This window comes from Abrus precatorius, unplaced genomic scaffold (genome assembly GCF_003935025.1).
Source record: "Abrus precatorius isolate BTA unplaced genomic scaffold, Abrus_2018 Scaffold6, whole genome shotgun sequence".
Taxonomy (NCBI): Eukaryota; Viridiplantae; Streptophyta; class Magnoliopsida; order Fabales; family Fabaceae; genus Abrus; species Abrus precatorius.
The window spans coordinates 5,388,352-5,460,440 of record NW_020874406.1 but is presented as its reverse complement, the minus strand read 5'-3'; the positions used below and the strand labels follow the sequence as shown (position 1 = coordinate 5,460,440).

The 72,089-nt window shown below is 31.0% G+C and overlaps 4 protein-coding genes, 1 non-coding gene and 1 pseudogene across 5 annotated transcripts; 5 read left to right on the top strand and 1 right to left on the bottom strand.

Moving 5' to 3' along the window:
• LOC113870061 overlaps window positions 1-1,322 on the top strand; it is a 9,250-nt pseudogene extending 7,928 nt beyond the window's left edge.
• A 6,471-nt stretch (window positions 1,323-7,793) lies between these two features.
• LOC113870060 (probable peroxygenase 4) lies at window positions 7,794-10,587 on the top strand. The gene is made up of 6 exons (XM_027506659.1): window positions 7,794-7,833; window positions 7,934-8,053; window positions 8,664-8,749; window positions 10,037-10,131; window positions 10,218-10,343; window positions 10,440-10,587. The coding sequence occupies exons 1-6, from the start codon at window positions 7,794-7,796 to the stop codon at window positions 10,585-10,587; spliced, it is 615 nt and encodes a 204-aa protein (XP_027362460.1).
• Window positions 10,588-14,936: 4,349 nt separating this feature from the next.
• On the top strand, window positions 14,937-15,619 carry LOC113870059. Its single transcript, XM_027506658.1, has 2 exons — window positions 14,937-15,146; window positions 15,221-15,619. Exons 1-2 carry the CDS (start codon window positions 14,937-14,939, stop codon window positions 15,617-15,619), a joined length of 609 nt encoding a protein of 202 aa, XP_027362459.1.
• A 4,761-nt stretch (window positions 15,620-20,380) lies between these two features.
• Window positions 20,381-22,522, top strand: LOC113869407 (probable peroxygenase 5). The gene is made up of 6 exons (XM_027505718.1): window positions 20,381-20,430; window positions 20,522-20,644; window positions 20,731-20,816; window positions 21,697-21,791; window positions 21,919-22,044; window positions 22,305-22,522. The coding sequence occupies exons 1-6, from the start codon at window positions 20,391-20,393 to the stop codon at window positions 22,450-22,452; spliced, it is 618 nt and encodes a 205-aa protein (XP_027361519.1). The 5' UTR covers window positions 20,381-20,390; the 3' UTR covers window positions 22,453-22,522.
• A 14,236-nt stretch (window positions 22,523-36,758) lies between these two features.
• On the top strand, window positions 36,759-43,264 carry LOC113870058 (probable LRR receptor-like serine/threonine-protein kinase At3g47570). The gene is made up of 4 exons (XM_027506657.1): window positions 36,759-37,449; window positions 38,509-38,871; window positions 40,177-42,180; window positions 42,909-43,264. Exons 1-4 carry the CDS (start codon window positions 36,759-36,761, stop codon window positions 43,262-43,264), a joined length of 3,414 nt encoding a protein of 1,137 aa, XP_027362458.1.
• Window positions 43,265-56,267: 13,003 nt separating this feature from the next.
• Window positions 56,268-56,374, bottom strand: LOC113870526. Its single transcript, XR_003505549.1, has one exon. It is a non-coding gene; the product is annotated as a small nucleolar RNA R71 (small nucleolar RNA).
• Window positions 56,375-72,089: the final 15,715 nt, after the last annotated feature.

Genomic DNA, 72,089 nt, shown 5'->3' with positions numbered 1-72,089 from the left:
CGTTCATAAAGATGCAACAGCTTGATCATCCTGCCTATTGTCAAATGGTTGAAGAAGAATCTGATGGTAAACCTTGGTATCATGACATTAAAAATTTCCTAAAACACCAAGAATATCCATTAAATGCTGCTGAAAATGACAAAAGGATGTTAAGGAGGTTAGCAATGAGTTTCTTTCTGAATGGAGATGTGCTCTACAAAAGAAATCATGATATGGTTCTGCTTAGATGTGTGGATGCTTCAGAAGCACGAAAGATCATGGAAGAGATTCATGAAGGTTCATTTAGGACTCATGCCAATGGACATGTCATGGCAAAGAAGATTCTAAGGGCTGGATATTATTGGTTGACAATGGAGGCCGATTGCTTTCGTTATGTGAAGACATGTCATAAATGTCAGACATATGGTGACAATATTAATGTTCCCCCAATAAATTTGAATGTCTTATCATCGCCCTAGCCTTTTTCAATGTGGGGAATTGATGTTATTGGACCCATTGAACCTAAAGCCTCTAATGGTCACCGCTTCATTCTAGTTGCTATTGACTATTTCACAAAATGGGTTGAGGCTGCTTCATATGCTAGTGTGACCCGAAATGTGGTGGTGAGATTCATTAAAAAGGATTTGATTTGTCGGTATGGCCTCCCAAGCAAGTTGATAACAGACAATGGCACTAATTTGAACAACAAAATGATGAAAGAATTGTGTGACAATTTCAAGATTCGACATCATAATTCCTCTCCCTATCGCCCAAAGATGAATGGAGCAGTTGAAGCAGCCAATAAAAATATTAAGAAGATCATCCAAAAGATGGTAGTGACATACAGGGATTGGCATGAAATGCTGCCATTTGCCTTGCATGGATACCGAACTTCAGTTCGTACTTCAACCGGGGCAACTCCATACTCTTTGGTATATGGAATGGAAGCAGTACTTCCTATTGAAGTTGAAATTCCCTCTTTAAGGGTAATAATGGAGACCAAATTGGAAGAAGCAGAATGGGTGCAATCTCGTTTTGATCAATTGAATCTCATTGAAGGAAAACGGTTGAATGTGTTATGTCACGGTCAACTATACCAGAGAAGGATGAAGAAGGCTTTTGATAAAAAGGTTCGCCCGAGAGAATTCAGTGAGGGAGATATGGTACTTAAAAAGGTTTTGCCAACGCATAAAGATTATCGTGGCAAGTGGTCCCCGAATTATGAAGGACCATATGTGGTGAAAAAGGCTTTCTCAAGAGGGGCTCTAATCCTCACAAACATGGATGGACAAGATCTTCCAAACCCCATCAATTCTGATGCTGTAAAAAAATACTATGCTTAAAAAATAATTAAAAAGAAGAAAAAATAATATAAAAAAAAGAAGAAAAAAAGAAAATAGCTCGCTAGGTTGAAAACCTGAGAGGGCGACCTAGGTAAAAGTTAGAGCGACCTGGTGAGTTGAAAACTTGAAAGAACGGCTCAGGCAAAAATTAAGGTCAAATAAATACTACACTGAACTGAAAATCTGAAAGGGCAGTTTAGAGGGGCACTAACTTCAGTCGCAAGAAAGTGCTTCAAATCGAGAAATATGATCGACCGGAATACTAAACTGGGGCAATTTTGAGAGGTTAAAGTTGAATCAAATGGAAGATGGATTCAAAATACCATACTGGGGCAATTTTATTTTGGCAGTCTTGTTAATGGATGATCAACTTACATGGGAGATTAGCATTGTTCATCTGAAAGACGTCATTTAATCGGCATAATACTTCTTTATTCTTGTAGTCATTCTGATCCTTTGTTTGATGTATTTGTTTTTCTATTATGTTGTAAGTCCTCTTTGTAAATTCACCATTTCTTTATTACAGTCATTCCTATGTTCCGAAAATATTTATCTTTGTCTTTAGTCACCTTCCATTCAGCTTATATACACCACTTTGTTTACTCAACTTCTTTAATAGCATTTTTATTGTCATTTCAATAATTATATACTAAAAGGAAATATGCAAACTGTTAAAAGGGTAATAAGAAAATACGATTACAATAATAAGCTACACAGTAAGTTCGATGAATCTCCTGATAAGTTTAGCATGACAGAAGAAGTTGACTCCTCTTGACGATTCAAAAATAGATGGCAGTCCAATTTGATTGATGTCTTACCTAGCTCAAATTTCATGAAAGAATTGATCCTGACCAAAGAAGTTACTCATTCATGAACCTTGATGTGCATGTTTCGATAAGGTTGGAAGAATTATCATCCCCGAAAAAAATAAAATAAAAAAGAGGATAGAGTTTGTTTTGATTTAATAAGTCTTATTATTGCATTTGACCTCATTATTCAATAAATTTCATTCCAAGTGTTAACATTCATCAAGTTTATGCAATCGCATCATCACATTAGCATGCATTTGTTTTTATCTATTATCACCTTTTGAAGTTTAATTTAAATTCATTATCTGCCTTACAATCTTTATGTTCAGTCCAAGTCTACGATATAACTGAGTTCTTCACCTTTCATCAAAATTCAGAAGCTGACTGATGTCTTTATTTTTGTCTTACTTTTACTGTTAAGGTTCAGAGCATGACTGTCCTTTTATTTTCTTTTGCAATCTAGAACATGATCGACCTTTTATTTTTTGTCTTTCTTTTTACCTTTCTTGTCCAAGTCCCTTTATGTTTTTGTCAAAGCCTAAAACTTAACAGCATCTTTCACATTTTCTCAAAGCCCAGCACCTAACTGGTACATTTTATTTTTCTATCAAAGTCCAAAATCTGATTGACACTTTTTCCTTCTCTGTCGAAACCCAGAACCTGACTGGTACCTTTTTACTATTATGTCAAAGCCCAGAACCTGGCTAGCACATTTTATTTTTTCAGTCAGAGCCCAACACCAAACTGGCACCTTTCTCTCCTCTGTCAAAATTCAAAATCGAACTACCACATTTTACTTTTCTGTCAAAGCCCAGAACCTACCTAGCACATTTCATTTTTCTTTTAAATCCCAGAATCAAACTGGCACATTTAATTTTCCATCAAAACCCAGAACTTTACTAACACTTTTCACCTTTTTATCCTATTGTTTAAGCCCACTGCTTGACATCCTTTGTTTTTAGTGGAGACTCCATGTCGCTTCGCAATTTCGTTCAACACAAATAGTCATAAATTACGACTTTCCCTAACAGCTGAGTATTCACTATATTTGTCTTTGTATTCCTTGTACACCCGGTTTATTTTAGACAAAAATTGATTCACTTCTTTACTCAGTTCTCATCAACTCTAACTTCAAAATATCTCTGATTGATAGGAACTGAGTAAAGAGGGGCAACTGTGAATACCAATTTTTGCCTCTCCTGGATTACCTCCAAATTTTTTAAAAAATTAAAATGAAATAATAAAATCGCTTTACAAAAATGGAAAATTTTTGAAAAAAAGGGGATTTTGCTTCCCCGAAACAGCCACCCGCACTTCACAAGCCTACACTCCAATATAAAAAATCAATCTTGAGCATGAAAAAGGAAAAACTCAAAACTTTGGCACTTTGTAAAAGAAAAACCCTAAAATGTGAGATGGAAGGGGGTATAAAAACTCAAGTAAATCTGAAGGAAAAGGGGGTTCGGTGAAAGAAAGCAAATTTTTTTAGAACAAGTTTCCAGGGAACAAAAAAATAAAGAGCATCTTTTTAGAAAAATTCTGGGAGAGTTTTTAGAAAGGAAAAATTTTTAAGAACGACAAACTTATCTAAAAGTTTTTCTTGGGAAGATCAAAAAAGGGAAAGAAAAAGATTTTCGAAACAAAATATAGAAAGGAAGGAGGACACTGAAGGAGAAGAAGAGCTCAAAAGGAAGGCATTACCGAAAGGAAGAAGAAGAAAAAAGCTCAATCACTCTATCTTTTTGTTTGAATCTTGAACGTTGCATTCTTGGTATGTTTTTCTTCACATGCTCTACTCTCGTAACATAGATAGCATGATGTGTGGCTAAATAATGAAATATTAGGTTACAGGCTTCCTGACATAAGTTCTGTCCTTTTTTATATATATTTTAATATCTTGGTGGCATATGGTATTTGATGAACATAATCGAAACCATTCTTACAGACCATCAAAGTAAAGCTCTCTTCTTATTTTTTTAACATTTTAATATTTTAATAATATATTCCATTTGATTTGAAAGGAGTTATAATGTCCAACGTTTTGCAGCACAGTTACTATGCCAATACTTTTCCAAATCTTAGTTTCGACACTTCTTTAAATTATTATTATTCTAATTTTTTTTTCTTCTTCTCTTTTTTTACTTTTCAGGTTTAGGTAGCTCATTGTTTAAATGAAAAGATAGTTTAAGTTTTGAATTTTTAGTTTAGAAAAAATATAAAATAATGAATATTTACTTATTTATTTCTTTTTTCTAGTTTTTATCCATTCATTTATTTATCTACTTTTAAATTATAAAATCACCTCATTTTTTTTATCTTTAAATAATTTGTTGTGTTCTATTATTATGTTATATTTGCTTCCAATTTTTAATTACAGATTTACCCTTTCTCACTAAAAGTAATGGGAGATAAATAAAATAAGAAAATTTTCATAATAATTATTGATTTTTTTTGCTTATGTTTAATGAATAATTTATTCTTGGGTTGTTTATTCTTAGTATTTTTATTTTTATTTTGTGTAAATTCAAAATATTAGAATAATTTGATTTTATACTCGTAGTATGTTTTTATTTATTTAATAAATATAAAATGTATGTAATTTGTAAATTTATTTTATTTATGATCAAGTAATAAAAAATATATTTGCATCAATTTATAACATTAACGTGTAACTTCTCTACCGTCGTGTGTTATAAATTGATAAAGTCTACGTGTACCTACGTTACCGAGACTTTAAGCAATACTAATTTATCATATGTTATCTTTAATTAATTAGAAAGATTATCTAATAATTAATCAAAAATGTATTCCCTATAACCACTATTTTACTAATCAATCAGTAAAAATTATTTTATTAACACAATAATTTATAATGCTAATGTATAGCGACTCTACCTTTACGCGTTATAAATTATTAGAACCTATTCGTACCAATGTTACTTTAGGTTCTATACAATATAATTTTATTAAACAAAGTTTTAAATTTTTTATTATTAATTTCATTAAATAGAATTAATTTCATATTTTAACCTTTCTTAAATCATACTTTAATAAATTAAACAACCAATCTCTTATTCATTTTATTATACAAATTTTCACAACATCGATGTGTGATTTACATTGCTGTCGATTATCCAAAATTATAAGAGGTTTATGTATAGCTTACGCTATCTTAAATTTCTTTCAACATTAATCATAATCAAAATTCAAATTCAAATACTTTATTTACGAATAAAATATATATATATATATATATATATTTATTTATTTTTAAAAAAAATGATTTACAATATGGTTGTGTGATCTTCCTTCACTTTCTATATTGTTTCTTGCAAGGTACATGTATAACTGCATTATCTTGTATCCTAAACATTATAATCTTATGAAAATAATTTTAATCTCAAAACAATTCTCCTTTACTAAACTTAATTTTAATTAACCAACCCCATAAAGTTTTAGATAGAACTACGTGGCTTTGAGTTCTCCCATTGCACCTGGGGATACGTAGGAGCGGGAACCGAACCCGTCAAGTCAAAATAATTTTTAAAATAACCCAAATAATATTTTAATAAATAATATTTCTTCTTTTAAAATAAAATAATTAATATTTAGGGATTAAATAAATATTTTTCAAAATTAGAATGAATTTGCACAATTAATTTTAGGTAACCGTTTTTAAACGGACGTTGTAGGGTGTTAATACCTTCCCTACACATAAATGACTCCCGAACTCATTTTTGGTTTCAAAGATCGTATTATATTTAAGTTTTTTTCAAGTTTTTTTCTTAAAATAAACTTTCGTATTATATATATATATATATATATATATATATATATATATATATATATTTAAAAAAATGATTTACAATATGATTGTGTGATCTTCCTTCACTTTCTATATTGTTTCTTGTAGGGTACATGTATAACTGCGTTATCTTGTATCCTAAACATTATAATCTTATGAAAATAATTTTAATCTCAAAACAATTCTCCTTTACTAAACTTAATTTTAATTAACCAACCCCATAAAGTTTTAGATAGAACTACGTGGCTTTGAGTTCTCCCATTGCACCTGGGGATACGTAGGAGCGGGAACCGAACCCGTCAAGTCAAAATAATTTTTAAAATAACCCAAATAATATTTCAATAAATAATATTTCTTCTTTTAAAATAAAATAATTAATGTTTAGGGATTAAATAAATATTTTTTAAAATTAGAATGAATTTGCACAATTAATTTTAGGTAACCGTTTTTAAATGGACGTTGTAGGGTGCTAATACCTTCCCTACACGTAAATGACTCCCGAATTCATTTTTAGTTTCAAAGATCGTATTATATTTAAGTTGTTTTCAAGTTTTTTTCTTAAAATAAACTTTGGTGGCGACTCCTCTGATATTTTGAACAATGTTTGTTTTTCGCCATACCGTTGCGATCACCCGGTTGCGACAAACGTGCAGTACACGGTACTTATATTCATAGATATTTACTTAATTAATTTTATTTTTTGAACAATAACAAAACAAAAAGAAAAAATATATATATCCAATACTGTTTATGCTACAGTTGAAAATTATAATTGTAAAAGTAATAAATGTTTTATTTTATGATTATCAAATAAGATAAGTTCAAATTACTTATATTTGACTCACCATTAAATAAACTTTAAATGAGTCATTTTCATTTTATGTAAATTTTGTGATATTTTTAAAAAATTTCAAGATATAATACATAAAAAATTTTAACCAATAATATTTAAACACGTATTTAAATAATAAATTTATTTAATAATAAATTGTTATATTTAATATATTTAAACAACCTGAATAACAGTTAAATTTTTTAATAGAATTAGAATATAATTAAAATTAAATAAACTAAAATTTAAAAATAAAATAATAATATTATATTAATAAATTTTTTATATTCGTAATTTTATTATTATTAATATTTAATTATTATATTAATATATTATGCTATAATTTTTTTTATTTATAATAAATAAAAACAATTTATTTAAAACTAAAAATATTTATATACGTATTTAAATAATAATATATTTAATAATAAATTATTATATTTGTTATATTTAAATAAAATATCAATTTTATTTGGTTGAAATTTGATTTTAATTATATTCATAGCAAAGTAAATCAAATTACATACTATTTTTAGCATGTGTTGAGATATATTGTATTAGTAAAAATCAATCTAAAGTGAACAACAAACACCTCTACAACATGTTTGGTCAACATCTAATTGCATGCATATGCATATGCAGTATCTTTGGCAAAGTGTTCTGAAAACCAAGCTTTTATTCCCCTTTTAAATTTGAAGTTTCAATATTGGTCACTTTTGCAAAAAGCATTGAACTTCAATAAATAATAAATTAAAATTAGGCAAATGCCATTTCCAGAATATGATAACAAAGATTAGTAATATATCTGCTAGTTTGTGTACAAGAAACAGCAAATAAACCGTATAAGGTTCAATAAACTCGTCTCCAATCAACGTCTCGGCATCCTACACGCTAGATGTCTCTCTCTCTCTATATATAGAGAGCCCCAAATCAATTATCATAATCATTAATTAACCTTCTTCCTATAGATTGAATCCAAAAAGCTCTTTCTCTCTCTGAATTTGCTCCTTTTCTGTTCCAGCACTATGGCTTCTTCCCTTCCTTCGGAAAGCAAAAAACTAGAGAGTATGCCATAAATATACCTTTTTTCTTCTTCTTTTCTCATGCAGCATTTGTCTGTACCATTTCACTTTTATGTTCTTTAAACGAATATACACAATTGCAGGAGTAGCTGGTGATACTGGGGAGAAGTCTATTCCACTCCATGAAAACGTTCTGCAGAAGCATGCTGCATTCTTTGACATGAACAAAGATGGTGTAATTTATCCCTGGGAAACTTTTCAAGGTTTTCTCTGTAAAACCTTTCATTTTACTTAACATTTTATAGAAGAAATCTCTCATTCTCTACTAAACATTTTCTTAGGGACAAAGTTGTCGGTAAAAGTGAATTATTATCATAATCTACAAAGTTTCCTATCTTTATAATTAATTATCACGTAAAAGTTTTATTCATAAATCAGTTATTAAATGATGAATTTTTAGTGGTAAAAGTTGGAACAAATTTATGTTCACTTATAAAAAAAAATTAACATTTTTAAAAGCTTTTATCATGTGAAATATTTTTATTTTCTTCTATTAAATATGAGAAACTTCTATTCTTACGTTTCTGTAACGTAAAGTAGATCACATACTTTAAGATAGAATACGTTGTTACTTATATATCGTTTGGTTGTAGATAGGGTATAACTAGAGCTAGTAAGATGAGCGTACTTAAAGTATCTATTCAAATATATATGAAAAAAATGAAGACTTTGACGTATTACAATTAGATATATAAAGCTTTCTTAAATAATTGATAGATAGTTATAATGTTTATTTTAATTTTGTTGAATGAAATGATTTGATAGAAATTTTTGTTTTAATATTGTGACTTTGTACGGTGGATTTTGTTGTAGGGTTACGTGAAATTGGGAGTGGCATGTTGTTGTCGAGTGGACTTGCTCTTTTCATTAATTTGGCTCTTAGTCAAACTACTCGCCCGGTATCACTCTTTGTCCCTTAAAAACTTCTATTTTCTTACATTTTCATCTTTATTCCACTATTTAACTAGAATTTATCCATTGTTATTTTCAGCAAAAACATAATTTTTTAAATTAATTATTTATTGGCATGAACTAAGCACTACAATGTTTTTAAATCAATTATTTATTGTTAAATAAATTTTCATATCAATATCATTTTATTAATTATAAAAATAAACTTGTAGAATTACATAATTTTTATTTACTAAAAAATAATTTAATTTTAATGTCAATTAAAATAATTATATTTATGCCATCATCTAATTAGAATACATCTAGTATATTACTTTTGTATTAATTATTAAAAAAATTATTAATATATAATCCATGATTGGATGGTATTTAAATTAAATTTATCATAAAAATATTTAAAAAATGTCATAAAAACACATTTCTTTCTATTTTTTGTGTTATAACGTCACGATTCTAAAGCACGTGATTGTGACTTTTTAATAAAAATTAATTCAAGGTAATTTTTTGATACTTTACAAATTAAAAGAATATTTTTATACGTGGAATAATTATTATTGTTAATTTTAAATTATTAAATAATGAAATTAGCTTTTTAAATTAAAAAATTAATCTTTAAAATATTAGATAACTTATTATTATTATTATTAATTTTTTAAAAGTAATATTCTCTTAAATTTACGATAACCATCACTTTTGTTAAATAAAAAAAATTAAAATCACAAAAATTATTGGAAAAGAATAAGATGCAGAGGTGAAGTGAAATGAGGGGCAAAGAGGTTGATTCCGCACCGCCACAGATGATTGCCCACCAAAATATACAAATTAGAATACGTTATCTTCGGACTCAACGTCGTGCAATTTAGTGAAACGTTTATTGAATCAGATATAACTTTTGCATTATTTTCAAAATTGAGGAAATCATTATCTTTACGACTTTAATTAAATCAAACAAATTTAATATTTATATATTATTTATAGAACATAACAATCAAATGTTTAAATAAGTTCAAATTAATAATAAAATAATAATTACAAATTTTAACATACATTTAGTAATTGTATATATCAAATAAGATAATTTATTAACACTTAATTTGAATAAATTTTTAATATTTTTTATATGAAAGAAAAAATAAGTAGTAAAACAAAATAAAATTTATGGGCTTATAACTTTTTAATTATCTTCATATCTAACCAAGAAAGATTGATTTTAAGCAAAGAGTAAATAATATGAATTCAATAATTTTGTTTTCTCCTTCTTTTTTGTGTTGTAGGGAAAGTTTCCATCTTTACTATTTCCAATTGAAATTAAGAATATCCAGCTAGCCAAACATGGCAGTGACACTGGAGTCTATGATACCGAAGGAAGGTACCTATTTTTACACAAACCATGCATTTCTTAAATCCTATTTGTTTCATTTTACTCATCTAAACTATTAATTGCTTTTCATTTAGGTTTAATCCTTCAAAATTTGAAGAAATTTTCACAAAACATGCACATACTCATCCAAATGCTTTAACTTATGATGAGCTGAAGGAGATGATAAAGGCGAATAGAGAGCCTAAGGATTTCAAAGGAAGGTAGGTTTCTGATTTCTATTATGGGATCGCATTTTTCACTGCAAAATTATTTTTCTTTTCCCATTCAAAAATTAATTTCTCAACATTAATGGACAGAATTGGTAGTTTGGTTGAATGGAAAGTCCTTTACAAGCTTGCCAAAGACAAGAATGGGTTACTGCCGAAACAAACAATCCTTGGTGTTTATGATGGAAGCTTGTTTCAACTCCTGAAAAACCAACATTCCGCAGACCAAAAGATGTAATTTAACATTTACTTGATGATTTATTTTTTTAATAAAATATGTATTTACTTTTTATAAATACGTTTAAATTTGGTTTATTTTTCTAAATTTTTTTATTGATTTTCATTCTTATAAATTTTAAAATTTTATAAAATAATCTTTGCACCATTTACTGCTGTTGTGACATAGTTAAATATATATCATATTATATTACTCAATAATAGTAGAGACTGTTTTAAAAAGAATAAACTTTTTAAAATTTAAAATCAATAAAAAAATCATGCCCTTTATTCAAAAAGTGACTGTAATCTATAAAACACTATTTTTTTTTTTTCCTATAATCTACTATGAGTAAGTCATTAAGATAAGGTTTCAAAAACAAACAAATCACTTGTATATTAAACACTTTATTCCTTTGCGAATTAAAAGTTTTATATATATATATCAATATTATCTTTTGGTACTTATTTACTACAAATGAACGAGAAAAGAATGAATAAACTTTGTTTTATGCACATCCAACGAGGACGGTTGTAGAAAATGAGTACAACTAACCAAATGTTGATACATGTACTCAAATTGTCAAAACGATTGAATATGTCGATAGCTGACTTAAGGCATATATTTTGAGGTTCTAAAGCAAACTATAAATGTATTATGTCAAATCTTTTTCATACTTCTGAGTTCTTTGGATCCCTTATATCGCAACTAGAGTTGTAACGGGACAGTGAAAAGTTTTTAAAAAAATATCTTTTAGAAATAAAAATATTTTCTAAAAAGTATGATAGTCACTATCAAAGTTTATTTTAAAAAATGTTTAAATTTTTTTTTAAAATAATATGATCTTTAAAATTAAAATTAAGTTTCAAGTGATTCAATTTGATAAAAAATGTTTGAATTTTTTTTTAAAATAATATGATCTTTAAAATCAAAATTGAGTTTTGAGTCATTTATATATAAAGAATGTATTAGCACTTTACAATATCTATTTAAATAATAGTTATCTTAAATTAATTGTGTAAATTTCTTTTAATTTAAAAAAATATTTATTTAACTCTTAGACGATAAGTGTCACTATTTTTATTTTTTAAAGAAAAAATTATTTAATGAAATTTTAATTAGTATTAAAAAAGAGAAAAATTATTTTAAAAATAGTCTTAAGATTTGGTTATGACTCTTACGTATCCCCAAATGTAATGAAAAACTCAAAGTCGTGTAATTATGTCATAAAAAATATGAAATTATTTTATTAATTTAAAATTTATAAGATTTTAAAAGAAATTATTTTAAGATTAACTATATGTTTTTTTTTAAAAATAATTTATATATTTTAGGATACAACATAGCGTAACTATACATGTTATCTCACGTTAAGCAAAGGAAAATCACACATCTATATTATAAGTCGTTACAAAATAGTATGGTAACTAAGACAAAATATTTGAATTTATATAAAATAGTATTTTTAGTAAATATTTTAATTTAAAATTTAATATTAAAAAATTTAAAATAACATAAGTTATACATGAATCTCTCATCACTTATTCATCAAATCAAACAACGTAAATCACACATTGATAACATAAAATATTACATGATAAGATAGAGAAATAAATTTAATTTATTAAAGTTAGAAACATATTTTTATTATTATTATTATTATTATTATTATTATTATTATTATTATTATTTTAAAAGTAATTTTTATTTAATAAAGAGAGAAATATTTAGAGAGAAAAATATGTTTATATTACTTAGTAAAGATAATTATTTAACAAAATAAATTATAAATATAACTTAATTTTAATAATATCTTTATTACATGAAATATAAAGTAACATTGGTATCCAAAAGTTTTTACGATTTATAATATATAATAGTAGAGTCGCTATACATTAATGTTACAAATCGTTACTCTTAGGTTAGTTAATAAGTTAATTGTTTAATTATTTAAAAAGTTTAAAAGAAGAAATTTATAGTAATCAACAAAATAGTTATCCAACTAATTTAAAATGAATCGTAAATTGTTGTATTAATAAAAAATATTTATTTATTAACTTAATTAATAAAAATATTTGAAAGAGTATATTTTAAAGGGTGAAATATTTAATTGATTAAAACTAAGACATTTTTAACTTAAACTATTTATATCACATAAAATTGTTGGTAACTTAGGTACATATTGTAACGCCCCGAATTTTTGTAATAATATTTTGATATATTAATATAAGTGTATATAAGGATTTTCATGTGTTTGTGTGTTTAATATATATATGTATATATATATATATATATATATATCTGTTTGTGTGTGCGCGTGTGATGTGAACCTATATGAATGAGTGAATACGAGTATGAGCATATGTGTTGGTTTGTGATTGAGCTGAATTTGTTGAAAATGATTGGGTTTGATTGAAATAGGCTAAGTGTATGCTACAGGATGTTCTTGCTATAGCGAAAAGGCTCTGGGCGAAAAGCATGAAACTATGTCATTCCAGCTGTAGCGAGAAGGCATTGGGAGAGAAGGGGTGGAACTGTTGCATTCTCACTGCAACGAGAGGGCGACAGTGGAGGATGGATTTCTGTGTGTAATCTCGTTGTAGCAAGAGGGACTCGCTGTAGCAAAATTCTGCAGAAACCTGAGTGCAGAATCGTCTGAGATTTTCGTTGCAACGAGAAGGGGTCTCGCTGTAGCGAGACATCCTATAGCGAGAGATGCCTCGCTGCAGCGAGAGTGTTGTGATCAGAAGATGATTTAAGGTGTTTAGGGTTTGGAAAACTCATTTTTCCTTTCCTCTCTTCAAAATCTCTTCGATTCTCTCAACCCTCTACCCTATTTCACCGATTAAACTATCTCCAAAGTCGTTTGTGAGTTAGATCAAAGGTTGGAATCACGTTTGGAGCATTTGGAGGTAAGTTTGTGAGTTAGGATCTTCGGGTTTTCATCCCTTTCTTTGATTTCCCAGTTTGTCATGGTGTTTTCCCCTATACTTAAAATGAAAGTTTGTGTAGGGAGCACTTTCATCATAGATTTTGTGTTAGGTCTTCAATCTGAGCTAAGGAGGGACTCTATACTATCTCCTTTGTGTTTAGAATTCATTTATATTGCTATGTATTAGAATATGGTTGACATAGGACATAGAAAAATGTACATTTTGGTGAAAATAATTGATTGTGGTCAAATTGAGATGGAAACTTTGTGTGCAATGCAATGTGGTTGCTTTTGATTGTGGATGTGTTGAAATGGTTGGCTACAATGTGGTTGGAAATGTATGTGAATATGTCATTGGTTGATAATGACTAATTTAAATGATTGAAAATACATATGAATGGCATGATGATTGCGTTTGAATATGTTGAAAAACTATGAATGGTTTAACGATACACTAGAGTGTAGAAGATGGAGACGGTAGAAACACTTTGGGGAAGAGAGGGTGATGGTGACACCAACAGTGAGTGTGGGTACACCACAGGCCACACACTCTTCTTCTGACTCAGCCTCTAACTAACACCTTTGCCAAGGAGCTCATGACCGCACATGTTGTATTCGTGAAACGAGGGCAATCCAACAACCATCCATGATATGAAACTAATTAAGTTCCTGTTACTTTCTCAACAGTTGCACTAAAAGTAAAATTGACTAGCAAGTGTATTAGTATTGTTGTAGCAAGTTATAAAATCTTGGAATCATGTTTGAGTCCTAAATATCGTCCTCAAGGAATAGTTTTCGCAAGTATTACTTCACAATTCAACAAGTAGTTGAGTCTAACGCAATTCAATTGGAGTTTGTAATATTTGAAAGCAAATTAACAAGTACATAATTCAAAAAACGTAACAAAACAAAAGCTACGAATTTGTGTATTGAAACAGATGTGTGAAACATAGTTAGGGGTTTATTTCACCAAAACTTCAGTGTTAATTCAATCAAGTTCTAAACTTTTAAGCATTTGGATTAAATGACAATCAGTTTTACAATTTATTAATCAAAGGTTAATTCCTTAACTTAATGACTCTAACATTCAATTCAATCATCCTAATTCCTTAAATCTGATTCAATTAAATGTTGCATTAAGCATTAGAAACCAAAAGATTGCAGAGGGAGTAAGTATTCAGGCTCAAGTAATTCTCAGTCCAGAGGGAGTTTATCATGAGAGAAGAGTAGTGGTAGTGGCTCTGGTCTTGGTTTTGGCTCTTTCAGATAGCTAATCAAATGTTTCAGGTATGGAGGACTACACATACTAAGAGACTGTCCACAGCCACTGACAAATTGTAGTAACTGTTGAAAGTTGGGATACACTGCTAATGTGTGCTGGGCTGCTAAGAGGAGTGGCAGTACGAGTACAACTCAGAGACCTAAGTTGAGAGGGAGCATGGGGCTGAAGCCGATTATCCCCAAAAGAGTCTTTGCTATGAGCGGAGTAGAAGTCTCACAGTCTGAAGAGCTAATCAGAGGTAAATGCATTATTAAAGGTCAATTGTTGGATGTGTTGTTTGATTCGGGTGCTACGCACTCCTTTGTTTATGTGAAATGTGTGAAGAATCTGGGATTGCATGTGACTGAATTGCCATGCAATGTTGTGGTAACTATCCCTACGGGTAAACCGATTATGACGTCATGGGCATGTTTAGGGTGTTCAATAATGGTGCATGGTAGGGACTTCGAGGTAGACTTGATTTATTTGCCTCTCTCCCAATTAGACGTGATTTTGGAGATGGATTGGCTAGCTGCCAACCATGTGCTGTTGGAGAGAAGACATTGGTTTTTGGTGCGATAATGACAGAGATTTCAAGGCTTTTGAGCCAAAGTACATGGGAGAACACGGTGAGTGCTAAGGCCTTCATGGTCATGTTCTCAATGGAGGCCGAAAATGTGGTGGAGTCGAAGTATATCATAGTAGTGAGGAATTTCTTAGAAGTTTTCCCTGAAGATGTCTCAAAATTACCGCTCGAGCGGGAGATAGAGTTCTCCATTGACCTCATTCCGAGAGCAAGCTCGATTTCTGTGGCACCATATAGGATGTCACCAGTGGAGTTGGAAAAGGTCAAGAAGTAAGTAGAGGATTTATTGCAGAAACAGTTTGTGAGACCGAGTGTATCACCATGGGGAGCACCAATACTCTTGGTGAAGAATAAGGATAGGAGTATAAGGATGTGTGTGGACTACAGACAACTAAATAAGGTAACGATAAAAAACGAGTATTCACTTCCTAGGATTGATGATTTGATGAACCAATTGAGGGGAGCTGCAATGTCTTCAAAGATTAAAGATGAAAGATTGACTTGAGATCGGGGTACCATCAAATTAGGGTGAAAGATGAGGATGTACCCAAGAAGGCGTTCAGGAGCGATATGGTTACTATGAGTATTTGGTGATGCCGTTTGGGGTGACTAATGCGCCTACGGTGTTCAAGGACTACATGAACAGGATCTTCCATGAGTTTTTGGATAAATTTGTGGTGGTGTTCGTTGACGACATCTTAATTTATTCGAAGACTCAAGAAGAGCACGTTGAGCATTTGAGGATAGTTTTGTAGATTTTGAAGGAAAGGCAGTTGTATGCCAAATTCTCAAAGTGCAAGTTTTAGTTGTCCTAAATTCAATTTTTGGGGTATGTGGTGTCTAAGGATGGGATTATAGTAGACTCTACGAAGGTGGAAGCAGTAGCTGAATGGCCGAGATCGAAGAATGTGACTAAGATTCGTAATTTCCTAGGAGTAGCGGGCTATTATAGGAAATTCATTGAAAGGTTTTTTAAGATAGTTTGCGCTTGACGAAGCTAACCTGCAAGGGTAAGGAGTTTAAATGGACCAAAGGGTGTGAAGCTAGTTTCTTGGAGCTGAAAATAAAGTTGACCTCAACACCTGTGTTAGTTCTGCCTGACCTAGAACGGAAATTTGACGTGTATTGCGATGCGTCTAAGCATGGACTTAGGTATATTTTGATACAAGACAGACAAGTGGTTGTTTATGTCTCAAGGCAGTTGCATCCGCATGAAGTCAACTATCTGACTCACGACTTAGAGTTACTCGCGGTGGTTTTTGCCCTTAAAATGTGGAGGCACTATCTCTATGCAGTTAGGTTTGAAGTGTTCAGTGACCACAAGAGTTTAAAGTACCTGTTTGAAAAGATGGATAGAATTCCTTAAGGATTATGATTTCACATTGTCTTACCACCCTAGCAAGGTAAATGTGGTAGCTGACGCTTTGAGAAATATGTATCATCTGACACTAAGAATTGTTATAGCAAAACTTGGTCCTCACCAACTTATCACAAGGAAGTACACCTATCATAAGTTTACAACAAACACAAACTCCTACATCTTCAAGTGTTACTCTAACCAAGAATTCTAAGCAAGGGTAAGGAGTTTAAATCGACCAAAGGGTGTGAAGCTAGTTTCTTGGAGCTGAAAATAAAGTTGACCTCAGCACCTATGTTAGTTCTGCCCGACCTAGAACGAAAATTTGACGTGTATTGCGAGGGTGTATTTTGATGCAAGACAGACAAGTGGTTGCTTATGTTTCAAGGCAGTTGCACTCGCATGAAGTCAACTATCTGACTCACGACTTGGAGTTAGCCGCGGTGGTTTTTGCCCTTAAAATGTGGAGACACTATCTCTATGCAATGAGGTTTGAAGTGTTCAGTGACCACAAGAGTTTAAAGTACATGTTTGAGAAGATGGATGGAATTCCTCAAGGACTATGTTTCACATTGTCTTACCACTCTAACAAGGTAAATGTGGTAGCTGACGCTTTGAGAAATCTATATCATCTGACAGTAAGAATTGTTATAGCAAAACTTGGTCCTTACCAACTTATCACAAGGAAGTACACCTATCATAAGTTTACAACAAACACAAACTCCTACATCTTCAAGTGTTACTCTATTCAAGGATTCTAAGTTAGGTAACTCAAGCTCTGGAAATAGGAAAGAAATGAGTGAACGAATAGTCAAAAGATTGTACAAATTTTGTAGGGAGCAATAGGATAGAAATCATCGACAAAAGTGTAAGGTCTGTAAAAAATATTAAATGTTATATTTAGTGCAAAAGAGGAGTTAGATGTGAAGGAGGAAAATTATTCTAAAGTAGACATGTACCAGGTTGTCTTGGTTAAAGGTAAGGAAATATTGCAGAAAAATGAATGTTCATATTTTTCTTTATGCCTTCAAGGGAATCATTAGAGGCTACACGCTGAAGTTAAAAGGATTGATTAAAAGAAAAGGTGCCATTTTTTATAGACATGGGTAACACACATAAATTTTTAAGTGAAAGATGGGCAAAGATAATTTATTCTTAAAATTATGTTTTTCTATTTTATAAATATTAAAACTAAAATTTCTAATAAAAAATAAAAAAATAATAATAATAAATTTACAAAGAATAAAATATAAATTACTTTTTTAAAAGTAAAATAAATATTTTTAAAGTTAAAATAATTTTGTGGACTTAATTATTTTATTTAACAAACTGTTAATACTTTGTTATACTTAGATAATTTTCAAACCCAAATATAATTCTAAAGATTATTTTAAAAAAATTAATATTTTTTTTATAAATTTTAGCAGCAACTTCTCATCAATCAGCTTTTAAAAACCATTTTTTCGATCACTTCTTCTCAACGCGTCCCCATCCTATCGTTGCGACACAGTAATCGTCACCTAATGGTTGGAAGGATAGACATCAATGAAGGCTCTGTACCCCACACATTCCCATTATGTACCATCCACCACCAGAAGCAGATCCACATCCCCACCCTAACGTTCCCTTTTGCCTAAAGTTAGTTTCAAGATCAATCATTTTCAAATTAATTAAAATAATTTTTATTTTTATTTTTACTTTTTAGACTATTATAAAATCAATTTATTCATAATATTTATTAGGATACTTTGTAAACTAGAAAAAAATATTTTATATTTTTTAAATTAAGAATTATGATTCTTTTAATACTTTAAAAATTAAAGAGTATTAATATTTTTTAACTTAATTATTAATTATATTATTTATTAATATAAAATTAATGATCATGATTAATTTAAAAGTATTAATCCATCTCAATCATAAAAGGTCTTTTACCTTTATTCAATTTTCTTGATTTTATGTCTTTACAACACACCCATATGTGGGCGTAATTCTGGAATGTGATAGGATAGATATTTGGTTCTGTCGAAGAAACAAATCAAACAAAACAAGTAAACTTGTCCCCCACAAAATCAGGATCGGGATACTCTTTTTTTTTTTTTTGCACGAACATAACTTTTACGTGCTGTTATTTTTACATTTTTACTTGAATAAAAAATAATTCGCTTAAGTAAAAACAAAAAAATACGAAGCATGAAGGTTATGTTGGAAGAAGATTTTGATCCACAAAATCATTTAACTATGTTCTAATCATAAAAATTGTATAATGATAAATAGCCATTGAGAAAGATACCACTAAAAAAAAATATGCATGATGTGATTTATAAATATAAAGAAAAAAAGTATTGCATAAATTGTTGTATAGTTTTATTATAGGAATATATATATTTTCATTACAAAACACAATGAAAATTTATATTGACTTAAATATATGTTTTTAGTGAATCTTTTATTTTTATTCTTTAAAACGTTTTTTCAGTTCTGATCCTTGTATGTTTGTAAATTTTTATTTCAATCTCTATTAGTGATATGGTTCAATAAAAAGTTATAATATATCAATTTTTTTTTTGTCGAACCGCGTTATTGAAAAGCAGTATAATTGTTTGAAAGATCGTTCAAAAATTACTACAATGTTGGAATAAAAAAAATATTTATATCAATTTAATTGTAAATTTTTTTATTTGATAAAAATTGAAAATATATATAAAATAAAATGATTGGTGAGTTGAAAAATAATTAAAAAATATTATTATAAAAGTATTATGTGAAAAATACAATTAAAACAAAAATTTTAACAATATATTTACTCCATTTTTATGTTTTATATATCATTTCAAAAAAGATAAAAAAAAATTTGAAGTTAAAAACTAACATTAATAAACAATCTTTACATGCAAAACATATAAAAATAACATTAGAAAAGAAAGAAAAAAGATAGAAGAGATACTTATGAAAACATAATTGAAAAAAATTAAAAAATTATGTTCTAAAACACACAAAAAGCATACGGTTCTCTTAGTCCTTGAAAGGATTTAAACTCAAAATTTTACTTAAAATGAATTAAGATCCTTTATATTATAATTTAAAATCTAAAAAAAATTGAATTCATTTGTTATCAAATATAATACTTGAACATGATAAAATGAGAACGGGTCCACATAACGTGCAGTTTTGAAATGGCCATGCTACTTTTGCAGGGCCAATTGCAGCACAAAGTCATTCGATTCTTGAACACTGCTACGAAACAAAGCAAAATGATTAATGACATCTCCGCATGAACATGACAGAACAGATAAACACAGCTGTTAGGTCATGTCAACGAAGTAGCCAAATAACTGGGCAAGCTTTGAAAATTTTGATTTATAAAAACTTTAGATCAATATTTTTAATTATTTTTTAATAATTTTTTTAGTTATTGCATGAATTAAATGTAAAAATATTACAAAAGTTAAATAGAGTGATATAATAAATTTCAACACTGGAACTTATTTACGAAACATTTATTAAGATTTGATAGACACGTGTTGGATGAAATGGGCAATGGTGTCCAAAACGTTATGTATTCCCACACCTCTATATATATATATATATATATATATATATTGCACTCGTAGATGTCATAACTTGTAAAGCGTGAAGCTTTCTTCATCTGAATTTGCTGGTTTTTTGATTCAGCATTCCATCAAATATGGCTTCTTCGCCTACCTCAGTAAAGAAAAGCCAAGAGGGTATCTTATAAATTTACCTTTTACTTTTTATTTATGAAGCCTTTTGTGCTATTATTTCCACTTATATGTTCTTTAAACCAATGATTTGCAGGAGTATCTAATGCAATTGAGGAGAAACACAGCATTCCACTTCATGAGAACGTTTTGCAGAAGCATGCTGCATTCTTTGACAAGAATCAAGATGGTATTATTTACCCAACGGAAACTTTTCAAGGTTCTTATGCTTTTCCTTTCTATTTAAAAAAGTCTACAGATCTCAAGTTTATCAAGTTATTTAGTTTAACGATTGATTAAATGCAGGAATGCGTGAAATTGGGAGTGGGATATTGTTATCTCTTGGCGGTGCTGTTTTCATCAATTTGTTCCTCAGTCAGAGTACACGACCTGTACCTCTCTTTATCCCTTGAAAATAAACTCCTGTTTTCTTGCATTATACATTGATGTCAATTTAAGTTTCGCTAACTTTATTTGAGACAAATAAAAAAATAAAACATTTAAAAATTATAAATATTAATAATTTTTTAAAAATACCTTGTAAAAAATTGAAAAAGTAAAACTTGATTAACTAAAACCAGAAATGAAATTTGGTAGTTAACGCGAAAAATTAAAATGATTTATTATTAAAGTTTCCTCTATTGTGATAAGGATTGGTTTAACATGACGAAGAAAAAAGCTTGGGACCGAGATTGAAGTTAATTGAACTATCACATTTCCCAAGTGATTGCCCCTAAAATATCTTATCCTTTGCTATTCTGCAAAATTTCTGATCCCCAAATGGTTATTTAGTTATTTTGATATGGATGCATTTATTTCCACATGACACCGACTAAACGAGAAACACCAAAAAGTCGTAATAAGGAGGAACAAGTAATCAAAAGATTAGAAGTTGTAATATTTTCGAAATAATTTTTCATTATTTTTTTTATCACACTAGCCATTTTATTATGTTTTTATCTTTCTAATTTATAAAAAAAATATAATTTTACGATTAATACATTTTAAATATTATCTTGACATGTCTGTTTTATTACATTCTAATGTAATAATTTTATTCTTAATTAATATTATTATATTTAACAATGTTTATCTTTATTAACTTTATTATGATACATAATATTAAAAATTACCTACCCAATCATACTTAAATTAATGAACCCTATTAATATCTATTGAGTGAATTGTATAACTTCTAAAATATTACCAATTAATATCAACTACTCAACACATTTCTATACCGTTGTCACTTATCTGGTTCCTGTGGTGTAGGGAAAGTTTCCATCTCTACTTTTTCCAATTGAAATTAAGAATATCCAATTCGGCAAACATGGCAGTGACACTGGAACCTATGATGCTGAGGGAAGGTATTAAAATTACATTTTTCTCCATATCTTTATTACTTTCATTTTAATTTCTATTAAATCATGTTATCTTTTATTTATTTATTTATTTCCAGTGCTATACTAGTAAAATTTATAATCAATATTTTAGGTTTGTTCCTTCAAAATTTGAAGAAATTTTTACCAAGCACGCGCATACGCATCAAAATGCTTTGACATATGATGAGTTGAAGGAGATGATAAAGGCGAATAGAGAGCCTAAAGATTTCAAAGGAAGGTACGTAGGTTTGTCTGATTTATTATATGTAGAATCACATTTTAAATATTAATTAACTAACATTGTTTAAGAAGTTAATTTTGATATATTATTAAAATAAAAAAATTTATGCCGTCAATTAATTAAAAATTACTTTACATATGACTTTTGTATTACAATTCATGAGTAATTATAATTTTGAAAATATTTATACTGATAGTGTATTTTGATTAAATTAAAAAAATAACCTTATTAATATATTTTGAAACCATGATGCACAGGATTGGTAGTTTTGTTGAATGGAATATCCTTTACAAACTTGCCAAAGACAAGAATGGCTTACTGCAGAAAGAAACAATCCAAGGTGTTTACGATGGAAGCTTGTTTGAAATTCTGAAAAAGGAACACTCCGAAGATAAAAAGAAATGATTTTTATTTTAGACACAATGTAGAACAATAGAAGTTATTTGACATAGAAAATTTGGTTATTTAAGAATAAATGCTCGTATTACATTGTAATATCCAAAGATTTGTCGTTATTTGTTTTTAGGTTCACTGTTGATGTATTGGTTAAGTCGAATGTTTCATCATCTATCGTGTCTGGAATTCATCCAAAATGCCTATGTCCACATTTATCTCAAGTTCACAAATGTTCTCTGGGTTTCTGTTTTTATGATTATATACTGAAAGAACTCTTCTTCCAGAGTCAGGCTAATAATTAATTATTTGATTTTTTTAATGTCATAAATATTTTAAAATAACTTTAAACTCTTTATTTTTATTTTATTTGGTATTTTAATTAAAATTAAAAATCTAAAAGAAAAAAAATATATAAATAGACGTAAAATTTGATCTATTATCTATTTAAGGTTGACTGATTAATAAATTACAAAACCATTAAAAGAACAATTTTTAAAGCCTAATCATTAATTTAATTGTCAACATTAAAGCCTAATCATTAATTTTTAAAGAACAACTTCTTTAGCATATTTTGAAATCAACACATTATTATGTGTTGTATAAATTGAGTTTATTTTGATTTTTAACGCTTGAGGTTGTCTAGGCTTTACAATTTCTTAATATACCCTATGAACGTGAAAGTAAAATGCATGTAAAACACAAATATCAAAATCTCAGAGTGTAAAATACAATACATAATCCGTAGACACAGAAAAAGAAAATAGAAAAAGTGGTATTGGTATAGAATAGGTTCAAAATGGTAACTATTGTCTTACCTTGATAAATTCCACTGCAGTAGAGCCATAATCCTCATAAATCAAGTTTTGTCATGAGATTCTAATGATAACTCAACTCGCACATCTCACATTCTTTCCCTCTCAAAACATATATCTATCTCTTTTTCATGTGCTGCTGCTACCACGTCAGATAACCATATCCCAACAATGAAACTCCATTGCAACCATTACATTATTTTATCTCCTTGACATCGCTCCCTTTATTTGCTATTGGCCAAAGACTCTTTTCTAAATTGATATTTTCAATTTTGTTTAATAGATGTAAGAAGCTTCCTAATTGCTCCTTTATGTCATTTTTATTTTTTTTTATCTTTAGAATTAACTTTTAGAATTTGGAATTCTTGAGCTAGTTCACAGTAAAAATGTAAAGCTCAACATGCCTCGTATAGGACCAAGCTCATTAAAGTTTAATGCATGAATATTTCAATTAATGGACTATAAGAAGAAAGCACTAAATTTTGATTGAAAGAATATTATTTATCAGATTTGACTCTTTTCATTTCATAATTTAATAAAATAATAGCAAATTATAAAATAATAATAATAAAGAACAAAAACAAATATATAAGTATCATTAAAAAGAATTTTGGACAAATAGACATTAAAAGCTAAATATTTAATTAATTATTTTTCCTCTCTTTGTCGATGTTATATTATTGTTATTATTCATTTATTTTACTCATTCTTTTATTTATTATAAAATTTAACTATCATAAATAATATATTAAATTATATAAAAATTAAAAATAATAAAAATTATAACTTTAAAATCATCATTTCAGTTTGCCATCAATTTTATTTACTTATTGATATTATTTTGTATAATATACATATTGTTTGTTTTGTTTTATGTCTTAATTTTATATTGTTAGAATTATGTTTTTTTTAAATAGATAAATAAAATTTTTATAATAATTTACTATACATTACTATTTGTGTCTGCATTACTTAAGTCTTTTATAATATTAATATATTTAAATTTATTTTTTTTAAATTAATCAATGAAATATTTTTAAATTATTTAATATATCTTTTTAAATATTTCTCACTTTAATTATCAAATATTATATATTTTTAAAAATTAAATTATGTTTCATCTTCCATTAGTTATTTTATCAAAGTACATTTTTGTTCTCTCCTTTTAAATATTTCTCTTGTAATTTATTAAAATTATTTTATTTAATTAACATAACAGTTAATAATGTTATTATATAATAACTCTATTTTTATGTATTGTAAATTATTTATTTTATGTCGTATGCATATCAATATATTTAAAAATAAAATTTCACTTCTAAAATTAATAAATGATATATTTATTTTTTTAATTAAATTTTTTTATTTAAAAATTTTTCTCTCTTAAATTATTAAATAATATAAAAATTTATTTTAAAAGTGAAATCCATTTAATTATATAATTTATTAATAAGATAAAGTATATTTTCTTTTTTTTTATTTCACTTTGTTACTCAATCAAAATATATTATTTTAAATATTTTTATATTCTGTTATCTAATTTAATTTATCAATTAATTAAATTAAAATTAATTCACTTAATTAATAGAACAATTTGTAATGTTATTATGTAATGTCTCTACAGTTATATATTTTAAATCGTTGAGATCTTCATGTATAAATATTAACTTGGATCTCACACAATATAAATTTGTTAAAATATATTTTAATTTCTCTTAATGAAATAATTATTTGTATTAATCAATTTAAATATATTTATTCATTTTTCTTTTCAAAAGTTTTCCTTCTCTTAAGAAAAGTCAACTTTATATTTCCAAAATTTTAAGTCATGATTATAGTTAGAATAAACTAAATAACAAAGTATTTGAATACTCAAAATTATCATATAATATTTTACAATATTGATATACGATTTACATTACTTTTAGTGATCAAATCAATTATAAGAGATTTACATATTGCCTATGCTATCTTAAATTTTTTGTAATATAAGTTTTTTAATTAATTTATTTAAATATTTTAAATTAAGATATCTTATTATCAATTTTTTTCTTTAACAATTTATGGTTTATTTATCTTAGTGTATATGTATAGCCACACTGTATGTCAGGTTAGAGATTTATTATTGAGTAATCTATAATATTTTATACTTGTTCAATCTTAATTGAAGGATTATTTGGAATTGGAATATATTTAGATAGAGTTTGAAATTATTTAAATAAATAAATAAATAAATAAAATAAAAAATAAAAAAAATAAACAGTACCGTATGAACAGTGTCAGATGAACAGTAAAACCGCCTATGAACAGTGCAAACCGCGTACAAACCGTGTATGAACAGTAAAAACCGCGTATGTACAGTGACTGCTGACGTCATCAGTGACATCATCATGACGTCATGGCTGACGTCACATACGCGTACAGTGCGTGTACAGTACACGTGCACAGTATTTTTCGGCGTGAATAGTGCCCTGAACAGTGTTTCTGGCGTAAACAGTAAGGCGGTGAACAGTGTTTCCGACGGTGAACAGTAAATTTTGAAAATTTTCTATAAAGAGGGGGCTTCACACGAAATTTTGATTTCTTCACCCCTATCCAAGGTTCTAAGGCCAAATACCACCATTTCTCTCATACTAAACCTTCCAAAACTTAGATTTCTTGTCAGATCTGAGATTCTACGTCTATTCTGAAGGATTTGAAGTAAGTTTCTTGAAGTTTGAAGCTAGATTTACCGTTTGTTTCTCTTCTTCTTCTCTTTCTCATAGAAGTTCATGGTGTTCTTAGGAGACATTTCGTTCTAAAGCCGAATCTTCGGTAAATCTTGCATTAAAACAAGTAATATTCGGTAGATCTAGTGTGAATCATCTTTCTGAGGTAAGGGGAGTTTACTTTAACCTATGAACTACGTTTTGAACGGTTTAATATGCTATTTTAAGATGTTTTAATATGATTTTGTTAGATCTATTGAATAAAAGCTATTTTCTAAGCTGTAATTGCTGTTAATTGATTTAAAATGCTGAGATTTTGGCTGATCTACTATAAACTTGCCTTAATTGAGCTGTTAAAATAATTTTGGCGGTGTGCATCATGCTAAGATATGTTTTGCATCATTATAGAGCCGAGTTACATGTTTAGGTGGGTAGACATGTAACGGTAAGTTCATGCTGAGCTGCTGTGCTGTGCTGTCTGGATCCAGATACCGGAATGGGTCACTCCCGGACTGGCTCGGTTCCTTCTGGATTACTTAGGCTGTGAAACCAGTTGAAAACTGTTTTCATGTTGTGCATTAGATGGGCTGGAAATGCATGGGATTATTGCTGTGAGAAGTATTTTGCTCTATATATATGTTTTTATTTTAAGTTTGGTAAGCTCACCCTTGCATTTCTTTCTATGTCGTTGTGTGCGTGTGTACTGCGATGATCGTACGGTGGTACATGAGCAGATGTAGCAGGTGTTGCATCTATTTCACAGGCTGAGGGGCCAATGAAGAAATGTTAGAAGCTGGGGTCGAGTAATATTTCATCAAAGTCCTTTTTTCCTTATATTTTTAGATCTCATGTAGAGGGAACTATATAGTATAATTTTGGGTATTTTGAATATTATGAACTAAATGTAATATTATGTTGTTCTGTTTGATATTTGTTGTAAGAAACTTTGTTTTATTTTAATTGAGAAGAGAATTTCATACTTATATTCTCTATTATTTATTTATCTTAAATAAGTATGTGATATACAAACAATGTTCTCGGTTCCTTACAAAAAGGGGTCGTGACACTGTAACATCCTCATTTTATAATTTATTATTATTGCAATTAATATTAGTTGTTTGTGTATGTTATTTGAAATTAGAAGTGTTTGATTGAGGTAAACTATAGGATATCTCGCTATAGCGAGAATGAGGCGATGAAAATGGAACATTCTGAAGCCCTCTCGCTGTAACTAGAATCTCTCGCTGTAGCGAGAATGCTACTCTCTCGCTATAGCGACGAGCTCTCGCTGTAGCTAGAATGACAGACAGTAAAGGAAAAAAACTTCTGATTTTTTCGTTGTAGCGAAAAAGTCGCGAGTTTGAAAGATATTTAAGGAACTCTCGCCCTAAAATTTTCATTTTCAACCAAATCACATATCCCTCTCCATCCTCTTCGTTCTCTCCCTCTCCTTTCTCAAAGAAAACCTCCAATAACTCTGGATCTTCTTCAGATTTGAGCTCAAACATTCGTTCTTCTTGGATCTAAGTAAGTTTCTCAGAGCTCAGATATCTATTTCATTCCTTTTCTTCGATTATCTTCTTATCTTAAGATCTCTACCTCGAAATACTTAGAAAATATTATCTTTTAGAAGATCTCTCCGTGGATAGTGTGGAATCTCTCCGTAGATCACTTAGAGAACTAGTTTGGAGGAACCGTTATCAGGTAAGGGGAGTATTTTCTAATTGTAGTTATATATGTATATATAGATCTAGTGGTTCTTTGAGAAATATGAGTATCTTACTTAGTAAAGTTCTGTAAATTTTGATAGTATCATATGACAAAGGTGTATTTTGATATAAAGAGAGGTTTGGAGTTTATTTTAATCTGATAATATCATATTTTTAGAGAAAATATGGGCTTAAGTAGTATTAAGAGATTTTAGAACTGAGTTCTTTAAGATATATATGAATTAAGTAATAAAAGATATACTATAATGAACTTTAGGTTAGGAGACTATATATTGAGATTGTACAAGCTGGGCTGAGTTCGAAAGTGTTCGATCCTCGGCATATTGTACTGATTGTATGGTGTGATATTACGTGGTAGTCTCTGTGATAAGTTTGATATATTGTATTGGTTGCATGATATGACTTTGTATGACAACTTTACATATTGAACTGGTAGAATTATGGAAATGAATGAAGTGTTGAATGAAAGTGAAAGCATGTGATGTATGAATGAGAAATGAGAATATGATTTAGAAAAAATATGAGGCGTGATCATAATGCATGAGTTCACGCAACTTGAAATAGAGTGATTATGCTATAAATTATAGCACATCGAAAGGGTGTGTTATCATATATATTGTAATCCATGAATTTATATAAATTGTGACTCATGAATCATGACATGCTGATTGATATAAAGAATGTGAAATGGGAAATGTTGAGAATGAGAAAAAGAATAAGTATAGATAATACAGTGATACAATACATTGGGGGTATAGAGTTAAGGAGAAGATTTGAAAAATCTTAGAGAAATGAAGATGGTGAATGTTAACAATGAAAAGGGTGCACAATAAATTATTGAAAATAAACATTCACAGGCCACACCCTCATCTCTCGACGAAGCTCCTGACTATACCTTTGCTAAAAGGGGCTGGGGCGGCACACGTGTATCTGTGATGTTGCGGCCAACCAGCAGCTATCTATGCTAGAAGTCCTCAAGGAATCACAGGGGCAATTATTATGATGAAAAGTGATATAGATAAGATGTGGTAAAGAATATGTATGATATGATATATGTATCGTAGCATATCAGTTCATGTTGTTATAGTATGTGTGTTGTAGTACATCGACGAGTGTTACTGGGACAGATATATAGTGACACATGAATTGAAATGATATGATACATGTATAATAACATACAGGTTAACATAGAAATGTATGTATAATGAGTGAAATGTTATATGTGTTTGATGAATGATTGTATGACTACATGTATTTGAATGAAAATGAATTAGAATACAGTATTAGGCTATGACTCTAATCATTATTATTAGTTAAGATATACTAAAAGAAATTTAGTGGGCGAGAAATACTCACCCTTATTGAAATGTTTCAAGTACTGAAATAGGAGGAATGGAGATGAATGATCTGTTATAGGGTCATACTCATCAAGGAGTTGTGGGAAAGGAACTGCTCGGATATAATAAAATTTTATGAAATAGATGTATAAATCTTTAATGTATTTTCATTCATTTTAAAAGAAAAATCTTGTGTTAAGAATATATTTGTATATTGATGAAGAAATATTGTAAATTCGTCAAGTTTTCTAATTCATGTTCACATACTGTACCATTTATTTAAAGTATACAAATTTTTGCTAATTATGTTTTAATAATATTAGTGTTAAATGTAAATTAATTTCAATCTGAAAGAGGGATGTTACACACAATCTTTTATAATAAATTCTACAACTTTATTTTTAAAATAAAGCTAATGTTAAAATAAATATCTTTAAAAATTTTATAAATTTCAAATTAACCAACTATTTTATAATGTTTTTAAATAGAAAAATGTATTTAAGTTTCTCATTGCAGCTGAAGATATATAAGAGTGATAATTAAGCTTGTCAAATTAAAATAATTTTTTCTTTCTAAAATATCAATTAATGTTTTATTAAATAATTTATCTTTCTTTAAAAAATAAAATTATAAATTTATTATTTAGAGCTTAAATAAATATATTCAAAATTATAATAAATTTACATATTTAAATTAATTTAAGATAACTATTACTTAAACAGACGTTTACGTTGTAGGTGCTAATATATTATGTAAATAACTTTTAAATTCATTTTTTTTTTCAAAATCATTCTATCTTAAAGGTTTTTTTAATTTTAAAGTTTTCTTTGATAAACTTTAAAGAGAATTCTCTAATTTTATTTTTTTTAAAGTATTTTATTTCTAATTAAATGTTTTCTAAAGTACGCTTGCTATCCTGTCCCTATGCACGTTGCAACCACAGTTTGTTTTTGCTGATATTAGTGTTTTTAGATTCACTCTTCAAAATTGATTTTCTTTTACTCATCCAAACCAGGATTGTGCGAGAGAAGCCATCAAACATGTCTTTGCTTCGCAAACCCTAATTTGTTTTCCCAATCTTTTTCTTTTGATTCAAGCTTTAATCCAACTGAGAACACAAACTCTTTTATCTCTTCGTTAAAAAAAATCATGTTTTGCTAGATTTTTACCACTTTGAGTTTGAAGAAACCAAGCTCAAGGTGTTAAAGTAGACACTGCAAAATCGACGAGATGATTTTACTTGCTAAACTCATTTTATCTGATGTCATTAAGACTTCGATTAAGTTATTATACCCACTTTTATTTTTGTTCCTCTTTTTTTTGTATTCATGTGTTCATACATGTTTTTGATGTTTCAGTGCCTTTTCTTAGCCTACGCATTTTGTTTCAATAATAATATTAAATACAAAAAATTAAAATATTATGTATTTATTATTATTATTATTATTACTAGTTGTTATTGCGAATGAATACTTCATTTGTAAATTTGGTTGTGCATTAATTTTTTTTAATAAATTATTTATGCGGCATGTACATAATAAAATTAATCTCTTTAAAAATAAAAGTTAAATAATAGCAAATGATAATAATAAAATAAAAATTGAAACTAAAAAATAATATATTTTTTATATTAAAAAATTATATTTTCTATTCTTGATATTTTGCATCAATGTATTTATTAGACACCTTATTTACTTTATTATTTTTTTCTCTCTCTTTCAATCATTTTATTTTTAAAGAAAATCATAAAAAAAAAGTAATTTCATTTGAATTCATGCATAGATTTGAAATCACAGTATATATTTCTTTACCATGTGTTATCAATTTTCTTCTTTCTTTTTCAAGTAAAAAATATAAACAAAACTCTTTCAACTAGACAATAATTTTTGTTGGTTTATATTCCGAGTATTTTTATTAAAGGCAATTCTATTCGGGCTAAATAAGATTACTTTAAACAGTCTATTATGCAATACTTTATAATTATAAAATGTAATTTTTATTAATTATAAAAGTATAAAAATACTTATGTTAACTATTATACTTTGTACTTACATGCATTAATCTTATCTTTTTTTTTAAAATTAATTGTAACATAGAGTCAAAATAACATAACAAGAGAAAATAAATTTTAGCAACCAAATGAAGTAAAAAAAAGAAAAAAGTAAGAAAATTTGTTATGGCAAAAAGGCATATGTGAAATGATTTAGGAGAAAGAGACATGTGAAGAAGTACTAGGCTGAGGAAGAAGAATGTTTTATTAGAAGGCTTCGTAGAATGAGAAAGTTATGCATGTAGTATTATCCAATTCTCTCTAATTCTTCTCTCTTCTCTGAGTTCATCTTTCTTCGTCTTCTTTGGATTGTTCTTCCTATGATTCTTTCTTCTGTCATGTTGCTGGTGATCGTAATCATTGCTAACTTAATTTTACAATTACTATAGTTACTCCATTATAGTTATTACAGTTTTAAATTCTATTCACTGATTTAGTAACATGAGCAATACATACATACATATATATATATATATATATATATATATATTATTTTAAAATAAATATACATATATTTAACATATATATTTCATTATTTTCTTACATGTTATTGTAAATGTTTTATTTTCTATTATTTTCTTTATCATTCATCACAGTACTTTTAATCATGTAATGTGAAAAGAATGTTAATAATGTAGGTGAGCGTATTCATGACATTACATAATTTGGATGATACAATACAATATGGAAGTTTTGACTCATTTACGATTTATGATTATAGCAAATTGTATTGCAACATGCAATGACCAATGAGAATAATTATTAGTGCTTACAACACATTAGAAAGTGTTTTGGGCATTACAGAGATGTAGTAGAATGACTAATGTGTTGTATAATTTTATAAAAATAAGTTTTAAAAACTCATTCGTACCTAAAATAGTATGTGTAAATGCAAGTTATATCAGCACTATACGGTGGTAGAAATTATTTTTAAAAAAGTTATAATTATAAAAAAGTTTTAAAAGTTTTAAAAACTCATTCGTACCTAAATTATTTTTTTAACAAATTTTAAAAAAATAAAATAAAATAAAATAAAACTAAATTTAGATAAATTAAAAATATTTGAACTTAAATATACTATTAATCTCATCATAGAAATGCTAATGTATTTGTGAAGAAATGATAGACTTCTTCAAACTTACGGTTCTTATCCAAGTTAGTCTTTAGGCTGCTTGAAATGTTTATGCTATTAGACTTGTTGACCGCTGGGTTGGTCAATTTTTACTAAGAGTTATTTAATTCTTGTTATTCTAGTAAGTCCCGAAGAATATTAGTTTCATCATGCTAAATGAATTAAATTGGGTTATAAAAATAATATATATATTTTTTTTTATCTAACTGCAATTATAGGCAAAAAAATAAAATAAAATAGTATTCAAACTTTTAAATTATGTTTGAGAATTGTGTTTAAGGGGGAGAGGGGAGGAGAGTGGAAAGAAAGGAAGAACTTAATCATTGTTTGGGAATTACTTAATTCGTAGGAGAAGGGTTTGAAGTGTATTCTAAATCCTCCAAAACTTTTTAAATTCTAGTTTTTTTAGTTCCTCCGATTTGAGAGTTTTCTCCCTCCTACTCGGTTGTACTCTTTCACTATTAGAATTCTTTTTTATTTAAATGTTAGTTTTTTAAGTAAGAATTTTTTTTAAAAATTTATAAAAAATAAAAATATTTAAAATTATTAATTTTTAGAAAAAAATATTTATTTTTATTTTTTGTAAAAATAAAATTTATAAATGAAAAATAAAAAATATAATAATATTATTTATATATTTAAATTCACCATCACCCTCCCCTCTCAATATTAAACATCTAAATAAGGAAGAGGTTTAACATCCTTCCTCTCTCTTCTCCTTCCCTCTTCCCCCTTCCCCTTTCAAACCCTTTCCTTCTCCCCTCCAAACTCCTAAAAGCCTTAAAGAACAATTAGGGATTTGACTTCTCATTATTTTCAAGAGCTGTATATATATAATTTGGTTGGAATAATGTTGGGTCCAATTGCCTTGTATTATTTTAAAATTAGATTAAGAAAATTTTTATGATACATTAAGTTGGAGTTTTATAAATGAATGTTAATAAAGTTAGTTTTGGGAATCCTTGGTATGTTTTGTAACACCTTAAATTTAATTTTAATTAAATAATAATTTCGTAGATTCGAATAACTAAATTTTCATAAGATATTTCGAAATAAGAGAGGGTTACAAATTAATATTAAATAACTACTACAGGCACTACATCAGAATGGAGGTCTGAGAACGGTTCCGTTTTAAATTAGAGAGCGTTTAAAATTGCTCTAAAATCTTACGCTATCCGATGTATTATATTTAAAAGAGCTGTTAAATAATCGCTCTTAAAAGTTAAGATTGAGCAGTTCTATGCGGAACCGCTCTCCAAAGTATAGGTGTAAGATTAGAGAGCGGTTCTACATGGAACCGCTCTCTAAAGTATAAATGTAGACCGCGAATCTGAAATTTGAAATTGGTTTCTTTTTGAGTTTTCTGCTGCAAAGTAAAATTAATTTATTATTACCTTTAAATCAAAATTTAGAATTGATTTCTTTGTGAGTTTTCTTCATTTTTATCACAAATCAAAATTAAATCTTGAGTTTATAGGTTTGATGTTAACCAATCAGTCCACATCTGCATGAACCAAATAGAAAAAAAAAAAAACAAATTAGTAGGATGATTTTTAACGTTAATAGAAAGAAAAAAGAAAGAAAGAGAAAATGGATGATTCACCGTTAATAAAGAGAAGAAGAAAGAAAGAGAGAATGAAAAAGTACCTACAGATGTGAAAAAAAAACCAATTTTTTAGCGCAGAAAATATGAAGAGAACAGGCTAACAAAGAATGAAGAGGTACCTACAGATATTAAAAAAAACTAATTGTTAGCGTAGAGAAGATAAAGAGAGCAGACTAACAGAGAATAAAAAAAGTACCTATAGATCTAGAAAAAAAAAACTAATTTGTAGTGAGAGAAAATGAAGAGAGCAGGTTAACAGAAAAATATGAAGAGAACATAAGAGAGTAGAGAAGATGAACAAAACACAGTAAAAGAGAACAACTTTGTTAGCTAAGAAGAAGAAATGCGTTGAGCGTATTTCATTTATAAACAACTTTAATGACTTTAGAGAGCGGTTAATAGATAAGCGCTCTCTAATGTGTGACTTTACAGAGTGGTTAATGGAGAACTGCTCTCAAAAGTATAGATCTGAGAGCAGTTCTCTGTTAACCATTTGCTTAAGCAAAAATAAAACAAGACAATTCCATTCGCACGCTAACTATATTGAATTTGTATATTTTTTTTTTTTTTTAACAATGGTTGGATTGTCTCATTATTCTCATTATACGTATCAACAAGACACACACCATAACAACATGCATACCCAAGGTCTCTCATCTCTCAAACATACAGTCACGTGCACATACCTATATTTAATGAAAAAAATATAAATGCAATTTTTAAATATTAATATTTAAGTTATTTTAATAATATGCAATAAAATTAAAAATATAACTTTAATAATGAATACCAATAATTACACATAAAGAAGAATATAAAAATTGTATCTTAATTAACGTATGCATGTAATTAATTTATAAAATTATAATATTTTTATATGATTTTTTCTACATATGATGGAGGGACACTAGAATTTATGCACTTTTTTTTTTGGACAAAAACACTTACTGCAACTACTTTTTCTTTTTTATTTCTATTATTCTCTCTCATCAATCTCACATATCCCTTTACTTCATTCTCCACTTTTTCCAAAACCCACCATGGTTTTCTAAATTATAGAGTATTAGAAAAGATGAGATAATGGGATGATAATAGTCTTGGCCATTCTAAAACAATAGCTTATGAAATTAATAATAAAGATTTATCATCGCTCCATTCTATTCAATATACATTAGTATAGGCCATTTTAAAACGATAATTTATTAAAATAATAATAAAAATTTATTATCATCTATTTATGGGCGATACTATTATTAACATGGCAACAAAAATTACTAAACAAGAAATTAATTTTTAAAAAAAATTCTATTTTGGGAAACTATTTTTAAAAAGTATTATTTAAATAAAAAAACCTAATTTAAATCGTCTAATATCATTTAAAATAATTTTGGTAATTCATCTCTACTTAAAATTGAGTTATTCTATATTTATAGTCCCTAATTCTTCATTAATCGGTTTATTTTCAAGTAAATTTTACTAAGTAAATTTTATTTCTAAATTTTAATATATTATCTAATTTTAATTTATTTAAATTTATATGATTAATAATTAATTTAGAAGTGATAAAATTTTGAGATATTATAAACTTGAGACTACTTACCTGTTTACATAAATAAAATTGATCGGTAAGATTTATAATATTAAACATAGTTTTATAAATTAAATTTTTTTTAGTAATACAATCAATAATCTTAATCCTCTCCTTTATAATTAAAAATAAAAAAAATTTAGTTTTATTTGAGTTATAATTTAATTATTAAAATAAAAAAAGTTATAAATCCTTAATTTTATAATCCATATATTTCCTTAGCTACCTATTAATTATTAAAAATGTCAAAGTATTGTTTCAAAGTTAACCCACGAGTACCAGGTGATTAATAAAAAATATTTCCTTAGCTACCATTTCCACTTTCAGCGCTTGACTTTATTTTCGGGGCCTATAAAAATATCTTTTCGTGGATGAAATTAAGTCGACGAAGGAATTGTTCAAATGATAATAAATTATCAACAGCTTTTTCTCTCTTCACAGCATTAGCCGCGTTCAAGCTCATAATTGCATTTTAGTATATGAATTGTTAAAATTGAAAATGTAAGTCACATACATTTTTTAAAGAGTTTTATGACATTTTAAGTGATCATACAATTTCGTAAATCTTTTAATTTTCTATGTGTGATCCAAATTTACTCTTCTCGCACCCTTGTACACAATATTAATTCTTGCACTCTTAATATTTTTATATAAAACAATATTTTTATTAATTTAATCATTTTGTTATAATTATATATATTTTGATTATCTATATTAATATTTTTTAAATTGGACAAGTATAATAATACAATAAAAATTCATTGTTTTTTATATAGTCCAAAAATATATATTATGTTAGTTTTGGTATGTATAAATAAAAGATAAATAATTTTAAATTGATATAAATTTTATAAATATAATGTCTATAATAATCTTTTTTAATTTAATGATTGATTATGAAACAAAGAATATATACAATAAATTATAAGAATAAGTGAAACTTACTCATTTAGTCCCTCTCGTGCATACACAAAATTTACGTATAAAAAATTTATAAAATGTTACATAATATTATTGAATTTAGTATAATAACAATGTTAAATATTATATTTTTTATTATATGTTTATATATATAAATATATAATATACACAAAATTTGAAATTGATTTAAAATTATTTAATATTATATGTATATATTAAAATTAACGTTATATATATATATATATATATATATATATATATATTAAAAATGTATGAAAATAAAGACAATTTAACGATAATCTTATAGATTTTGAATTTTGATAATACAAGAGTGTGTACACTTACGTCCGTTAATTTGACTATATCGCGTGCGTGTGTGTATATATACACCCCTTGTTTTGTTCCTAGGATAACTCAACTTACGCATAGTCATGGAGAAGATTTGCTTCAGTTTTGCCTTAGTGTTGTCTTTCCTCCATTTCATTGCCTCCACGGAGATAAGCAACAGCAATTATACGATAGACCAATCTGCACTGTTGGCCTTCAAATCTTATATCACTTTGGATCCTCAACACATATTGGCCAGCAATTGGTCTACTAAATCCTCTGTGTGCAATTGGTTTGGGGTCACTTGTGATACCAACTATGGAAGGGTCACGAGCCTAACTCTAACAAGCATGAATTTAAGTGGTTCCCTTCCACCCCAATTAGGAAACTTAACTTTTCTCGTTCATCTTGATCTTCGCAACAATGAGTTTCATGGGACTCTACCAAGAGAGTTGGCCTTGTTACCTAGATTGAAGGTGGTCAACTTGTGCACTAACCAATTTGGAGGTCAATTCCCAACCTGGGTGGGGGAGTTATCTAAACTCCACCATTTGAGTCTTTGTAATAACAGCTTTTCGGGTTCAATTCCCAAATCCCTATCTAAGTTGTTGGAGTTGGAGACTTTGGATTTGAGCTTTAATTTCGTAGATGGGAACATTCCACCTGAGCTTGGAAGGCTTCATAATTTGACAGTTTTGGATTTGGCACACAATCAGCTATCCGGTGACATCCCTTCTTCAATCTTCAACATCTCCACGTTGCAAGAGCTTGATTTCTCATATAATTATTTATCAGGTAAATAAATTTTATTATTATTATTGTCGTTAAAACCTTAAAATTAATTGCAATAGTTAGGAAATTAGTTTTGCTATATAAGCCTTATTACTCTTTTGTAACTCACTTTTTACTATTTCGTGTCGTCAAACACACTTTGTTTCTGATTTGGTTGGTTTTTATTTTGTTTTAGATACGTTATTGATGTTTTCTCCTTCTTCTTTTGGGGCCTTCTTTGTTGTTCACTAAAGGAACTATTGACCTCACCCAAACTTTCTACATAAATTATTGTCAATTGCAAGTCTTTCTTCGATATTAGATTGATACTAGATGAAGTCAGTCTGCAAGATAAAATTCATTTTGCTGCTGTGAATATTCACTATGTCTAGGTTGGAATAAATTTTTTCTCAAATACTTGTAAGAAAAAAAATTAAATAAAAATATAGACCAAATTTTTTTTATAAATTAAAATTAACTTATATATATATATATATATATATGGGATAAGATCTATTGAACCCTAAACCCTAAAAGACTTACACCAAATCTCAACTGTTTAAATCAATAATTTAATGATTGGAAAGTTACCTCTTTCTATTCACTTATACTTTATTGTTTTAGTTAAACAACATGTAACTTTTCAACTATTAAATTATTAATTTGTACTGTTGATATTTAGTGTAAATATACTTAGTGTCAATAAATCCTAATTATATATATATATATATATATATATATATATATATATATTACAAAAGTTATTTATATTTAACTTCTTTAAAACTTGACTTCTTTAAAACTTGAAGAAATAAGTTGTTTTTAATTTATGAAAAAAAATTGTTATATTTTTATATTATTTTTCTTCATTTATATATACTTAAGCTTCCACAAATTGTGTCTACGTAAATCTTTCTTATAGATTAATGTGCTCATAACTTTTCTAAAGATTTCCTAAGAATTACATATAAAAGTTAATCTTTTTATATACTATTGTATTTGGTTATAAATTCTCGAAAACGTGATTACAAGAAAAAAATTGTAGGCAAATGAATCTTACATTTTTTTATTCGAATAAGATAGGAAGCATCCCTCAAGAAGTTGGTGACCTACGACAACTAAGAAGTATAAATGTGAGCAAAAATAAACTTTATGGTTCGATACCATCGTCCTTATTCAATGTGCCTACCCTTCAAGAGATTCAATTATTTTATAATAACCTATCTGGTTCTTTGCCATCGGATATGTGTCATGGACTTCCAATGCTTGAAGAGCTTGACCTCTCTGGAAATGCAATTTATAGTCAAATTCCATCAAGTTTGCATCAATGTAAAGAGCTCAAATATCTGAAGATGATCAGCAACAGATTTTATGGTCATCTACCTAATGATATCGGGAGATTATCTATGCTTGAGGAGTTAGATTTTAGTAACAACAATCTAACAGGTACAGTTCGTAATATTTTGTCTATTTATTGGGTGTGCTAGTATCTTGTTTCTTAACTCAATTCACACACCAACTAAATTTTAGCCTTCATTTTTTTTTCTTAAGATAAAACTACTCTAAGTTTGTTCATTAGAGTGCATATAAAAAAATCTTGATTACTAAGTGGTACTTTATTATTAGGTCCTTTTCAAAGTACCCATACACTAATATATCCTAACCGCAAAGTGGGAGCTTACCTTTCTTTAAACTTTTTGTCACAAAAATGATGAAACCAAGATTAAACAGTTTATAATTTTCAATACAAAGATGGACTAGGAAATTGCACTTTATAGTTGTCATTGTACATGAATCATTTGAGTTTGAAATATGTAAACCAAGCACAAGCCTATCTTGCCTGTACTCTGATCCCATATTAAATATCAATTCTTTTAAAAGGTGAAGATGGTCAGCACCCAAAAATAAAATGTTTGAAATGATAGGTGAAAATTTATGAATAGTTATGATGTCTGACACGGTACACATGAAACAAGCAGAGTGGGACAATGCAGTTGCACTATATAAGATATGAATGGGTTGACTCCAAATCGAACCACATCATGCCCACTTAATTTGATGTATTAATTCTAATATCTTTTTGGAACGTGTAAATATTCCTACTGATATAACAGTTTTATGAACAGGTTTTTAGAATATTATTATATTATTTACAAATTTGATTCAAAATATTTATAAATACTATGATGAATTGGGCACGTTTCAGTATTTTTCTTTCTATTGATATATACAAAATTTACTGTCTTTGAATATTTATAACAGGCCCACTTCCACCGTCGCTTTTTAACATATCCTCTTTGAGATTAATAAATCTTCGGAACAACATATTTAGTGGTCAACTTCCAGAAGAAATGTGTCAACGGTCTCACTCCCTACAACAAATTTCTATATTAAATAACAAAGTTGTGGGAATTATTCCAAAGTCTATTAGCAATTGCACTTCGTTGACACGCTTATTTTTGGGAGCAAACTTTCTTACAGGTTTTTATCTCTTCCCTTCCTTCTTTGTTAATTCTAATTATCGGTTTCTTCATTGCATGTTTAAAATTATAGAATAAACTAAAAATAAATTTTTTTATTAAAATTAATAGCATTTAATATTATTAATGCGTTGTATTCTTTTATAATTTCTAATAAAAATCATTATGAATAAATTCTTAAACCACGTGTTAAAAAAATCGTATATTTATAAACATATCAAAATAAAAGTTTACAGCTAGACATTAACTCCAATCATTCAATATATTGTAGGTACCATACCTTTTGAGATGGGTGACTATTTAAGAAAACTTGAGAAATTGCATTTGCAAGGTAATAGATTAAGAGGATCTATTCCTACAAATATTTTCAACATCTCAAGGTTGCAAAGCTTGTCATTGTCAAATAACCAACTCTCAGGAAATCTTCCAATTTATGGGCATCATAGCCTATCCAACCTCAAATTTTTATACGTGTCAGCCAATAATCTTAGTGGAGAAATTCCAAAGAGCCTTTTCAATGCTTCAATGCTTCTTCAACTAGTGCTTGCCAACAATTCATTTTCGGGAGTTATACCTGACTCAGTTGGGAATTTAAGAAACCTCGAGTCCCTTTATTTGATAGGAAATAAGTTGACTAGTGATCCAGCTTCTCCAGAAATGAGTTTTCTCACTTCATTAACAAAGTGTAGACAATTGAAGAAAATTTTATTGTCACTGAATCCTCTTGATGGGACACTTCCAAATTCAATCGGAAACCTATCAAATTCTCTTCAAATTTTCGATGCCTGGAGTTGTAATATTAAGGGTAGAATTCCCTCGCAGATTGGCAATTTGAAGAACTTGTATGACATAAACTTGAATGAGAACCAACTTAGTGGACAGCTTCCTAGTACAATTGGTGCTTTGCTATCGCTTCAACGTTTGGATCTTTCAGACAACAAACTAAATGGCTCAATCCCAAGTCAAATTTGTCAACTAATAAATTTGAATGAGTTGCGTCTTAGCAAAAATCAAATTTTTGGGCTAGTGCCAGGATGCATGGGGAGTCTTGGTTCTTTAAGAAATCTTTACCTGGACTCCAATAACTTGAACTCTACAATACCTCTTTCTCTTTGGAGCCTCACTGATATCTTGGAGGTGAATTTATCCTTTAATAATTTTGGTGGGTCTTTACCAATTGAAATAGATGGGATGAGTGCTGTGATAAAACTTGATATATCTAACAACCATCTTTCAGGAAAGCTTCCTAGTGAAATTGGTGGCATGCAAAAGTTAATGAACCTATCATTAGCTAATAATATGTTACAAGGGCCAATTCCTGATTCAGTTGGGAATATGCTAAGCTTGGAAGTTTTGGACCTTTCCCACAATCTTTTATCAGGCAACATCCCCAAATCAATGGAGAAGCTTCTTTATCTCAAATTTATCAACTTGTCTTATAATAGACTACAAGGTGAAATTCCTTCTGGTGGTAGACTTGTAAATTTCACATCTCAATCATTCATGATGAATGGTGCACTTTGTGGGAGACCTGAACTAAAAGTGCAACCATGTCCTAGTAATGGGGTTAGACATAATAGTAAAGGCAAAAAGCTTGTACTGAAATTGATTATACCCATAGTTGCATCAAGCATTTTCATTGGTTGCATAATTTTTCTTATACACAGAAGAGCGTACAATGAAGGATCAACAAATATGGATTTACCGATATTTCAATTTCAAAATCGAATTTCGTACTATGAACTTGTGGAGGCAACACAAAAATTTCATGAGAGCAATCTTCTTGGAAGAGGGAGTTTTGGTTCTGTGTACAAAGGTGAACTTTCTAATGGAGGGGTGATTGCAATTAAAGTATTCAATTTGGATGTGCAAGAAGCATCAAGGAGTTTTTATGTAGAATGTGAAGCAATGCGCAATCTTCGTCATCGTAATCTAGTCAAAGTCATTACTAGTTGTTCTAATACTGTTGATTTCAAAGCCCTGGTAATGGAATTTGTGCCAAATGGGAACCTAGAGAAATGGTTATATTCTCATAGCAACTCCCTAGGTTTCATAGAGAGGTTGGATATAGCAATTGATGTTGCATCTGCCTTAGAGTATCTCCATCATGGTAACTCAAAACCTGTGGTACATTGCGACTTAAAGCCAAGCAATGTCTTGCTGGATGAAAATATGGTCGCTCATGTTTGTGACTTTGGCATTGCTAAACTCTTGGAAGAAGGACAATCTCAATTACACACCAACACTTTAGCAACACTTGGTTATATTGCACCAGGTGAGTGATTGCACATTTTTATTCTTTATTATATCTTTAAAGGTTAACAATGGTCTCGTGCCAAAATTCCTATTGCACACTTTTACACATCTATTATTACGTATAAATAATTTTGATTTTTTTATACTCAAATTCTTATTTTCATCATATCATTCGTTGCAATTTATTATTATACTCTTCTTTTATTACTTCTTTCATCATATTATTATACTCTTCTTTTATTACACTCTTGGAAATGCGCAAACATCATTTTTTAACTCTGAAAGGTTATTCATTTGCGTAACAAACTATTACATTAGCTTTTACACAATCCCTTTCACATGAAAAGATAGACAATGTGTGCTAGAATGTATTCAGTTTTTTTTTATCTTATTATTGAAAATGCAATTAAATTATAATAGTGTAATGAAAATGGCATGTAAATATCATTATTGAAAATTAAAACTGTATTAGAAAGTGAGATAAAATTTAAAGTGATCATATTAGCAGACTCAAAAGAGTTACACCATTTTACTTTATGAGAAAAAAAAATGTAAGGAGAGTACATTAATTAAAAAGTAGATTGGTTATTATTTTATTATATATAAAACAAATGATCAGAGAAGGTTTGAAGTTTGTGTGTGATTTTTGTAAGAGACATGTTATCAAGTTATACTATCCTCACATTTTGCATCCCAAACGCTCACACGTGTGTGCATATGAATAAACATTGATAATTGGAAATGCAGAATATGGAACTGAAGGTGTTGTGTCTGTTAAAGGAGATGTATATAGTTATGGCATTATGTTGACGGAAGTATTTACAAGAAAGAAGCCAACTGATGAAATGTTTGAAGAGGGACTAAGCTTAAGGTCATGGATTCAAGAATCAATGCCACATGGGATCACTCAGGTAGCAGACCCTAATTTGTTAGAAGGAGATGAACAATTTAACTATGCCAAAGAAACAACTTTAGTAAACATCATGCAGTTGGCTTTGAGTTGCTCTGTAGACTCCCCTGAAGATAGAATGAGTATGTTGGAAGTCTTAGGTCGCTTAAACAAAATCAAAACAATATTGCTGCAAATGATAAATTCCAATTAAGTAAAACCAATACTTTGTTTATGTTTCCTTAGCAATTATGGATGAAAATTTGGCACATGTTAACACTTATGTTATTTTCCTCCTATTAAACTTGGATGAACTTTTCAGTTTATTATGTCAAAGTATATATGCGACAACTTTTTATATCGATTAAATATCAAGCCAATGTAAATAAAAGAATAGTGGCAAAATTTACAATTTTAATGTGCATTTTACTAGACTGGTTGATAATAGAATCAATATAAAATTATTTTTTATATTAATTAAGTTTTATAACGAATGTACAAAGGAAAATTTAAAATGGTTAATTGTATAGCCGAAGTAGAATATGTTATTTTTCAGATCGATTATTCATATAACCGGTTTAAAAAGTCTTCTTTTATTTAGATACCTTGTTACACTATTGTTGTTACCTTTAGAGCTTTAAGTACATTCCCTTATTAGCTTTGTTTTCATCTTAAAATAATTCCAATGCTTTCATCTTTGGTTTCAACATTGCAAATGCATTTTGATCCCAAGAGCTGAGTCGTTTCCTTTCCTTTGTTCATTTGATAATATATTATGTGCCCTTGCACGTATAAGGAGTTGCACCTTTGCACATTGCCCTTTTGCAAGCCTTCAGCAATAATAGTAAGAGCAATAATCTGAGGCTATGCTAGATTCTGTGATTTGTATTTATGCCCTCCAATTCTGGGCAAAATCTTGTCCTAATAAACATTGTAGATATATCTTTCTTGTCTGTTGTTATATTCTTAGTTGTTACTCTTATTTATTTACAACTAAGCTACATATGCGGTGAGATAGGATTATTTTGTGGGTGGTTCATATAGCCCTACACTAAACTTTATGTGAACGCGACTACGTGCCCAATTAGATACGATCATTTTCTCAAAACTTTGATAAGTGAAAGATATGACATGCCTACTACGGATTCTAGACTGTGGATAGTTTCTCTTATGACTAATTTTTTCTTCTCCCAAAAGATATTACCTCCAAATATTAAGCCAAATATAAAGAATGGAGCTTGCAATCCGCTTGCTCCTCCGTTTAGCATTGCTGCTCAAAAAATAATTTGCTTTAACATGCATACAAAGGCGTTGGACGATCGCAATGATACACTGAAAACGTGTTTAAGAAAAATATTTTTTATAAATAAAAATATTTTCTAAAAAAATTAGAAGAGTTGCTATTAAAATTTATTGAAGAAAATCTTAAAAAAATATTTTAAAATAATATGATATTTTGAAACTAAAAATCAGTTTAGGAGTTGTTTATCTATTAGCATTCTACGACGTCTGTTTAAATAATAATTACTTTAAATTAATTGTGTAAATTGATTTTAATTTTGAAAAATATTTATTTAACTCTAAAACAATAAGTGTTGTTATTTTATTTTATTTTTAAAAAATTTATTTATTAAAATATTGACGGGTATCTTAGGAAAGAGAAAATTTATTTTAAAAATTGTTTTGATTCGGCAAGTTCTATTCCTGTTCCTATGTATCCCCAGGTGCAATAGAGAACTCAAAGTCATGTAGTTCTATTATAAAAATCATGAAGTTGGTTGATTAAAATTAAATTTAGTAAAAGAAAGTTTATTTTGAGATTAAAGTTACTTTGATAGGACTATTATGCTTAGGATATAAGATAACGCGGATATACATGCATCTTATGATGAACAATATAGAAAGCGAAGGGTGATCACACAACTATATTATAAATTATTAGAAAAATATTTTTATTTATAAATGAAATATTTTAATTATAATTCATGTTGAAAAAGAATTTAGGATAGTGTAAGCTATACATAAATATCTTATAATTTATTAGACAACCGAAGTTAATGTAAAATACATATCCATGTTGTAAAAAAATATATAATAAAATAAAGAAAAATAATTAATTATTTAGTTATTTAATTAATTAAAGTTAGAAATATGGCTTAAGAAATTTTAAAATATGAAATTAATTTCATTTAATGAAAGGAATAAATATATTTGAATTGATTGAAGAAAATATTTGTTTAATAAAAAGATTAAAACTTCATTTGATAAATTTATATTGCATAGGATTCAAGATAATGTTGGTACAAAAAAGTCTTAACAATTTAAAGCGTATAAAGTAGAAACACTACATAATAACATTATAAATTGTTATATTAATATAATAAAAATAATATTATTTAATTAAATCAATGAATTTTTTTAATGATAGAAAATAGAGAAATATTTTTAATTAGATAATATATTTTAATTAAATAAAAAAATCATGTAATTGATTAATTTTATAAGTTAGATTTAAGTTTTGTATAAATTGATTGTATGTAAAAACTAAGGTAATTTTGGTATACATAAATTTTGATAATTTATAACGTATAAAGGTAGAATCGCTACATATTAGCATTATAAATTATTCTGTTAATAAAAAAACTTAGATTTAAATTAGTTGATTGATTAGTAAGTTAGTAATTAGAGAAGGAACACATTATGAGTAATTATTAAGATAATTATCAAATTAATTAAATACAAGATATGATAAATTAATATTGTATAAAGCTAATGTAACATAAGTATACTTAGACTTTATCAATTTATAATACATGACAGCAGAGAAGTAATGCATTAGTATTATAAATTAATACAACTATATTATTATTTATTTATTTTATAAAAATTAATAATTTACTATTCATGAAATAAAAGAAAGTAAATCATAAATATAAAATTGAATCATATTAACATTCTACAATTATACAATAAATAAAATAAAGATAATAATTCTAAAAAAACAAATAACTAATATTTAAATAAGACATAAATAATGAAATAACATGAAAAATTATGGAGAGAATTTATTGTTAATGTTAGAATAAAAAATTTTACAAATAAAAATTGTTAATATTTGGTATAATTTAGACCACTTGCTACCAAAAAGAAAAATGGAAATAAAATTTTTAGATTAAAAAGAATTAAATTTTTTATTTTAAAAAAGAGTAGAAAGGTCCAAAATAAAAAATTAAAAAAAACTCTAGATTTGAGTAGTTGAGTTTTTTAGGGCAACAAATGAGTTTTTTTTTTCTTTAAAAAAAAGATCATAAAAGGGATGAAGATAAGTTTGATGGAGGCCATGGTTGGGTGATGGGTGAAGGAGGAAAAACTTTCATGGTTGAAGGTGATGAGTTGAGGGAGAAAAGTTTTTGAGATTCAGGATGTGGGTTGAGGGAGAGGTAGAAAAAATGTGAAGAAGAAATGAATTGTTCTTGGTTGGAGATGAGTTAAAGGGATGAACTTATATGGGTGAGAATAGTGGATTGATAGAGATGAAAGGAAGTGGTGGAGAAAAAAGATCTTAATAGTGAATTTAAAAGGTTGAGGATGATTAAAAGAGGATTTTAAAAGCTTTATTGAATGAAACTTATATTAATATACATAATAATTTCATAGAATGTATGCGACTTACTTGAAATTTTTGAACCTCTTTTCTCTTCCCCTCCTTATTTTCTCTCTAAGTTTAGGAATGTCTCCTCTAAAAAATTTTAGCCTCTCCTTTTCGTCTCCTCTTCCTCGGTAGTTTTTGTAAGGAAAATGGATGCAAAGGTCTAGGAGGTTGACTCGCGTGTGGGACTGGAGGGAATAATCACTGATAGAAACATGGTGAGAGGCACGGAAAGCATGATAAGAGGCAAAGGCGCACGATCCAAGTGTGTAAGCACAAGGCTGAAGGACTTTGAGTGGGGTATTTTGATAATTGTATAAAATAAGTGATTTGAGATCATGATTTGAACACTTTTCATGTTAAAAGTTGGATTATTTTGTTAAATTCCCCTTAAACTTGGAACTTTTACAATTACTTGTATATTTTAGGAAAAGAATGCAATTGTTAGTGTTTTGATTCCCTTTTGATCTATATTGTAGTAAGAATCAAATGAGAGACATCATTTAAAGTTGAAGAAGATTTGAAAAGTCAGAAAAAAAGCATATAAAGCATGAAGTTGTAGAAAAGTTAACTTCTGAAGGTTTCTCCGTACAGCGAGAATGCTTAATTGTGAAGAGGGTGATTCTGTGCTGCTCTAACTAAAGCGAGAATGGGTCGCTCAGAATCAAATGAGAGACATCATTTAAAGTTAAAGAAGATTGCAAAAGTAAAAAAAAAAGAGCATATAAAGCATGAAGTTGTAGAAAAGTTAACTTCTGAAGGTTTCTCGCTGCAGTGAGAATGCTTAATTGTGAAGAGAGTGATTCTGTGCTCCTCTCGCTACAGCGAGAATATGTTGCTGTAGCGAGAGTCTCTTGTGTCGTTGTAGAGAGAAATATTGCTGTAGTGAGAGACATACAGAATGATCTAATTTCTATCTCTATGTCTCGCTACAATGAGGAGGTGTCGCTGCAGTAAGAGAAGTTTGTACAAACCAGTATAAAAGATGACTTTTATGTTTTTGAAGGGAGGTTACTGTTTCATATACATTTCTAGAGAGGGAGAGCGGCGCAAAACATAGGAAAAGAGTAGGAATACTTGGATTTTGATGTTTTACTCCGTTTGTATCTCAATTCTTGTTACTATAGTTGCCATGAGCAGCTAGAATTTGTGTGAGATTGAATGTAAATCTTCAAACTTGATGTATTCTCAATAGTTTATATAAATATAGTTGTTTCTTCTTCACTTATATTGATTTAATGATTTCAATCTGTGTTAATGGTTGAATCTATCTATTTGATGGTTTTTGGAGCTCACACTACTAGAAAAGCGCTTAATATTAAAATCCGTCTGTATTACAGACGGCTTTACAGACGGATTTGTGAAATAAATTTTTTTTTTTTTTGAAAAATCCGTCTGTATTTAGCCCGCCTTTTGGCGCCAAACGTTATAGACAGCAATTACAGACGGATTTTTCCGTCTGTAGTTTGAAAATAGGACGAAATATTATAGCGGGAAATTACAGACGAATTTTCCCGTCTGTAAATATGGCAGTTTTAGCCGACCTTTCAGGTGGCACATTACAGACGGATTTTTCCGTCTGTAAATGGGATTGACGCATTTACAGACGGAAAAATCCATCTGTAATGTGCCTCCTGAAACGCACCGTTTCATTAAACCCATTACAGACAGATTTTCCCGTCTGTAATGACTGAAACCCATTAAAATCGCGTCTCCTCTTCCCCTCCCCCATTATCAGAACCCTCTCTCTCTCTCGCTCCCCCCTCTCTCTCTCTCTAAGAGCTCAGTGTTTTGGCCATTGCGAGTTATTGGAGCAACCATTTGAAAGTTTTTTTGCATCATTGTATTCCTGGTACGATACTCTAACTTTTAATCGGTTTAGTTTTTTAATTTTTTATGTTTTTTAGAGACTTAAAATTTCTAAGATAGAGTTGTAGGATTGAAGATTGTATGACTGGGGGGAAGGGCGTAGAGGTCCTTCTCCGAACATGATTATTGTGTGCTGTGGGATTATTTGTGTTTGTGGAGTTTGTAGAATATGCATGTTGTGGAGTTACAAGGGGATGTGCTCTAGAACGGTTTAGGATTGTGATGTGTTTGTGTTTGATGTATCGAATAATTTATTGTTATATAATTTATTAGTTGATTTTAGGTGAAATTTTCATTTTTGTAAAAAAATAGTAAACAAATGTAAGGAAATTAACATGTATTAGGGGAGATTCTGCCAAAATTTATATTAAAATTTTCTGTAATGTATTTTAGAAGGTTGATACCACATTGTATATTTGTATTAGGTTTATATAGTTCTTGAGGAAGATGTTTCTCAGAAATCGTCAGTGGATGTATGATAGGTTGCACTCAAGTCGGGGGGGAATAAAACCTGAATTCTTTGAGGGTGTAGAGGAATTTATACGCGTCTGTTGTAATTCGCAGCAATTCATCACCAATCAGGTCGTTAGGTGTCCATGTTCTAAGTGCAAGTGTAGAAAGTTTTTGGATATTGATTCAATTAGATATGATTTGTATAAGTTTGGATTTAAACATGATTATTGGATATGGACTGAGCATGGGGAAGAAGTTAATTTAGAAAATCAAGTAGGTAATTCAAATATATTACAATCAGGTGGTCATGTAGGTAATGTAAGTTGGGAAGAAAGCAATAGTCGTTATCAAGAAATGGTTTATGATGCTGTTGGTCCTGAATTTAGAATTTTTCATGATTTTGAAGCTGAAGAAGAACCTAATGGAGAGGCTACAAAGTTTTATATTGTTTTAGAAGCAGCAAACAAGCCTTTATGGGATGGGTGTGTGCATTCAGAGTTATCTTTAGCAATAAGAATGTTAAGAATAAAGTCAGAAGGCAATCAAAGTCAGAGTTCATTTGATCAATGGGCTACATTAATTAGTGAGCTTAGTCCCGAACTTGACTCCATCCCAAAGGACTTTTACCAAGCCAAAAAATTAGTTTCCAAACTTGGATTAAAAGAAGTCAAAATTGATTGTTGTTTGAAAGGCTGCATGCTGTATTACAAAGATGATGCTGTTTTGACCAATTGCAAATTCTGTGGAGAGCCTAGGTTTAAACCAAGAAGAGGTGGTAGAAGTGGTAAACATAAAGATGTACTGCAAAGTAGAATGTATTATTTGCCTTTGATTCCTAGGCTAAAAAGGTTGTATGCGTCTATGAGTTCAGCTCCTTACATGACGTGGCATGCTGAAAATAAAAAGAGTGATGGGATAATGACTCATCCCTCTCATGGTTAGGCTTGGCAACATTTTGATCAAGTGTATCCTGAGTTTGCATCCGATCCTAGAAATGTAAGGTTAGGGTTATGTGCTGATGGGTTCGCTCCAAACAATCAATTTAATAAACCATATTCTTGTTGGCCTATTGTGGTTACACCTTTTAATCTTCCTCCTGAAATGAGCATGAAAAATCCATATTTATTCTTGACTGTAATAATTCCTGGTCCAGAAAATTCAAAGGCTAAAATTGATGTATACCTTCAACCTTTGATTGATGAGTTGAAAGAGTTATGGTGTGAGGGTGTAGTAACTTATGACGTATCAAGGAAGCAAAATTTTATCATGAAGGCAGCACTGATGTGGACGATAAATGATTTTCCTGCTTATGGAATGTTGTCTGGATGGATGACTCAAGGGAAATTAGCATGTCCAATTTGTATGGAGGATACAAAGGCATTTACTTTAAAACATGGAGGAAAAAATTCATGGTTTGATTGCCATAGGAGATTTTTAGATATGGAACATCCTTATAGGCGTCAAGCATACAAATTTAAGAAAGCAACTGTTGAGAATGAGGACCCTCCCGCCCGTTTAAATGGTCATCAAGTATGGGATAGAGTTAAACACTTGCCAAAAATAACAGAAGTAGGAAAATCCATTAGGTTTCCTGGTTATGGGATGACACATAATTGGACCAAACAAAGTATATTCTGGGAGCTCCCATATTGGAAGGATAACTTAGTTCGTCATTGTTTAGATGTGATGCATGTGGAAAAAAATGTATTTGACAATATCATGAATACTATAATGGACACTGATCGAACTAAAGATAATGTCAAGGCAAGGCAAGATTTAGAAGAATATTGTAGGCGTCATGAATTGAGGTTACAACAACTTGCAGATGGTTGATGGTCAAAGCCAAAGGCAAGTTACACTCTGACTTTACCACAAAGACAAGATGTGTGTAAGTGGGTGAAGGAGTTAAAAATGCCTGACAGTTACGCATCAAACCTCAGTCGTTGTGTGAATGTTGAACAAGGAAGATTTTTTGGGATGAAAAGTCATGATTGCCACATATTCATGGGGTGTCTTCTACCTGCTGCATTTAGGGAACTACCAGACCATGTTTGGAAGCCATTGACTGAGTTAAGTGAGTACTTTAGGGACCTGTGTTCACCTACTCTAAGGGTTGAAGATCTATTAGTTATGGAGAAAAATATTCCTGTCATTTTGTGCAAATTAGAGAGAATACTTCCCCCTGGTTTCTTTGACTCTATGGAGCACTTGCCTATACACTTAGCGTATGAAGCACGTGTTTGTGGAGCAGTACAATACAGGTGGATGTATCCGTTTGAACGAGAAATTGGAGGGTTCAAAAGGACTGTGAAAAATAGAGCTCAAGTGGAAGGATCCATATGCCAGGCATATATATCAAAGGAGACATCAAATTTTTGCACATACTATTTTGAACCTCATGTTCAATCTAGGAGAACTCGGGTTGGTCGAAATGATGATGGGGGAGAAAGTAGTAATGAGCCAAGTCTATCTATATTCAACCAACCAGGTTGTGTATCTGGAAAATGCGAAGAACGATGGATCTTAGGTGATGAATCAGAGGCCGCCCACTTGCACATCTTATTAAATTGTGATGAAGTTCAACCATTCAGAACGTAAGTGACTTATGATTGCTTTAATGATTTTTTCTGATCATGGTCATTCAAATCTAGTTAATGATGTTGCAATGTTTACAGACATTTTGAACAATTATATGGTCACGAATCCCTTAATCAATTTCCATCATGGTTCAAAAGTTATGTAAGTCATGACATTTCCCTAACATGTTAGTTAATCAACTTTTTAATATTATTCTGTATTCAATCAATTGACATCGATTTATGGTATGTGTAGGTGCGTGATCCTATTAATGGTATCACAGATCCTGACCTATATAACTTGTCCAGAGGTCCAAAAAATAAAGCATATTGTTGGCCAATTTACTTTGTTAATGGGTATAAATTTCAAACTATTGAATCATGTCAAGGGAGAAAAACAGATAATAGTGGAGTTAGTGTAAGAGGAAATTCAAGTGATGGTGACTGTGATTGGTATGGAAAACTTCATGAAATTGTTGAGCTTGAATATGCTGGTGAAACCATAAAAAGGATTGTCTTATTCAAGTGTGAATGGTTTGATCCAACACGTCCAACAGGTACACGTAAACATAACCATTACAATATAATTGAGATTAACCATACCAAAAGATATAGAGGCTTTGACCCCTTCATCATTGCACAAAATGCGAGACAAGTATATTTCTTATCTTACCATGGAAAATGTAATAAAAGTTGGAGGATTGTAATTAAAACTAAACCAAGGGGTCGAATTGAAAGTGATGAAGTAGATGATGAAGATGCATATCAAATTGATGACTCAATTCCTTCACGTGTAGTAATAGACAATGTTGTCCCTCCAATTTTATCTTCTCCTTTGAATGAAATTGAAATAATTGACCCTCCTACCCAAGTTATGAGATATAATGAAATGGATGACATCATAGAAGACGAGGATGAAGGAATTATGGATGAACTTTCATCGAATGATGATGAAGGTAGTCTTGAACTATCAGAGTAAATGAGGTAAAGTAAGTAGGTTTGTCAATTTACTATGTTGCCATGATTATTTAATTTGAGTTATCACCAATATTATTCATATTTTAAACAAATTATAGTATTTGTCTCTAAACATATATATGGTTTGATTCAGATATGGCAGGTAAAGGTAAAGGTAAGAAGGGTATTACTTAGCAAACTGATCGTGGCAACACTTCTTCACCTACCGCTCCGACTTCGACGTCCACACCAGCAACAGTGCAGACCTCCCAGGTTAGGGGACAGGAGCAATTTATCATGGTGCCGAATCCTGGGTATATTGCTCCTCCCCCTCCAGTACAGCGAGTTTCACACTCTGCACCCCCTACTACACAGGCCACACAGTCACCTGCTACACAGGGCACAGGAGATGGATCCACTGCTGTCCCATCTGTAAGCGGGCAGCAGTCATCACAGACCCAGGCATCATCGAGATCGTTAGAAACTTTGAGATGGGATGTGTCCACTTGGTAAGTAATTCAATCAAATATGCCTAACATTGCGTATTTTATGTGAATGTTAGTAGTTATGTTTTATTTTATTGTGTTATCAGTTGGATACCACCACAGAAAGGTCTCCATCAGGTCACAGATACGATTAAGAAGATGTTTGATGCGCCTTACAGAAGTTTTTCAAAGGTGCCAAATGATACAAAGATAGAATGGTTCAAAGATTGGAAGGTAATAATAGTGTATTAATTTTAACTAAGTGCAATTACATATGACTGTTTGTACCTCTTCTAATGAAATTGTGTTTCTGTAGAGCAACTTCTCCATTCCCCCCCAGGATGAAAAGATGATTTTCAAGGCCTGGAAGAGTCGCACTGCAAAGCGACTAAGACAGATGTACACTGAGGCTCGCCAAGACCCTTCTACTGCTGACCCAACTTTCTTCATGCCTTGCAAGAGTATTGGGGTACAGATGAGTTTAAAAATCTCTCTATAAAGAACAAGACAAACAGGGCATCTAATAAAGGGGGGTCACTGCATACTGGTGGGTCTATGACTTTGGCTGGCAGTAAGACAAACTTGGTATGTGATTTTAAAATTCAGTTTACTCTATCTATAATTTCATATTTGAGATTGTGATTTATTTCTAATTGCAGGAGAAGTCATTGAAGAGGCCACCTACTACTGGAGAGTTGTTTAAAGAGACACACACTCGCAGGCAGGACAAAAACCTGTGGGTTGATACACGATCTCAGGCCACATATGTAAGTCATAGTTATTGATAATATATGTTATTATTAGCGACTTATTAAATAGTTCTCCAAACTAATATCTAATTATCTGAACTGAACTGTAGGATGACTATATTCAAAGGCTTGAGGAAGCATCTTCTCAGAATCCAGAGTCAGTAGATGAGGATGCTATGTGGTCACAGACAGTGGGTGGCCTTTATAAAGGTCGCATTTATGGCATGGGGGGCCGCTTTGCAGACTCCATGTCCCCTGCATCTGTCACTGGAGATGCCCCTTCTCTTGCACCTGAGGATGTAGAGGACATGGTCCGCACTCAGGTCCATGCCCTCAATGAAGAACTCCAGAAGCAGAATGAGGAGATGTGGAAGAGCAAAGAAAGTGCATGGAAGAAGAAGTGGGCAAAGAAAATGGAGAAGAAGATAGAGAAGAAGGTGGCGTCGAGAATGCAAAGGGAGGTCCAGCAGCAGATGACGCAGCAGCATATGCAAATGCAGCAGATGCATGCTTATTTTGAGCTCATGAGAGCAAGCAGCTCCACACCTCTTCCTCCTCCTCCACCAGCTCCAGCACCACCAGTTTTCACCTCCATGCATCATTCCTCTACTGATGATGATGCTCCTTCGGATTCTGACCATATAGATTATTCCTGATGAAGACTTGTATTTTATTTTTAAATGTATTTATTTAGATACTTTTTTTTCTTCCTTTGTAACAACATTTAAATTTTATATTTTATAAATCATTTTGGAATGTTTAGATGCCGAATCTATAGTTTCTATTTTGTTTATAAATTGTGATAATCAAGAACAGCAGGAAATAACTATCTATACAAATAAAAAAATATCAATTATAGTAAAATATATCACCGACGGATTACAGATGGATTTTTTCGTCTGTAATTTATAGGCGGATTTTTCCGTCTGTGACTTACATACGGATTTTTTCGTTTGTGATTTACAGACGGATTTTACCGTCTATAACTTATAGACGGATTCTACCGTCTGTAACTTACAGACAGATTTTTCCGTCTGTAACTTACAGACGGATTTGAAAATCCGTCTGTAATTATTTACTGACGAGGATATTACAGACGGTTTATATCCGTCTGTAATAGAAAAAACCATCTGTAATGCTCTAAAAATCTGTCTGTATAAACAGACTTTTTAGTAGTGTCAAATCTTAGTTATATTTGAAAAAATATTACTTAGATCTAGATCTGATTGAGATTACTCAATAACTTGTTACTCTTGGAATAGATTTTAAGTTATTGATTACTTTTAAATCCTGATTTTAATACTGGATAGTTTGTTAATTGTTTGAGGAATCAACATTTGAGAAATTATCTTAGAAATATATTTTCAAGGAATTGAAATATAGGACTTTTGTATTTTGCATCAAATTCATTGGAAATGGTTGCTATATTTATTGTTGAATTATTAGAATATAGAGAGGGAGATAGATGAAATTCAATCCTAATTTCTTAAACTTGAATTTTACCCATATTTTACATTATCATTTAACATTTTAATTTTTATTCAAAATTTCATAAAAATCATCAATCAATTCTATTGTATATAAGCTCATTAATTTGTATCTTAATAATTAATACATTTGAATTGCTCCCTGAGGACGATACTCCGGTACCTACTGGTTATTACTTACAATATACCCGGTACACTTGTCATGTTTGAAGGAAAATTCTCAACAAGTTTTTGGCATCGTTGTCGGGGAGCAATGTGCAAATTGTATTAGGTTTTAAGTATACTTAGTTGAGTATTGTAATTAGTTTTATTTGATTTTTGTTTATCTGATTACTCTTTGTTGCTAATCTTATTTCAAGTTCCTTGTTTATGATATTGCAAGGAAAAGCTCCTGCAAATCAATTGTTGTTTGATCCAGAGATTGAAAGAACATCTAGAAGAAATAATAGTGCAACAAGGAAGAAAAATAAGCAAGCATAACAAGGAGCGTCTTCAACTGCATAACCATTGAAAATTCACTCAGATTCAGAAAAGGAAGAAATGACTGATCTTGGAGAAAATAACCAAGGTGACAATGGGAATGGTGGAAATCATGGAGGGAATGAAGGATTAAGAGCAAATCCACCACCAAGAAGAACTCTTGGTGATTATGCCATGCGTCAAGGTCCAAGGCACTATTCATGTATAGTGGTTCCACCAAATGCAAGGGTTGTAGAAATTAAGCCTGCTTTCCTAAATTTGATTAGTTCACATCAGTTCTCAGGTAAGGACCATGAAGACCCACATGCCCATCTTGATACTTTTTATGAGTTGGTGTCCACTATGAGATTTGATGATGATGATGAGGAGGCAACATATTTGAAGCTATTTCCATTTTCTTTTATTGGGGAAGCAAAAGAATGGTTAAAATCACATCCAAATCAGAGTCTAACAAGCAGAGTGATGTGGAAAGAAAATTTCTTACCAGATTCTTTCCACCTTATAAGTATGTTAGTACAAAATCTGATATCTCTATTTTTAGACAAGGTCAAGATGAAGCATTCTATGAAGCTTGAGAACGTTTTCAGTCCTTGCTTAGGAAATGTCCTAACCATGGGTTTGAAGATATGGATCAGTTGAATATATTTTGCAATGGTTTTCGGCTAGACACTAAAATGATTTTGGATGTTGTTGCTAGTGGAACAATGATGACAGTAGATGCAAAGTAAGCCACAAGAATAATTAATGCTATTTCATCCACTGATAGGCAAGCTTAGCATAATAGAAGGGTAGTGCAAAGAAGAGAAGTCTTAGATTTGAGCACATCAGATGCTATTCTTACTCAAAATAAAATTTTAACTCAACAAATTAAAGCCCTCACTAAACAGATGACCAAGTTGCCACAACACCTTTATTCAGTTCACTCCACAACTAACTAAGTACTCAAGTGTGATTTCTGTAGAGGGGACCATCTAAATAGCAACTATGCTTACCCAACTCACAATGTAGAAAATGAGGAAGTTAATTATATGAGCAACCCACCTCGGGGAGGTAATTTTTCTAACCCTAACACTAATTCTTATTCTAACAATTTTTCACAGGGTTGGAGGCAGAACCAAAACCAAGGATATGGGTGAAGACAAGAAGCTAGACCATCCAACAGACCACACCACCTTTTCATCAGCAATCTTCATACAATCAACAACAACAGAAGTGGAGGATACCCTATAGAAATTCATGCAGATGTCAATGACAAACCAGAAGAACACTGAAGTATCTATAAAAAAATTAGAGACATAAGCGGGGCAGTTGGCAAAACAGCTATCAGAGTAGCAAACTTCAGGACATTTCTCTGCCAACACACAAACCAACCTAAAGGAACATTGCAAATCAATTACCACAAGAAGTGGTAAGGAGATTGAAAGAGGGATTGGTGATCATTTGGCAAATAAAGAGGAGGTGAAAGAGAGAAAAGAGAAGGAGAGAAAAGAGAGTGAAAAAGAGAAGAGTGGAAGTGAGGAAGAAGTTGAAAAGAATAATGAGAGAAGTGTACATAGTGAGAAAAAGAAAGAAAAAGAAAAGAATGAGAGTGATAAAAAGAAGGACAAGGGTGAGCTACTGTAATCAAAAGACCTATCATACCCTAAGATTCCTTCCAAGAAAGACAAGGAGAGACAATTTGCCAGATTCATGGACATTTTTAAAGATTGCAAATTAACATTCCTTTCATGGAGGCTATGGAGCAGATGCCAACCTACGCTAGATTTATGAAAGAGTTTCTCACAAAGAAAAGAAGATTCTCAGAATAGACAGTTGAGTTAAAGGCATGTTGCAGTGCAATAATCCAGAAATCTTTACCTTAGAAAACAAAGGATCCATGTAGCTTTACAATTCTAGTAACCATAGGTGCATTACTTGTGGGAAAGACTTTATTGAATCTGAGAGCAAGTATCAATCTGATGCCATTATCCATGTTGAAAAGGATTGCCTACAAGAATGACTTTGCAACTGGTAGATAGATCTATGAAATTTCCTTATGGTGTAGCAAAGGATGTCTTAGTGAAGATCGATAAATTTGTATTTCCAGTTGATTTTGTCATCATGGATATGGAAGAAGATGTGAAAGTTCCTCTAATTTTAGGAAGACCATTCATGAAGACTACCATGGTGATTATTGACATAGATGATGACAAACTCAAAGTGAAAGTACATGATGAAGAAGTGAATTTTAATGTCTTTAAAGCTATGCACCATCCTAAAGATAAACAATAATGCTTTATGATGGATGTAATTGATGAGCTATGCATGGTGGAAAAGACACAATTGCACAAGTCCAGTCCATTGGAAAAAGCTTTAATTGAAGGTTATTAGGATTTAAATGAAGAAGAGGAAAAGGAGATTGAAGATTGTTTGAAGAATCTTGAATACTCTAAAGAACTACCTCCACATGAAGCTCACTATGAAAACTTGCCTCAGGAAGAGAAGATAGAGGAGCAAAAATTAGAGCTGAAAATGTTACCATCACATCTTAAGTATGTGTTTCTTGAAAATGGAGAGAAGAAACCAGTAGTAATTAGCAGTGCATTATCAAAAGGAGATGAGGAAAAATTGATTTCAGTATTGAAAGCAAATGAAGGAGCTATATGATGGACTTTATCATATCTTAAAGGTATTAGTCTTTCTTATTGCATGCACAAGATTCATATGGAAGCAGATTTCAAACCAGTGGCTCAACCTCCGAGACGTCTGAATCCTACCATGAAAGAGGTTATAAAGAAGGAAGTGATGAAACTACTGGATGCTGGAATGATTTATCCTATTTCAGATAGTGCCTGAGTTAGTCTAGTTCAGGTTGTCCCAAAGAAAAGAGGGATGACTGTAATCAGAAATGACAAAGATGAATTAAATCCTACAAGAACAGTTACTGGCTGGAGAATGTGCATTGACTCAAGAAAACTTAACCAGGCTACTAGAAAAGATCACTTCCGTTTTCCATTTATGGATCAAATGTTGGAGAGATCAGCTAGACAAGCCTTCTACTACTTTTTGGATGGATATTCTGGTTACAATCAGATTACTGTAGATCCAGAAGATCAGGAAAAAATTGTCTTCACATGTTCATTCGGTATTTTTGCTTATAAAAAGATGCCATTTGGATTGTGTAATGCACTAGCTACTTTCCAAAGATGCATATTGAATATCTTCTCAGATCTAGTGGGGAAATGCATAGAAGTATTCATGGATGACTTCTTGGTCTTTGGATCATCATTTGAAGATTGCTTGGCAAACCTAGACACCATACTGAAATAGTGTGTTGAAACAAATTTGGTGGTCAACTGAGAAAAATGCTATTTTATGGTGACTGAAGGTGTGGTGCTGGGCCACAAGATCTCCTCCAAGGGATTTGAAGTGGATAAAGCAAAAATGGAGGTAATTAAGAAGCTACCACCACCAACAAATGTAAAAGGAATCAAAAGACTTTTCAACGATTGCAAAGCCACTCATCAATTTACTCAATAAGGATACTCCTTTTAATTTTGATGCTGAATACATGCATGCTTTTGAATTACTTAAACAAAAATTAATTTCAGCTCTTATCATAGTCACCCCTGATTGGAATTTAGATTTTGAATTAGTGTGTGATGCTAGTGATTATGTTGTAGAGGCTGTACTAGGACAGAGAAAATCTAAAGTTTTTCATGCCATTCACTATGCTAGTAAAGTTTTAAATAAAGCACAAGTGAATTATGCTACCACTGAAAAAGAATTACTAGCAATAATGTGTACATTGAAAAAATTTAGATCTTATTTGATTGGTTCCAAAGTTGTAATTTATACTAATCATGCTGCAATTAAATATTTGTTAACTAAATCTGATTAAACACCAAGATTAATTCGATGGATTTTGTTATTGCAGGAATTCAATTTAGTTATCAAGGACAAAAATGGCAGTGAAAATTTTTGTTGCTGATCATCTATCAAGATTAGTGAACCAGGAGGTGACCAGCAAAGAAATGGAAGTGATAAAAGAGTTTTCAGATGAAAAACTTCTTTTGGTGCAAGAAAGGCCATGGTTTGCAGACATGGCTAATTACAAAGCAGCAGGTGTTATCGTTAAAGATTTTAACCGGAATCAGAAGAAGAAATTTTTGAAGGATATTCGGTACTATGTCTGGGATGATCCTCATCTTTTTAAGCTGGGAGCTAATGGATTATAAAGATGCGTTGCATCAGATGAAATTTAAAGCATATTGTGGCATTGTCATAATTCTCCCTATGGTGGGGATTTTAATGAAGAGAGGATTGCTGCAAAAGTCCTCCAATTCGAATTTTATTGGCCCACTATATTCAAAGATGCACACAAGTATGTTCAGCAATGTAACAACTGCCCTTGAACACCATTCTAGAAGTTGAAGTGTTTGATTGTTAGGAAATTGATTTTGTAGGACCACTGCCATCCTCATTTTCCAATGAATATATTTTGGTGGCATTTGACTATGTATCAAAATGGGTTGAAGTAGTTGTAACCCCTAAAGCCGATGCCAAAACTGTTATAAAGTTTCTCATGAAAAACATATTCTATAGGCTCGGTACTCCAAGAGCGCTAATCAGTGATAGAGGTTCATATTTCTGTAATGTTCAACTACAGAAATGTCTGGAGCATTATGGAGTTAGACATAAAATAGCATCACTTTATCATCCACAGACTAATGGACAAGCGAAGGTGTCAAACAGCGAAATTAAACGCATTCTGAAGAAAACTGTGACATCCTCAAGGAAAGATTGGTCACTAAAATTGAATGATGCACTCTGGGTTTATAGGACTGGATACAAGTCTCCTAAAGGTCTCACTCCATTTCAATTGGTGTATGGTAAGTCATGTCACTTACCAGTGGAGTTAGAACACAAGGCATACTGGGCCTTGAAATTTTTGAACTTTGATTCTGAAGTAGCACGTGAAAATAGGAAGCTACAACTTGCATGAACTGGAGGAAATGAGACTCAGTGAATATGAGTCCTCTAAACTCTACAAAGAAAAAGTGAAATCTTATCATGACAAGAAGAACCTCAAGAGAGAATTCAGGCCTTGACAATTTGTACTCCTGTTTAATTGTAGGTTGAAGTTGTTCCCTGGAAAATTGAAATCAAAATGGTCAGGACCATTTCTTGAGAGAGAGGTGAAGCCTTATGGAGCTGTGGAATTACAAGATCCAGCTACTCAGAGAAGTTAGATAGTCAATAGACAAAGGCTCCAGCCATACCTAGGTGGTGAAATGGAGAGACTCACCACCATTATTTCACTGCATGATCCTTAAAGAAACAGGCGTTAAGCTATGAGACGTTAAACAAGCGCTTCTTAGGAGGCAACCCAATGTTTGTTTGTGAAATTCTATCTTTTATGTTGTTTATTTGTTTGTTTTTCAGTGTTTATTAGTTGTTTAGGATGTTAACTTAGTATTTTGTGACTCTGTGTATGATTCAAGGTATCTATTCCTATTTTGTTGTGAATTTGAGTGTCGAATGTTAATTGAGTTGATTTTGAATGACAGAGTGATTAACGGGTGAAAAAGAAAGTAGAATGGTAAGGTTAGCAAAGTGCTAAAATAAGTCAAGGGAAGCATTCTGTAAGCTTCTCGTTACAGCAAGAACTCTCGCCGTAGCGAGAGAAGAGTAAAAAAAGGACCATAAATTATGAGCTTGTTGCTACAGCGAGAGACCTCTCGCTGTAGCGAGAACCCTCTCACTATAGCTAAAAAATCAGACAAAGTTGCAGACATTTTTTTGAAGTGCACTTTGAAAAACCATTGAAATTGTTGCCTTGTCACTATAGCGAGAGATCCCTCATTATAGTGTGAACATCCTGAAGAAAAAAGGGCAAATTGTCGCCCTGTCGCTACCTCGAGATCTTGTCGCTATAGCGAGAGGCTCGTAACCCAGTTTTTAGATTGAGGAGAAGAGGGCCACTTTCACATTTTAAATGCGCCCTCTTCCCTCCAACTCCCTCCAATCCCTTTCTCCATCACTAATCAATCAACTTTCACTTTTTTTCACTTAAGAATTTGCACAATGAGTCAAAGGTAAGTGATTTTTCTTCTTATCTCATGTAAATTTTGTCCCTCTTTTTTATTTCTTCTCATTCTGTGAACCCTAGGTATTTCTGTGTACAATTTCTGGAAATGATTGATGAATCCACATTTTATTAGATTTTTACTTGTCTTTTTAGTGTTCTTTAATAGAAAAAGTAGACTTAGGAAGTGTAAATAACATAGAAACATCATTTTAGTCAAATATCATAGGTTTCTTAATTTTTGGTTAATTTACATTGATTTAATTTCCAATTTTGATCATTTGAATAATTGTGCAGGAGTTTTTAGGCTTGTTTCATGGATTTCTAGCCTTTGAGAAATTTTGAGTTAAAAGTAATCACTTTGGATTCCATAGTGGACACTACAGCAAGCTAGATCCAGAGGGAAGACCAAAGTGATCACTCTAACTCCATAGTAGACACTACAGAGACCTCAGTTTAAAGAGGTGTTGTGCGTAGCTACTTTGAGTACATAGTGAACACTCTAGAGAAAGCCAATTTCACCTAGACTTACGCGTAACTACTATGAATCTAAAGTGAACACTCTAGAGAAAGCCAATTTCACCAATCTTGCGCGTAACCACTATGAGTTCAAAGTGAACACTGCACAGAGGGTTAATAACAAGGGACACCTATGCGTAACCACTATGAAACCACAGTAGCTACTATGGGCGACGACTACTGCACTATAAATAAGATTTTAGAAATTAGGTCAGCAGCTTTTTAATACTCTTAGATTTCTTGCCATTTTAGGAATGCTTGCAGAGCTTAGGTCAGCCTTGGGTGACAGCCAAGGCCTCAACCTAGGGTTTGATTTCAATTTTCTTCCTATCTTTCTTTACTTCTTGCATTGATGGTAGTGATTTCTTCCTATTTTCATTTGAGAGTTGTAAGACCCATTCTCATGGAGGGCTAAACTCTTTTGTAATCCCTAGTGAGTTCTTTTTCTTCCATGAATTTCTTCTTCTTAATATCTTGAATTGAATTAATGGGTGAATGAGGGGAGCATTGCGTAATGAACCCTAATTTGTTTTAATGAAATTCTAAATTTGAATTGCTTAATTCTTGTTAATTCTAAGATTGCGTAATCAAGGAATGAGAGATTGGAGTTCATTAGATTGCTTAACTCATATGAAAACATAAGGTTGATTTTTGCTTGTTAAATTAACCTAATTCTGGGAGGAGAGGAAAAGTATTAAAATCTTAAGAAGAATGAGGATAGAGTCCATATGAATGAACTAGGGATTACTACTTTTTATTGATTGAACATTATAATTCTATTTCTTGTTCTTCATATTAATTTTGGAATCAAACAAACCCCCGCCCCTTTTTAATTGCTTTCGTAATTAATGTTCTTAACACGTTTGATGCATATTTTCAACCATTGTCGTTAGAGTCGACCTAGGTTAGTACCCTAGTATTACATTAATTTCTGTTTATATTTTGATGAGGATTCGCGACAAATTTTTTTTCATCAATAATGTTTGAAAATAGAAATTGTTGCTATGAGGGTGGCGATTCAGGGTGTTTTGTCGATTTTTGGAATGTGGAGTTAGGATTCTTAAACCCTAGAACCTTAAAATGTGGAATATTGATGCTTAGGGTCATAATGTGATTGTGAAATTGGAAGGAACTTGATTATAGTGACATTTATGGGTATAAAGGCATCAATTCTCTATGAACCCTAGGTTTCTGATTAGGATATTTTGAGAATTAGATTTTAGAATGTAGAGATAGGGTCATTTAGAAGGAATATTGTTAGGGTTTTGTGGATAATTGAGAATGACAGTTCCTTAGGTATCAATTTTCCTGATTCTGTGAACCCTAAAATATGAATTGTGGTGCATATAATATAGGTGCTACTTAAAAAGGGATAGATTTTGAATTAAATACAATTCCAGCAATGTGGGTGTATATAATCTAGTTCTTAATTTTCAAATTAGACCTGTTTGATTTATCGTGTGTTTTGAAAATTAGAACTTGAATTGTGGTGTTCATGTTGCAATAAAAGTGGTCATGATATTGTGAATTAGATTTTCTTTGTATTTGGTGTAGCTAAATGTGTACAATTTCCTGAGATACTTTGATTGAAACATGTTGTTTTAATTTTGAGACTGAATTATTGAGTGAATTTGATGATAATAGAATTGTTATTCACATGTATTTAACTATGTTGTGATACTTGTATTGAATTGTGTGGTTGTTGTCTTGATGTTTCAGGAGAATTAAGGTTAGAGCTTACAAGGACCCAGCTCCCCCACTAAAGAAACAGAAAGATGCTTCTTTTTCACAACCACCACCATCCAATCTAAGGAAATTCAGAGATAAGGACAGAGAGGACAGATTCAAGGAAATCCAAGATTGGTTAATCATTGAGGAAAGGAGAGTGGACCTAAAGGGAAGAGAATTTGATGAGTTTAACGAGATTGAGAGTCGTAGATAAAGGAAATTGGCAGAACCAAGAGGGTATTATGACCTAGACATTGTTAAAGAATTTTATGCTAATGCCAAGCTAGAGTTCAACTCAAGAAGATTGGATACAAGGTCTAAGGTGAGAGGAGTATGGGTTGACTACTCTAGGGATGCTATCAACAACTTCTTGGGGAATCCATTGCAGCTAAAGGAGAATGAGAGAGATTTTTTCCACACAAAGCTCAACTCATGCACCTAACCCTTCAGTGATTTTGCCACTATGTAGACTTTGTGCATTGCCAATAGAAGCTGCACCACAAATCTAGAAGGAAAGGCTTTGAGGATTTATAGGAAGAACATGACCACCTTAGCCCAAGTATGGACCACTTTCATTTGCCATAACATAATCCCTAGAGTCCACACTTCATCCATGACCATGAGGTACTACTACCTCTTGTATAGTATTTTGAGAGGAAGATTTGTGGATATGGCTCGCATTATCACAGATGAAATTTATAGGTTTGTGATCAAGAAAGGAGAGAGTGGCTCACCTAGATATCCAGCTCTAACCATAACACTTTGTCAGGAGCAGGGAGTTTAAGGTATCCAGTTCAGTGAACCTATCAAGCTTCCCATCACCCTAACCTACATTTAGAATCACTACATGGAAGATCAGCCTGGAGCTCTACCACCTCCTCCACCACCACAGCCTCAGCCTCAGCTTGAGGAGCCCCTAGTATAGGAAGTGCCCAACAGACCAGATGACTCCGCCTTCGTAGACCGCCTCCATTGTCTAGAGCTCCGATTAGACTATTTGGCTCTTCATAATTTCGCCATCCATAGCGGCCAGATGCATCAGCAGCATGCTTACCACCATCAATCTTAGTTGCAATATTCAGGCCAACATATATGGATGAGCTTAGAGGAGTTTGTAGCTTATCAGCAGTGGCCTGGGGACATGCCATACTTCCAAGGAGGGGCAAGATCATCTGGAGCAGCTGATGGAGATCGAGAGGGAGATAGAAATGATGATGATAAAGATACTGGTGCTGACATGGAAGAGGAGGATTAGAGAGAAAATTATTTCAGAAAGGAAGAAAGAAATTAAGGTACATGTTTATATTTAGTTTATGTTTATGGTTATAATTTTGTTTTGTTATTTCTGTTGTTTATGTGGTAATTGACTATGTGTTTTAGTTTTGGGTTAGTAATGTGAATATGTGGCATTATCGGTGGTTGAAGCATATTTTGGCAAGTTATAAGTGCATTGGTGGTTACATGGTATAGAATTAGCTAATGTGTAATGACATGTGGAGTAAATGCAATTGTTAGTTTTTAGAAAATGATTCGAAAAACTCCTTTTTGGTTTTTAGAGGTAGTACCATTTATTTTGTGGAAACTGGTTTGGAGATACTCAAATGGGCCATGTTCTAAATTTAGGAATTGTTTTGAAAAATGAAAGAAAAAGGATTTTTGTGAATGTGAAAAGTTGAGGTTTAAATGAAAGAGGGTTAGGATGTCTTGTGCATGGAAATAACCAATTAGAAAGTTTGAGCAATTCATTTATCTTAATCAAAGAAAAAAAATTATTTCAGACAAAGGAGTGAAAGTGTGAGTGCCGTAAATAAGTGAATAAACTTCACTGAATTTTGGCAGTTAACTTTGCTCGAGTTTCTAATTGCAAGGCATAGTTTGTAAATATAGTATTATAGCTCGAGCCAAAAATTCAACCCATATTCAAGATTTATCCATTTTTTTTTTGGAAGCCCTTGAGCCTAAAAGCAAATATTTTGGAAAATGTATGTACTTTGAGCCTTTACACGAGAATTATTATTTTTCATACCTTTGAGGAGGACATTAGGGCATGATATGTCTTGAATGTTATTTTTTACAAAAATATGAGTTAGTTGTACATAGAAATTGAATGAATAATTGGAGTTTCCTTTTAGAAAAAAGAAAAGAAACAAATATAATAAAAAATGAAAATTAATGTGACAAAAGAAAAGAAAAATGTTGAAATTAGAAGAAGACATCCAAGGATTGACACGAGGTCGTACACAAGTCAAAATAAACCTAATTACTATAGTACGGGGTAAGCAACTAGGGTCGTTTCTCAAAGAATCACAATGGCAAATTAATCTATTTAGAGAGTGTATAAGACGGGTGGGGTTTGTTTATAAAGGAAACAAAAACGCACTTAATTATAATTAGAATGAAGAGTGAACAGAAATTGAAATTCCAATCCAAGAATTAAGAAGAAAAATGACTACTCTATCACCGAATTTTTAAGAGAGTACATCAACAAACAATTCGGTAATTAACAATGAATCCGAATGAAACCTCAATTCAAACTCAGCATTCACATGAAGACCTTCATGCATTCGATTAGCACATAATTAATTAAAATTCAGAAAACTCTAGAACCTAATTGAATTGTGCCAATTTAATTTACCAATGCCGTTAATCGTAGTTTTCAAACCTAAAAATTCAATTCATGTTCCTTAAAACTTAATTATATACATCAATCGAATAATAAGTAATCAACTACATGCATAATCATCAATCCAAACGAATAACTTCAATTCAAAAATATAAGGAATAAGGAATAGATGAAACCTGAAATTGTTATTGAATTTATGCCAATGTGCGATTAATCAATCCTCAAGAGTGTCACGTCTCTTTTAATCCTTGAATTAGATGGGAATCTAAGCCTCCATGGATGGAGGGAAACAATTCATGAAAGGGAAAAAAAACAAAAACAGAGAGAAGAGAGAGGAAGAAGAGAGGAGAGGAGAAAAAAAAAAAAAAACTTAAAATTCCAAATTCAAAATTCCGTTTGTCACTTTGTTCCATTTTTTTGGCTATGGAAACAGACTCTTTTTGGTTCGTGGCCTGTAAGACAATTGTAGCCTTGGATGTCAGCTTCAAAACGCCACTGGAATGGGCTTAATCGGATGTCTGTGGACTGAGATATGGCCCAAATACCACACCTTGCTCAGGATCCGCGATTGTAGCGTTCCGACTTTTTCCAGGCCCAGTTTCAGCTTCTTATCATCAAAATTGGTTTCTTACCTCTCATAGAAATTGTGCACCTTTCTCTTAGCTTTCCTACAAATCAAGAATCATAATTAAAGGAGTTCTACAACTCAAGATATGGTCCAGAAACCAAAATAGTATCAGAATTTGCCAAATACTGGAAAAATTAAATAAAGTCCAAATAAAATTTAAACATCATAAAATTATCCAATTCAACCAATTAGGCACAAAAGAGGATTAATGAGCTAGGAATTAGAGGAAATAATGTTATAAAAATCCAATTGATCAAATTCCCCCACACTTAGCTCTTGCATGTCCTCATGTAAGACACAATCAAGCAAATAAAAACATGTAACCTAAAAAATCATAGAATAATCAAAATAAATAAACAAATTCTCCAATGAACCCTTAGAAGTGATGAACTTAGGGACACAAGATCAAATAAAGTATCAAGAGTTCTATAACAATCAAACATCCAACTCCCAACCTCTCAAAAATGCAAGTCAAGCAATATAATTCAAAGTGTATAGATCAAGCATGAAAGATCTCACAAGATGGTGTATACAACTCAACTCTCAAGTGTATGGTTCAAAGTGTTTCACTCAAGTCACCTCAAAAGACAATGCATTACCATAAGCTTGTTAATCTTCTACTTCTTACTACTTACAATCATATGCAAACACAAATCAAGAGGACTTTATTCAATGGTTGTAATGGGGCTAATGTAAAATGACAAGATACAACCGAAGAGAATAGGAATAACATTGGTCCTTAAACAAATCAAGCCATAACACACATTTACTCTCCTTGGAATTTCTTTTCCCTTTATCAAAAATTCTCATTTTCTTTGTAAATTATTATTATTATTTTTTCTTCTTCTTTTTTTTTTTTTTTTTTTGGCATTCTTTCCGAACCCCCACACTTGAAATACAATAACATTAATGAAACCAATGCACTCCCTATTCCCTAAGGTTAGGTATAACATGGTTTTCCACTTAAAAGCTTATAATGTGCTAGAAGCCAAAGAATAGTCAATAAGGCTCAAAGGGACTAAACAAAGGACAAAATGTAAGGTAAGCTATATGGCCAAGTGAGTACAAATTTGAAAGAAATGCCTCTACCATGTTCATAATTGCATATGAAAATTGTAGCCTCAAAGAAGAATCAAAACAAGTTCTAGAATGATAAAATCTAAGAGGGAAAACACACACACAAGAAAGAAAAGAATGGCATGAATTTCAACCATCCAAAAAATAAGGCTCAAAAGCTCGCAAAGGTAAAGTCTAACATACTCAATCATACAAATAAAAATCAATCACCCAATTCACATATATCAAGAGGAAGAAGCAAAAATAAAATCATGTAGGAACTCTATCCTCCTTAATGACTAATGCCTTAACTCAACAACTTCTAATTCAACAAAGGAAAACAAAACAAAAACAAAAACAATGCTAAATAATAAAGTTACTCTCCCCCCATACTTCAACTTTACATTGTCCTCAATGTAATGTATAATGGAAATGTAAAATATAGTAAAGAAAAGGCAGAGGGGAACTCCTTAATCAAGCATAAGTGGCCGCTAGCAAGCGGACCTCCTCAATGGTCTCCAAGGGTGTGTCTTCATGAAAAGGCTTCAAGCGGTGGCCATTCACTGTGAATACTTTATCTGTTCCAGGCTCCAAAATTTGTATAGCACCATATGAAAAAATCTTAGTTACTATATAGGGGCCAAGCCACCTAGAACGAAGCTTACCTGAAAAGAGCTTGAGGTGAGAATTGTAGAGAAGCACTTTCTGGCCTATGAAGAATTCCTTTCGTAGCAACATCTTATCATGAATGAGTTTTGTCTTTTCTTTGTACATGCGGGAGTTCTCATAGGCTTCCAACCGAATCTCCTCTAACTCTTGAAGTTGGAACTTCCTGTGAAGTTCGGACTGGCTCATATCAAAGTTACAATTGTTAACTGCCTAATATGCTTTGTGCTCAATTTCCACCGGAAGGTGGCATGCCTTGCCAAAGACAATTCTATAGGGGGACATTCCCAAAGGGGTCATGTAGGCAGCGTGGTAAGCCCATAGTGCATCTTCAAGCCTCTTGCTCCAATCCTTCCTGTTTGTCTGAACTGTTTTCTCCAGAATATGTTTCAGCTCCCTATTTGATACCTCTGCCTATCCATTAGTCTGCGGATGGTATGGAGTTGAAACCTTGTGAGTGACACCATATTTCTTTAGTAGGGATGCCATGTTCCTGTTACAGAAATGGCTTCCTTGATCACTGATGATTGCCCGAGGTACTCCGAACCTGCAAAGAATGTGTGATTTGACAAAATCTACAACAACATGAGAGTCATCAGTTTGGGTGGCCTTGGCCTCCACCCACTTGGAGACATAATCAACAGCCAACAAAATATAAACAAAACAAAATGAGACAGGAAATGGACCCATAAAATCAATACCCCAAACATCAAATATCTCACAAAACAATAATGGTTGTTGAGGCATCTCATTTCTACGGGAGATAGTACCTGTCTTCTGACATTGTTCACAATTCTTACAATAGGTGTAAGAATCTCGAAACAATGTGGGCCAGTAAAAACCTGCATCTAAGACCTTCCTAGCAGTGCATTGTGGCCCAAAGTGACCACCACAAGCAAGTGTATGACAAAAATGCAAAATGGAAGGAATCTCAAGGTCATGCACACAACGCCTAATAATCTGATCACTACACATGCGCCATAAATAAGGATCATCCCAGACATAATATTTGGCCTCACTCCTAAGTTTCTCTATCTGATGCTTTTTAAAATAAGCAGGCAATTCAGAGGCAACTAAATAGTTAACCAAGTCAGCATACCATGGGTCCTTACCTCGCAGCTCTAAAAGCTGCTCATCTGGAAAGTTCTCATAGATAGGTAGAGGCTCCAAAGTCTGTGGAATTCGACTCAAGTGGTCCGCCACCAGGTTCTCAGCTCCACTCTTATCCTTGATCTCTATGTCAAACTCCTGCAACAGCAACATCCACTTGATGAGTCTGGGCTTAGCATCCGGCTTCTTTAATAGGAACTTCAATGCTGCATGATCAGAGAAAACAGTCACTTTAGTTCCTAACAGATAAGCACAAAATTTATCTAAAGCAAAAATGATAGCCAAAAGCTCTTTTTCTGTAGTGGTGTAGTTAGCCTGTGCAAAATCCAAAGTCCGGGAAGCATATGCTATGACATGAGGGGTCTTTCTAATTCTCTGCGAAAGTACAGCTCCAACTGCAAGGTTTGATGCATCACACATGAGCTCAAACGGATACTCCCAGTTCGGTGACTGTAGGACAGGAGCAGAAATTAGGTGTCGCTTCAATTGATCAAAAGCTCTCCTGCACTCGTCATCAAACTGGAAGTCTATATCCTTCTGCAGAAGCTTGGAAAGTGGAAGGACGATTTTACTGAAATCTTAGATAAATCACCTGTAAAAACCTGCATGACCAAGAAAAGAACGTACTTCCCGCACGCATGTAGGGTAAGGTAAAGAAGCAATAACATCAATCTTGGAACTATCAACAGCTATACCCTCACCAGAATTAACATGTCCTAAGACTACACCTTGCCTAACCATAAAATGACACTTTTCATAATTCAAAACAAGGTGAGACTCAACACATCTATTCAATACCCTAGCAAGGCTATCCAAGCATGCATCGAATGAAGTACCATAAACAGTAAAATCATCCATGAAGACTTCCATGTAATTCTCTAGAAAATCAGAAAAAATGCTCACCATGCATCTCTGAAATGTACCTAGGGCATTGCATAGACCGAAAGGCATTCTCCAGTATGCAAATGTACCGAATGGACAGGTAAAGGTTGTCTTCTCTTGATCCTTAGGTGCAATGTGAATCTGAAAATAACTAGAGAATCCATCAAGAAAACAGTAATGTGACTGACCTGCCAATCTTTCCAGCATCTAATCAATGAAAGGCAATGGGAAGTGGTCCTTCCTGGTGGCCTGGTTTAGCTTCCTGTAGTCAATGCAGACTCTCCAGCTATTCTGCACTCTTGTGGGAACTAGCTCATCCTTTGAGTTCTTTACTACTGTTATTCCGGTCTTTTTTGGAACCACTTGCACTGGGCTCACCCACTTACTATCTGAAATTGGGTAAATGATGCCAGCAGCTAGAAGCTTGCTGACTTCTTTCTTGACCACATCCAGAATCAGAGGGTTCAATCTCTTCTGAGGCTGCCTCACTGGTTTTACTCCCTCCTCTAACTGAATTCTGTGCATGCATGTGGAGGGGCTAATCCCAGGTATGTCAGCCAATGTCCAGCCTAAAGCATTTATGTTCTGCCTCAGAATGTTTAGCAACTTCTCTTCTTGTTCTGGTTGCAAATCCTGGGCTATGATGACTGGTAGCTTCTCATTTGGTGCCAAGAATGCATACTTCAAATTTTCTGGTAAAGGTTTCAGCTCTAAGGTGGGTGGCTCTTGTATGAAGGGTGCTAATCTTGGAATCTGCTCTGTTTTTCTAATCTCAGTACCTGCAACGTGTGAAAAATCTTGCACAAGAGCATTATCATATCCCACAACAGAAAGATCAGTATAAGAGTTATTTCCACACCCCACAGAATAATCAGAATGTGCACAATCAGTATTTTCCACTACTGCAAAACTAGAATAAGAATTTGTTCTAATAACATCATAACTTAAACTTCCAGGATCAGCATGTAAATTCTGTGCAGACTCTGAACCATATATGCATGCGTTAAATTCAGCACAAACAGCACATAAATCATGAATTTCATCACAATCTGAAC

Bases quoted from the DNA above. Each gene is read 5' to 3' on its own strand.
- LOC113870058 (XM_027506657.1), top strand. From the start codon at position 36,759: ATGGAGAAGATTTGCTTCAGTTTTGCCTTAGTGTTGTCTTTCCTCCAT. The intron at 37,450-38,508 runs GTAAATAAATTT...CGAATAAGATAG, and splicing joins CTCATATAATTATTTATCAG to GAAGCATCCCTCAAGAAGTT. The intron at 42,181-42,908 runs GTGAGTGATTGC...TTGGAAATGCAG, and splicing joins ACTTGGTTATATTGCACCAG to AATATGGAACTGAAGGTGTT.
- LOC113870060 (XM_027506659.1), top strand. From the start codon at position 7,794: ATGGCTTCTTCCCTTCCTTCGGAAAGCAAAAAACTAGAGA. The intron at 7,834-7,933 runs GTATGCCATAAA...ACACAATTGCAG, and splicing joins GGAAAGCAAAAAACTAGAGA to GAGTAGCTGGTGATACTGGG. The intron at 8,750-10,036 runs GTATCACTCTTT...TTTGTGTTGTAG, and splicing joins TTAGTCAAACTACTCGCCCG to GGAAAGTTTCCATCTTTACT.
- LOC113869407 (XM_027505718.1), top strand. From the start codon at position 20,391: ATGGCTTCTTCGCCTACCTCAGTAAAGAAAAGCCAAGAGG. The intron at 20,817-21,696 runs GTACCTCTCTTT...CCTGTGGTGTAG, and splicing joins TCAGTCAGAGTACACGACCT to GGAAAGTTTCCATCTCTACT. The intron at 21,792-21,918 runs GTATTAAAATTA...TCAATATTTTAG, and splicing joins ACCTATGATGCTGAGGGAAG to GTTTGTTCCTTCAAAATTTG.
- LOC113870059 (XM_027506658.1), top strand. From the start codon at position 14,937: ATGGGGCTGAAGCCGATTATCCCCAAAAGAGTCTTTGCTATGAGCGGA. The intron at 15,147-15,220 runs GTAACTATCCCT...GGTGCATGGTAG, and splicing joins AATTGCCATGCAATGTTGTG to GGACTTCGAGGTAGACTTGA.